Source organism: Ahaetulla prasina, chromosome 4, assembly GCF_028640845.1.
Source record: "Ahaetulla prasina isolate Xishuangbanna chromosome 4, ASM2864084v1, whole genome shotgun sequence".
Lineage (NCBI taxonomy): Eukaryota > Metazoa > Chordata > Lepidosauria > Squamata > Colubridae > Ahaetulla > Ahaetulla prasina.
Window position 1 is genome coordinate 51,515,687 of NC_080542.1, and position 72,089 is coordinate 51,587,775.

At 39.6% G+C, this 72,089-nt stretch overlaps 1 protein-coding gene across 1 annotated transcript; it reads right to left on the minus strand.

Annotated features, from left to right (window-relative positions):
- Positions 1 to 49,952: 49,952 nt before the first annotated feature.
- FOXI3 (forkhead box I3) lies at positions 49,953 to 60,603 on the minus strand. The gene is made up of 2 exons (XM_058181204.1): positions 59,670 to 60,603; positions 49,953 to 51,721 (listed from the first exon to the last, which is right to left on the minus strand). Exons 1-2 carry the CDS (start codon positions 60,349 to 60,351, stop codon positions 51,171 to 51,173), a joined length of 1,233 nt encoding a protein of 410 aa, XP_058037187.1. The 5' UTR covers positions 60,352 to 60,603; the 3' UTR covers positions 49,953 to 51,170.
- Between the last annotated feature and the right edge of the window lie 11,486 nt (positions 60,604 to 72,089).

Below are 72,089 nucleotides of genomic sequence, written 5' to 3' on the forward strand. Positions count from 1 at the left end.
TGTTGCTTTTATTCTTCTTCTGTTTGGCTTGCAATATTTCTGTACATATTCTATGTGTACAGAATTGAATTCTATCAATTCTATAAATTAGTCTCCCAACTTGGTAAATATTTATCTTTATTCTTATCTAATTCAATTTTATAATAGTAAAGTTCCTGTAAATAGGAAATGTCTTCTAATATATCTTGAATGTTGACATCTCTATTGTCTTTACACAAATAGTCCTTTACTTACAACCACAATTGGGACCAGAATTTTGATCACTAAGTGATGTGGACATTAAACAAGTCATCAAGTGACCAGACCCAATTTTTACCTTGCTGGCTAGGAAATCTGTCTCACCTAACTGATTTTGCTTCTTCGAAGTGAGCTAGGAAGGTTGGAAATTATTATAAGGAGTGGTGTAATAGCTGTAACTTTAAGGACAGCTTGTAAGTTGTTTTTTCCAAAGCCATTGTAACTTCAAACCATCATTAAATGAAATATTGTCAGAGAAGGACTACTTCCTGTTGTTCTTGAAAATTGTGAGTGTATGCCCAAGGTCATATCATGGAAAGTGTTTGGTTTTTCACTTAGTTTGATTTGGAACTTGCATATGAGCAGTTCATCATTTTTTTTATTTTATAAACTGTTTTTCTAACTCCTTGTATGAATAATAAAAAATAATTTGGCATTCCATCTCAGGGTGTGCATGTATATAGATTTCTCTTTAGGTGTTTGAAGACTAGGATAACACTGAAGCAAAAACTGATTGTCAGAATTTGATTAATTATTCCCCTGCTTCATTTCAGTTTCCTAGACCATACAGCCTAACTATATTCTCTTCCTTATTATTTTCAATTGACTCCAACCACAAGCAGTACATCTTGCTTGTACTTTCAAAATGAACTTGACATGAATCCCATCAGTTTCCTTTTCTTCTGCATTAGCAGTTGAAGTATAAACCTGGATAATAATCATATTAAAGACTTGTCCATGAAGTCTGTTTGATATTATTCAATCACTGACTGCAATATAAGCAACTATTTACTTCAACCTTCCTAACTATAAAAACAATGCCATTCCTTAGCAGTAAGTAGTAGTATGCATCTGATTTCTTCAGGACTCCTGAATTTGTTAGCACATCTCTGAACTTGATCATTCTTTTCCTTATGGCTCTTGACAGGAACAATTCATTCAGGTAGGAGCAGAAGGATGCTTCCAGTTCTAGTCTTTGCAGGTTATCACAGCTGATGGAACTGAATGCCATTGAAAGGTTCAATTGGACTATGAGAAGTACAAATCCCATCAAGATCCCAATAACATATTTTTTGTTGTCATATTGATATATTCTTACTGTTTTCTTTTTCGTTGTTTAAATTATTGTTCTATTGTTTCACTTCTTTTTTTAAACACTGTTTTCATTTCTTCCTTTTTATTGTTGTAAACTGTCTAGAGAAGCCCCAAGGAGAGATATGTGGCAAATAAATTTACCACACAAACAAATACAAACTGTCAATGCTGTTTCTATCCCACCTCTGGGACAGATTCTAAATTTTAACTGAAAGGGATCTAAATGTTTAAATTCTTCTAAGTTCCACTACCTTATGAACAATTTCCTCATAAAGAGGGATTCAGAGGCCCAACAGAAGTTATCTAGCATGACTGGATTACATCTTTGCTTGAAGTCCTACCATTGGTTTTTGAAGACAATAGCATCTCAATATACAGAGTTTGCTCAGTTGCCCAGATTTGCCAAATGAGACATAAACTTCAGCCATGTGGCACAACTGATACTAAAAAGCGGTTTATCCGCTTCCTCATATTCCATAAGCCAATGTCACTATACAACATTGTTTCCTATTTACATAGTTTGCTCTACATACACCACAATACTGCCATGATGCACTGGGTGAACTAAAATGACAGTCTCCAAAGAAGATCACAATGGTTCCTATGTAGGCTTCACACCTCCCCTCCCAGAAAATGTCTGACTAGATGCCCAAGGGAGGAATCTGATAATGTAATGTAATGTAATGTAATGTAATGTAATGTAATGTAATGTAATGTAATGCAATGCAATGCAATGCAATGCAATACAATACAATACAATACAATACAATACAATACAATACAATACAATACAATACAAATGAATATTTAAAAATGTAATTCCCAGCCTTCATCACACCAGATATAAAGAAATTTAATAATTTTTCATACCTTATAGTGTTTACAAACATAATATTTTCATCCCATATTCCATCCCTTATCTATTAGCAAATCTATAAAATATCAACTTTTCAATCCTGGTGTCAGCAAAGAATAAAGGATTCTCAGAAATCTACAAATAAATATCTTATTTTAATCATCAAATAAATGAATTGAATATTGAATAAAGATACTTAAAATCTTTTTTCCAAATTTTACAAGCGAGTTTTGTAGATCTATTAAGAAAATTTGATTTCCTGGTTTATATATCCATTAAAGTGTCATTTTCCAAATTATTCTTGGATAATTTAGCATGCTAAATTTAGCATATTTATATCCTATAAATTATTATGGTAAAGTATATGCTTACCATATTTGTGCCTTACTAAAACCAGCAAATTTTGAAAATGCTAAAAGTTTGCTATTTAGTCGTAATTTAGAATTTTTTCCAATTATAATTACAACTGATTTTTACTATGTTGATGTGATTTTTATGCATTTTAAATTATTAGAATATTCATGACAGATAGAAAAGTATAATAAATAATGTTGTTGTAAAGTTTATGCCCTAAAGGTGAGTTATATGCCCAGTGGTGGGATTCAGCCAGTTCGCACCACTTCGGGAGAACCGGTTGTTAACTTTTTGAGCAGTTTGGTGAACTGATTGTTGGAAGAAATCATTAGGGCAGAGAACCGGTTGTTAAATTATTTGAATCCCACCACTGTATATGCCACTGAGTTAGCAAGTCATGTGAGTGCATAGACAAGTGCTGACCATTTCATTCTGATTCAAGTAATAACTTGTAGTTGTTCTGAAAACAATCCTGTATTTCTCCCTTGATGTGATAGGAATGTTCAGTGGGTTCAATGACTCTAAGAGCAACACTGATAGGTTTGAGTGAGAACTAGTTAGGGTCACATCAAAAGGGAGCATGAAAAAAATGATAATCCAAAGCAAAGGAAGAATGTTGCAAGGGATGAGCAGGCCAACTCCCTGAGAAGAAACTCCAAAATCAAACAAGAAAAAGACAATGGCAGATCATTATCTAGAGAATTCTATGTATGTACATCCTTCTATTTTGAACAACTGTAAAGCAAGTTTTGTTTATACCATAGAAAAGGGAGGAACATATTAAAGTTTTATGCAATTGTTTAAGATTAAAAAAAATAATTCCTGGGGTCAGAGCAAATAGTAAACACATTTTGCTGATATTCTTCAGTTACTGATATTCAGAAGCATGCTACCATGGAGATGGCAAATAGCTATCATTTTTGGGAACCATTGATTAGCTTACACTCCACCAATTGCTTAAGTGTTTTTTCAAAGCTATCCTGGTTGGTACCATCACCACAGCATCTTCTGGAGGTTATTGCTTGAGATGTGCTGACTCCTTCCTCCTACCAGCCAATGCTAGGAGATGTTATGAAGATGCCCATTCATTGCCAGCTCCGGAAATACATGTGTGTGCCCACCTTGGTCTGCCTGAACTCTGGCATGTAATTAAAACTCCCCCTGGCAGATGGAGCATAAAGACAGGAAAGAGACCTTGGCAGTTCTTTTGGATACCACCTCTTAGCGAAGAGATTTTCTACTCTGTTATTTGTAAATGCTGAAGAAGGCAACAGAACCTCTCAAGCAAGCTAATTGGAGGGGGAAACAAGCAGTTCCTGAACAGAGAGTGATCGCCAGTAGTCATTAGGCTTCCATGATAATGGGCATTTATCCTGCTTAATTGTTACCTGCCTCATAACATTGCTCCATACTCAGTGTTTACATTCATTGTTTCATATATGTATAGCCCTTACTGGATCATTAAAAAGAATTGGTAGGATAACAATGGGGGAAATTGCCCTTTGAAGCTTTCTGCCGATTTGTGTATGAAGTAATATCTGTGAGAATGACTTCAACTGTAGACAAAGTTGTCTTTACTCCTACTACACCATTACTCTGCTTTTAAGATAAGTTATTATTAGCATTTTCTCTCTTTTCTCTCTTCCCCTCTTTTGAAACTTCTTATAGAACTGAAACGATATTTATAAATATTCAACATTTGTTGAGTCAGCCAATTAAAATAAATAGTGAGGTTTTTATATTGAAATTTTAATTCAGACTTCAACCCTTGAATGTTTTTGAACTTCATAATTTTCCAGGTTTTTGTAACATGGATTATGAAGTTTCATTCTGTGAATTGCTCAGCAATATTAGAAACCATTTAGTAAGCCTAGAAACCAGGGGTGAAATGCTCCTGGTTCGGACCGGATCGTGTGATCCGGTAGCGATGGGGGCAGGTAGTTCGGAGAATTGGTAGCAAAAATCCCTTCCCCTTCCCCGCCTATGCCCACCCAATCGCCCAGTCCCCACTTGCCTGCTTGGCAGCTACCTGATTCTTTCAGTCTCGCTCGCTATTCTGGCCTTGCTTCAGCTACTGCAATCAATTGCATCAGCTAGCAACTGAATCTGCCTTCCTGCAATCCATCTCATCGGTGAGCAACTCAAACTGCCTGCCTTTTCCCTTCATTGGGTAAGTAAGGGGGGGGAGTTTTAAAAAAATAGTTAATTGGGGTTTTTTTTTTAGGAGTTTTTTTAGACATAGCAATTTAAAATTAAGGAAGTTTTAAAGTTAAGAAAGTTTTAAATTTAGCTGCTTTTATCTAAAAAATATAAATTAAATAAAATAAAATAATAAAATAAAATATTTGTGCAGCTTTCTGAGATTTGGTGTGTTTCTGTAGTGTTTCATTCTAACTACACAAACACACAAAATCTTACAGAGCTGTATGTGGCATTTTGTGTGTGTGTGAGTCTGTTGTGTTGTGTTGTGTGGTGTGGTGTGTGTGTAAAGTGTGAAAGTTTTGTGAAAAGCACAAAAGTTTTGGGCTTTTTGTGGCTGTGTGAGGTTCCTGCTTGTTGCAGGGGCCATTTTGGGTGAGGTGCAACTGCTTTTACATTGTGCGTGAGTCAGTTGTGTTGTGTTGTGTGTGTGTAAAGTGTGAAAGTTGGGTTTTGGTACCTCTTTTTGTTTGTGTACTTTGTTTATTATTTTTATTATTTATTGTTATTGGTCACGCCCACCCAGTCACCTGACCACCAAGCCACGCCCATCAATTAAGTCACACCCACAGAACCGGTAGGGAAAATTTTTAAATTTCACCCCTGCGAAATTGATCTCAAAAGACAGGTCCAGACCTCGGAGTTCTATGAACTTCTAAATATTTAGTCTTTTAGCTATGTCTAGATACAAATTAATGAATTTCTTTTTTAGCTTGCAGTTGTTGTTAAGGGAATCTGGCTTCCCCATTGACTTTGCTTGCCAGAAGGTCGCAATAGGTATATACCGCCCTGAGTCCTTCGGGAGAAGGGCGGTATATAAATTAAATAAATAAAATAAAATAAAATAAAATAAAATAAATAAATAAATAAATAAATAAATAAATAAATAAATAAATAGGTGATCACATGATTTCAGGATACTGCACCCATCATAAATATGATTCAGTTGCCGAACATCTGAATTTTGATCCCATGACCATGGAGATGCTGCAGTGGTCATAAGTGTGAAAAATGGTCACAAGTCACTTTTTAAAGTGCCGTTTTAACTTTGAATTGTCATTAAATGAATTATTGTAAGTGGAGGACTACCTATACTTAAAATGGCAGGCCCAGCCAAAAGGTGGGTCGCGGGGAGAAAGGTTCAGTGTAATGAAATGGGAGGAACTGCTTCTAATATGTCTCAATCCTTCTCAATCGAGCTATTTCCAAATACAGATATAGGATTACTCTGACAAATGATGGATCTATGCTAATTTCCTTTGCTGGGAGATAACAAGTATGGCAAAAGTGTAAGGTAAAGCTGGGAAAGAGATCGATTGCTAATAAATAAGTATCATCATGGAATTAGAGCGCTAGCAGCAAGTAATAAGAACGATAACTTTAACAGAAATATGCTAGAATCATATCAAAGGGGGCCAAAGCGTTTTTTTAAGCCTGAGGAAATAAAACTAGCATTTGAAAACAGCTCCAGCAGACTCGTCCCTGATTCACTGGAGCATAAGAAGGGGGAGAAAGTACAGCAAAAACAAGTTGCAAGATTCTTTTGTTAAACCAATCTCAATAAACATAGAAACAGAAAACTGATGGCAGAAAAAGATCCAGGGATTCATCAAGTATGCATTTTGAGCATTTCTTTTTACACTTATTATAATTTTTTATTTTTATTTTTAATTTTTGTTGGATGATGGATATTTATTTAGCCCGAGGATGTTTAAACTCAGTAACTGATGACTGACCCACTAGAAGTTGGTTCCAAGCTTCCACTATTCTTTGTATGAAGCAATATTTTCTTTACTTTGCATTACTTTATATTACTTTTGAATTGTCCTCCTGTCAGTTTGATAGTATGCCCCGTGTTCTTGACTTTTGCTTAATATTGAAAATACTGCCTTCTAGAACCTTACTCATAGCCTTAATATATTAAAGATTTTAGTCATGTCCCCCCCTCCCCTTTTCCTTCTGTCCTCCAGCTGTACATATTCAGTTCCTCCAGACTCCTGATACATTTTTTCCTCTTGACCTTGCACCATTTTCGTTGTCCATCTCTGGACTCACTCAGTTTTATCAATATCTTTTTTAAGGGAGGTCTTCAGAATTGGAAATGGCATTCCAAATGGGGTCTAACTATATCCCTATGTAGCAGGATCAGGACCTCCTCCTTCCTGCTGCTGATCCCTCTAGTGATGCATCCCAGAATTGTGTTTGCCTTCACAACTGCCTGGCCACACTGTTAAACTCATTTTGCACACTTGAGCTATGAGCACACCTGAATCCTTTTCTTCTTTTGTTCTGTCTAACACTGTATTGGGGGTACAGAACAGAGGATTCTTTTTCTCCAAGTGTATCATCTTACACTTAGAGACAGTGAACTGCAGTCTCCATATTTTTGACCGATTTTTCAGCAATACCAAATAGTTTCCATGTTATGAATACCCTCAGGAAGGTCAACTCTATTATACAACTTTATAATTATCAGCAAAAAAAACAAACCCTATGACTCAGCCTTATGATATATCTCTAGTGACTGGTGTCTGTTCAGATAATGCCTCTTAACAATCACACACTGAGATCTATCCCTGAACCAACTTCCAAACCACTAGACCAGTGGTTAAAGCTTAATCTGTACAATTTCTTTTTATCAGCCCATTATGTGAGAATGTATAAAATGCTTTGCTAAAATCCAGATAGACTACGTCCACAGCATCACCTTTATCCAAAAAAATTGTGACATAATTTAGAAAGTCAATCAGATTAGTTTGATGTGGATCTACCCTCAGTAGGAGCATGTTGCTTTGGGCACATCAAATTGTGCACTTGTAAATGACCATTAACTTCACTACTACAGATGTTAAGCTCACTGACTGATGAATTCCAGCTTCTTCTCTGACCCCCCACTCTTCTTGTGGATGGGTACAATATTAGTTGTTCATCAGTCCTGGGAACTTCACCTGTTAGAAGAAACTGGTTAAATAGATCAGTTAATCATCCAGTGAGCACACCTAGAAGATCTCTCAGAACTCAGAACTGTCCACGGTTGACCTCACCACTTTCCTAAGAGGACTCTAAGGGGCGTGCATAAGAGCACAAACGTGCCTACCGTTCCTGTCCTATTGTTTCTTCCCCTGTGTATATATATATGTTTATAGTACCTCGTTTCTCCTCATATATACGTTCATATATTATATAACCCCTTATGCAATGCTTGTATATATTGTTACGACAAAATAAATAAATAAATAAATAAATAAATAAACTCTAGGATGAATACCATCTGGACCAGGGGTGAAATCCAGCAGGTTCTGACAGGTTCTGGAGAACCGGTAGTGGAAATTTTGAGTAGTTTGGAGAATCGGCAAATACCACCACCCCATTTCCTCCCAATCAGCTGGAACTTGGGAGGCAGAGAATAGATGGGGGCAGGGCCAGTCAGAATTTTTCTACCAGTTCCCCGAACTATTCAAAATTTCCGCTACCGGTTCTCCAGAACTGGTCAGAACTGGCTGAAACCCACCTCTGGTGCTGATATCAAGTTCTGCCAGGGGAAAGCCATAGAAAAGAGACATACTAGAGCAAACTATCAGTCCACTAATGCATGCCATAAGAAAACCAATAATGTGCACAGAAACTTGTGCCACAAGATACCACAATGGAATGGCCAAAATGGTGGACTTGGGAGAGATGTGTAGGTGCCATTTTGGCAATTCCACAGACATTGTGGAGACATAGAGACTAGAGACCTCTCCATATTTGGAAGAGGTGAATTAAGCATGAAAATATCTGCAGGATACTTAAGGATGAAAGTATCTGCAGATCTTGCCAGTACCAAAAACACCCACTCCCAACCTCACTATTCAGGAAAGGAGAGCAGTGACATCCCTAGGAAGGGATCAAAACATTACCATCTTGCAGCACAGACGATGCACAGTTATCCTCAACACAGATGACTACAATGCCAAGGTAGTCGTCTCCTCCTCCTCCTCCTCCTCCTCCTCCTCCTCCTCCTCCTCCTCCTCCTCCTCCTCCTCCTCCTCCTCCTCCTCCTCCTCCTCCTCCTCCTCCTCCTCCTCCTCCTCCTCTTCTTCTTCTTCTTCTTCTTCTTCTTCTTCTTCTTCTTCTTCTTCTTCTTCTTCTTCTTCTTCTTCTTCTTCTTCTTCTTCTTCTTCTATAAAGTTTTATTAATTTTCTACTACTACATTTATTTAATGCTTAATAAACGTGTTGTCTGGGTTATTACAATACAAATTATATTCCTAATCTTTACCCCTTTTTCCCAGCCACTGATAAAATAAATTCCATGTTTGATAGTATTCTGTATCTTCTTTCTGTTTAATCTTTGATGTAAATCTATTTCAGCATAGTCCAATATCTTCTTAATTACCTCTTCATTTAGTGGTATTTCTTCATTTTTCCAATGCTGAACAAAATACAATCCTAGCTGCTGTTAATACATGCAGTATTAAATATGCACTTTGTTTATCAATTTTTTCTGATATTATACCTTAATTTTAAAAAGTTCAGGTTTAAGATCTACATGGGGTTTTTTTTTTGCTTTAACACAAGTCCACCACAGAGATTTTTGTTTACATTTCCAATATTTACTAGGCATATTTTTGAACATTTTGGCTAACCTAGCAGATAGTAGATGCATTTATAAAACATTTTATACAAGTTTTCTTTATATGAAATTGCCAACATATAATTTCTTTCCCATATATTTTGCCATTTCTCTAGTTCTATATTATGTCCAAAGTTTTTTGACTATTGAAATATTGTTAATAATAATAATAATGATGATGATGATGATGATGATGATGATGATGATGATGCAAACTCAAGCTGACAGCTGGTGTAACAAAGCACTGGACAGTTCCTTGAAAAGATCCAAGGAAAAGTAGATAAGGAAAAGACCTGGTTATGGGTGACCAACGGAACATTGAAGAAAGAAACAGAGGGCCTGATTCTTGCGGCCCAAGAACAAGCCGTTAGAACAAATGTCAAAGCCAGAATAGAAAAATCTGCTGATGATCCCAAATGCAGACTCTGCAAAGAAGCAGATGAAACCATTGATCACATACTGAGCTGTTGTAAGACAATAGCTCAGACCAACTAGAAACAATGTCACAACACAGTTGCTCAGATGGTCCACTGGTAACAAACAAACAAACAAATATATCCAATTTATATAGTTATTACATGGTTATACTCATATATATGCTTATATGTTATATAGTTGCTTCATGCTTATGCTTATGTATGTTGTTATGACAAATAAATAAAATAAAAATAAAATAAAATAAACTACCATCTGCCTGTAGCAAAGAACTGGTGGGATCATAAGCCTGAAGTGATTGAAAATGAGCATGCAAAACTACTGTGGGATTTCCGAATACAGACTGATAAAGTTTTGGAACACAATACCCCGGATATCACGATTGTGGAAAATAAAAAAGTGTGGATAATCGACATTGCTATACCTGGTGACAGCAGAATCAATGAGAAACAATTTGAAAAAGTTACCAGATATCAAGATTTGAGAATCGAATTGCAGAGACTATGGCATAAACCAGTGCAGGTGGTTCCAGTGGTACTCGGCACACTGGGAGCTGTGCCTAAAGACCTAGGCAAGCACTTAAAAGCAATTGGCACTGACAAGATCACCATTGGTCAACTGCAGAAGGCCACCTTACTGGGATCTGCTCGCATAATTCGCCGATATATCACGCAGTCCTAAACGCTTGGGAAGTGTTCGACTAGTGATCTGTGATACGAAATCTAGCATAGTTATCTCGTTTGCTGTGTATACTGTCATTTTGTGTAAATAATAATAATAACAGAGTTGGAAGGGACCTTGGAGGTCTTCTAGTCCAACCCCCTGCCCAGGCAGGAAACCCTACACCATTTCAGGCAAATGGTTATCCAATATTTTCTTAAAAATTTCCAGTGTTGGAGCATTCACAACTTCTGCAGGCAAGTTGTTCCACTTAACGATTTTTCTAACTGTCAGGAAATTTCTCCTTAGTTCTAAGTTGCTTCTGTCCTTGATTAGTTTCCACCCATTGCTTCTTGTTCTACCCTCAGGTGCTTTGGAGAATAGTTTGACTCCCTCTTCTTTGTGGCAACCCCTGAGATATTGGAACACTGCTATCATGTCTCCCCTAGTCCTCTTTTCATTAAACTAGACATACCGAGTTTCTGCAATTATTTTTCATATGTTTCAGGCTCCAGTCCGCTAATCATCTTTGTTGCTCTTCTCTGCACTCTTTCTAAAGTCTCTTTTATTTGTTCATCTTCTATTTTCAAATTTAGTAGAAAGTTATATAGTTTCTTAGTCAGTTTTTCACTGGAGTTCAACAATATCTGATCAAAGATTGTCTGTTCTTTATAAAAACCATACATTTTCACATCTTTATCATATCTAGATTGTATTTGCAGTTGAGGCCACCATGATAATTCAATGCCCTGGTCTTCAAGCTCTTGTTTAGATTTTAGTTTCTCTTCAGTATTCAAAATATCTTTATATGTCAAAATCTTCTCAAACTTCACCAGATTTGGGTGAATAAACTCTTTCAACATTGAAAGCCATCCTGGGATTGTCAAATAGATTTTGGCTTTTATTTTCCCCCACACAAACAATAATGAATTTCTTACACAATGATTTTGGAAATACCAGTGGCTTTTATTCTTTTCATACCATAAAAATGCATGCCATCCAATCTGTAAGTAATATCCTTTTAAATATAGTAATCTTTTGTGTCTATCCATTCTTTTAGCCATGTTAGAACACATGCTTGATAGTATAAAAGCCAATCTGGTAATCCAAATCCTCCATTTTCTTTGGATTCTTGTAACATTTTTAGTTTAATTCTAACTTTTTTCCCTTGCCAAATAAATTTCAGTGTGTTCCGATCATCAAAGAATTTCTTCCCAATTTTTAAAGATACTGTTTGGAATAGATAAAGCAGTGTTGGTAGAATACTTTTTTGAATGTCTTCAAAAAAGGAGACTCAGCCAAGTTGAAAATTACAGACCAATTTCTTTATCCTGCCTCACTTTCAAAGTAATGGAATCAATCATCAACCAATCCATTACCCTCCACCTAGAAACAAATGACCTACTCTCTAATAAACAATTTGGTTTCAGAAAAAAATTATCCTGTAATTTACAACTTCTTCACTGCAAAAACATATGGACTACAAATCTTGATCAGGGCAAAGCAATAGATGCAATTTACATAGACTTCTGTAAAGCTTTTGACTCAGTGGTACATGACAAACTTCTCCTAAAACTAAAATCCTATGGTATCTCTGGCCCCTCCACAATTGGATAACAGCGATCCTGTCAAACAGACAACAAGTGGTCAAAATAAGCAGTGCCCTATCAAATCCTGTTCGTGTCAATAGCGGCGTTCTCCAAGGCAACGTTCTTGGACCAATACTCTTCATATTATACATTAATGATCTCTGTGACCATATTATAAGTAATTGTGTTCTCTTCATTGACAATGTGTAACTATTTAACACTACCAACAATACAGCTACCCTTCAAAAAGACCTTGACTTTGTGTCGGAATGGTCAAAAACTTGGCAACTCCAAATCTCAACCAACAAATGCTCTGTCTTACACATTGGAAAAAAAAATCTGAACATTAAATACAAGCTAGATGGATATTACCTTGTAGATGACCCCAACCCTGTTAAAGTCCTTGGAGTTTTCATATCAAACAATCTAAGTGCCAAAGCCCACTGCAATTACATCGCAAAAAAGGCTTTAAGAGTTGTAAACCTAATCTTGCGTAGCTTCTTCTCCAGAAACACTATGTTGTGACCCAGGTTCCTGGACCCAGACTCCTGGACTCGGATGATTCAGAAAATGAGGGAGAAGACCTGGCAAGCCCTGCTTCTCTTGAGCCCTCTCCCTCCCTGGCACCCACTCAAAGGGAGGGGCCGGCAAGGCCTGATTCTCCCGGGCCTTCTTCTGATTTGGCAACGCCCCAAGAACAGTTTTGGAGGGACGCAAGATTACGAAGGCTTGATCGGCGTGCGCAGCAGCGGAAGAGTTGGGACAAAGCCAAGTCATAATTGTCATGCAGTGACATCTGCAGAGACTATAAATAGGAGGCGGGACTTCCTGGTTTTTTGTCTCGGACAAAGCAATGAATTTGGCGCAAGCTAATTCATGGAGGGAAGAATATATTCGTGAATAATTCTGGCCTTATCTATAATTTCCTCGTTATCTCCAGAAACTTGGCAGGCCCGTGGGTAGACGTGGCCAGGACATGTATCTATGTAAATAAAAGGAAAAAAGGAAGGCCTCTGACGGACTCTTTGCTGGGAGTATTGGGGAAGGAAACAGAACATTTTGTCCAAGACCTGATTAAAACATCTTCCACCAAAGATGGATCAGCAGCAGGTACAGCAGCAGTTAGAGCAGCTACACGCGGCTAATCAACAGCTCCAGCAGCAAGTGGCTCACTTGGCAGGCCAACTTGCTGCCAGGAATGTGCCTGCAGCCCCCCCCCATCCTCCCACCTCCTCCTCGCCGCAGTGCCCGATAACCGTGCGGATAAGTTTTCTGGGCAGCCTGAGATGTTCCCGACCTTCTTGGGACAGTGCCAGCTCTACATGGCTATGCGGCCAGAGGATTTCCCAGACGACCGGGCTAAGGTGGCCTTCGTGATTAACCTTTCCGGCTCTCGGCTGCTCGATGGGCCACGCCTCTTGCTCCAGGACAGCCCCCTGCTGGCGGACCAACAGCGTTTTGGCAGCACCTCGCACCATGTATGAGGACCCGTCAATGCTGACGGCAACCAGGCGCCTTAAGGAACTCCGTCAAGGGAAACGCCCCCTGCAGGAGTACATCGCCAAATTTCGTCTTTTGTGCCAGGACTCTGACTGGAATGATGCAGCGCTGGTGGACGCGTTCCAGGAGGGACTCTCAGAGGAATTGCAAGACGAGCTGGCCCGGGTGGAGGCGCCGCGGACCCTTGACAACTTGGTGCCCCTTTGTCTCCGCCTCGATGCCCGTCTGCAACGGCGACCGTCCCGTCGCACCCCCCGGGACCCGCCGTCGACATCTGCACCCCCACTTCCTGCACCACCAGCACCCAGGGTCGCCCCACGTTTTGTAACCGCTGCGGAAGAGCCCATGGAGTTGGGAGCGCCAGACCTCGCCTAACAGCCCAGGAGCGGAACCGAGGCGCCAAGGGGATTGTGCCTGTACTGTGGGGAGCCCGCCACTACCGCTTCTTGCCCCAGAAAGCGGTGGGCACGACGCCGTCCCCGAATCACAGCGTGACCAATCGAACGGAGCAGGCCCGACCGGGAAACCCTAGGTCGGGCACGTACTAAGCCCCCACTGGACGCTATGGAAGTAGACTCTGGGCCCCTCGGCATCTGATTCTGGACACACGGATATGGTTGGGGAACCAGTCGGACGGGCTCCAGGCGCATGCGCTGGTGGACTCAGGGCCACAACAAACTTTATGGACCAGGCCTTTGTGACCCAGTTTGCGGTCCCGTGGTTCGGTGGACCCTCCGATGCGGTAGAGACAATTGATGGACGAGAACTGGTGTCCGCCCCATTAAATTCGCCACCCAGCCTTTGCGCCTGGCTATTGGGGACCATGAGGAGGCGATCCAGTTTTATGTCACGGCGGACCTTCATTTTCCCTTGGTCCTTGGTTGGCCTGGCTTCGGACCCACGATCCTCAGGTGGCCTGGTCGCGAACGCCATCTCTTTCCCGAGTCTGCAGTGCGTCGATCACATCCGCCACACCTGTGCCGCCAGAACGCCCCACCGCTGCCATCACCTTGCCTCCTGAGCTGACGGACTTCGCCGACGTGTTCAGCGAGAAGGAGGCGGACCGACTACCCCGATCGGCCCCACGATTGCCCGTGGACCTTCTGCCCAACGCACCACTGCCTGTGGGACGCCTGTATTCCATGTCGGAGCCCGAGTTGGCCGCCTCAGGGACTTCCTGGACAAAAACCTGGCCCGAGGGTTCATCCGCCTTCAAAGTCCCTCTCTCGGCCCCGGTCCTCTTTGTGAAGAAGAAGACAGGGACTTGCGCCTATGCTGTGATTACCGCCGGCTAAACGCCATTACGGTGCGGAATCGCTACCCCCGCCGCTCATCCCGAGCTACTGGAAAGGTTGCGGAGGCCACGATCTTCACCAAGCTCGATCTCCGGGGCCTACAACCTGGTGCGGATACGAGAAGGAGACGAATGGAAGACGGCATTCGCACCGATACGGACACTACGAATACACTGTCATGCCATTTGGGTTGACCAATGCTCCCGCCGTTTTCAGCACTTCATGAACGACGTGTTCCGAGACATGTTGGATCGGTTCGTGGTTATCTACCTCGACGACATCCTGATTTACTCCCGGTCCAGGAAAGCCACCTTCGACACGCCAGTCTGGTTCTGCAACGCTATGGAGCAACAACTCAATGCGGCTGGAGAAATGCGTCTTCTTCCGGACTTCCATAGAATTCCTCGGCATATCATCTCGCCCGAGGGCATAGCCATGGACCCATGTAAAGTAGAAGCTTTGTGTAGCTGGGAAGCCCTCGTCGGGTGAAGGATGTTCAGCGCCTACTGGGCTTCGCCAACTACTACCGGACCTTCATCCCGGCTTCGCCACACTGACAGCTCCACTTACCCAGCTCCTCAGGAAGAAGGTTGCATTCCGTGGGGTCCCCGCAGCAAGAAGCATTCACAGCCCTCAAGAAAGCCTTCACACGGAACCCGTCCTGAGGCATCCCGACCCGCCCGCCTTTTGTGGTGGAAACGGACGCGTCAATGTGGCTCTGGGAGCGGTGCTGCTACAGGCTCCGACGAATGGTGGCACACTTTTCCCGCGCTTACTACTCCGGAAACTCAACACTTCCGAGCGCAACTACACTATCTGGGAAAAAGAGTTGCTGGCTATCAAGGCTGCATTCGAGGCTTGGCGACACCATCTGGAGGGGGCCCGACATCAGGTGGAGGTCCGAACGGACCATCGGAATCTCGAGCACCTCACCACAGCTCGGAAGTTGAACCAGCGGCAGATCCGGTGGTCGTTGTTTTTTGCCCGGTTCAACTTCCGCGTGACCTACATTCCCAGCGGTCACAACCGGAGGGCGGATGCCCTGTCCCGCAAGCCAGAGTACCTCTGCGCCAAGGACCCCCTTCCTCCACGGACAGTGCTGCCGGCAGAAGCCTTGGCCGCAGCACGGGAGCCAGTGGACTTGCGGGCCCAGGTGCGAGAGGCGCAGCGCCAGGACGCCTGGTCGCAGCAAAGGAGAGCGGAGGTGGGCCCCACGCCTCCTTGGACCTTGGAGGAGGACTTACTCAAGTTTTGGGGGCGATTATATGTGCCCACAGGACCACTCCGAGCCCTCGTCATGACCCAGTGCCACGACAACCCTGCAGCAGGACATTTTGGGTTCTTCAAGACCTCCACCTGGTGACACGGACCTTTGGTGGCCCGAGTGCGGCATGATATACATGCCTACGTGACATCCTGCGTACCGTGCCGGCAAGCCAAGACCGCCACGGGGGCCCCTCCCGGGCTCCTCCAGCCCTTGCCGACACCCGACAGACCCTGGGGGGCGATCTCTATGGATTTCCTGACAGACCTGCCGCCGTCCTCTGGGTTCACCACGGTGCTGGTGGTGGGGGACATGCTCACCAAGATGGCACACTTCATCCCATGCCGCGGACTGCCCACAGCCGCAAAACGCCCGCCTCTTTCTGCAGCACATCTTCCGCCCATGGTCTACCGGACAGGGTGGTTTCGGACCGCTGGAGTTCAGTTCACAGCCCGCTTCTGGAAGAGCCTGATGGCCGCTTGGAGGTGCAGGTATGTCTGTCGCCATCGCACCATCCGGAGACCGACGGGGGTACAGAGAAGGTCATCGGTATACTGGAACAGTATCTCCGTTGCTTCATCAACCAGCAACAGGACAACTGGGCCGACTACCTGTCTCTGGCGGAGTTTGCTTTTAACAACTCTCAGCACACCTCTACTCAGATGACCCCGTTCTTTGCCAATGTGGGTACCATCCGCGGCTCTTCCTCTGGCACCACCGGACTCTCCTGTTCCCGAACGCAGACCTTCCTGACGGAATTGCATGCGGTCCAACAGTTGGTACGTCAGCAGCTGAATCGGGCAAAGGAGGACTACAAACGTCCGCTGACCGCTCCCGACGGGCAACGCCCGCTGGCAGTTGGAGACCGGTGTGGCTCTCCACCAAACACCTCCCGTCCGACCGCCGGTAAAGAAGTTGGACCACCGATTCATCGGCCCGTTCCCTGTCGAGGCAGTCATCAACCCGGTAGCCTACCGACTGACCCTGCCACGATCCATGCGGATCCACCCGTTTTCACGGTCCCTTCTGGTTCCTGAGGCCACACGAGTCCCCTTCGGTGCCCAACAGCACCCGTCACTGTCGCCGAGGACGGGTCGGAGGAATCTGAAGTCCACAGCGACGAGACTCTCGCTGGCTAAAGGGTCGTGTCCAATATTTGATCGCGTGGAAGGGATACGGGACTGATTTCTCCTGGGTAGGTGCCTCCGGCGGTCATGGCCCTGACCTGGTGCAGGCCTTCCATGAGCAGAACCCAGGCCGACCGCATCCCGATCGTCAGCCCGGGGAAGGGCCCTGCGGTGAGGATAGTGTTGTGACCCAGGTTCCTGGACCCAGACTCCTGGACTCGGATGATTCAGAAAATGAGGGAGAAGACCTGGCAAGCCCTGCTTCTCTTGAGCCCTCTCCCTCCCTGGCACCCACTCAGAGGGAGGGGCCGGCGGGGCCTGATTCTCCCGGGCCTTCTTCTGATTTGGCAACGCCCCAAGAACAGTTTTGGAGGGACGCAAGATTACGAAGGCTTGATCGACGTGCGCAGCAGCGGAAGAGTTGGGACAAAGCCAAGTCATAATTGTCATGCAGTGACATCTGCAGAGACTATAAATAGGAGGCGGGACTTCCTGGTTTTTTGTCTCGGACAAAGCAATGAATTTGGCGCAAGCTAATTCATGGAGGGAAGAATATATTCGTGAGTAATTCTGGCCTTATCTATAATTTCCTCGTTATCTCCAGAAACTTGGCAGGCCCGTGGGTAGACGTGGCCAGGACATGTATCTATGTAAATAAAAGGGAAAAAAAAGGAAGGCCTCTGACGGACTCTTTGCTGGGAGTATTGGGGGAAGGGAAACAGAACACACTACATTATTAACTAGAGCATATAAAACATTTGCTAGACCAATTCTTGAATACAGCTTGCCTGTCTGGAACCCATACCTCATTTGAGGACAATTGAGCATGTCCAAAAATATTTTACAAGAAGAGTTCTCTACTCCTCTGATTACAACAAAATACCTTATACCACCAGACTTGAAATCCTGGGTTTAGAACATTTAGAACTCCGCCGCCTTCGACATGACCTGAATTTAACTCATAGAATCATCTGTTACAATGTCCTTCCTGTTGAAGACTACTTCAGCTTCAATCACAACACTACATGAGCACACAATAGAGTTAAGCTTAATGTGAACTGCTCCAATCTTGATTGCAGAAAATATGACTTCAGTAACAGAGTTGTTAATGCCTGGAATGCACTAGCAGACTCTGTGGTCTCTTCCCAAAATCCCCAAAGCTTTAACCAAAAACTTTCTACTATTGACCTCACCCCATTCCTAAAAGGTCTGTAAGGGGCGTCCATAAGTTCACCAACGGGTCTAATGTTCCTGTCCTAATGTTCTCTTGATTGTATCCAATTTTGTATAGTTATTACATACTTATGCTTATATATATGCTTATATATCATATAGTTATTTCTTGCTTATGCTTATATATACTTTGTGACAAATAAATAAATAAATAAATAAATATTCATTTTCACAGTCTTCTGAAGGACACTACTACATATGAGACTCTGAAGAGAGATCCTAACAGCAATTATAAGAAAAAGGTCATTGATTTCCTGCAACTACTACTGAAGGACAATGCCATTGAAAAGCTTCAACACTATTACCTTTACCCTGGGGAAGATACTGCAGGCATTTATGGACTCCTCGAAATCCACAAAAAGGGAACTCCATTCAGACCAATTATCAGCAGCAGCAACTCCATCACCTACAACATTGCAAAACATCTAACCACCTTATTAGCCCCTCTGGTAGGCAACACCACCCATTACATCAACAATTCATAGGATTTTGTCAGCAAGGTTTCAAAACTGAAACTGAATCCAGGTGAGACTATGATTTCTTATGATGTGACTTCACTCTTCACCTACATTCCAACAACTAAAGTTGTCACCATAGTGAAGAAACAACAGTTACAAGAAAGCATATAAAGGTGACAGAACCAACCTCAGCTCAGATTGCATATGTACCTTGCTGGACCTCTGTCTGACCACTACCTATTTTAAACACAATGACGGTTTCTACAGAAAAAAACAAGAATGTGCCATGTGTCTCCCGTTGTGGCCAATCTCTATATGGAAGAGGCAGACACCAAAGCCTTAAACTCCTTCACAGGAATTCTACCCACTCACTGATATAGGTATGTGCATAATACTTGGATCAAGATTAAAACACAAGAATTGGAAGCCTTCAGCAAACTCATCAACTCTGTGGACAGATACATTAAATTTACCTGGGAAGAAAATAGTCTGACCTTCCTGGACTGTGCAGATCATTTTCAGTAAGACAGAAGCCTTAACACGGAAGTTTACAGAAAACCCTCATATAGATATCAGTATCTACATTTTGATTCTCACCACCCACTGGAGCACAAAATGATAGTGATCAGAACCTTACACCACTAGGCTGAAATTATGCCTACCAGCAAAGATGGAAAAGAAAAAGAACTAAAACACATCAAGGAAGCTCTCAGAACTTGTGGCTATCCCAACTGGGCTTTCATTTAATCCCCAAACAGACACAGCAGGAGCTCCTCTATAATCATATGTCCCAACTTCAGTAGCTTTAATGGCTGCATCTCCGCCGCCGGAAAAAAAGGCTTCCCCTGGATCAACCAGGGACTTTGCGATGTCCCTGGGATCAACAGGATGTGCCCTCCTCTATCACCATCTCTATGGAACGGTGAGGTCCAAAACGGACCGTCCAGTGGTGAAGATATCGACGGCAATCTCGGAGCTTCAAGATCGCACATCGTACCGTCGTGACACCAGCTCCTCACACCACCACCCCAGTCCATAGTCTTATATGTGATTGAAGTATTGGATTTAAAAAATGTATTACTCTTAGAACAAAAGCAGTCATATCATTTCTGGAGAATATTGGGTGTGGATAAAAGAACTGCAGTTAGAACTGTGTTTGGAATATCTATGCTATGTTCCCACTCAGAAATAAGGATATATAATTATTGGCGGAGACATACTTCTTTGGAAACTCCCCAAATTTTGCTTGATAGAAGAGCTAGGGTTCAATTAGTCTCTTCCTGGATAGTACAAGTTACAAATTACATTAAGAGTTGTAGGCTTCCTGCCACTTTCTTAGCAGCATCGGGACAAGTTAAGAACATTGTTCCACAAAAAATCCTTGTTATAAAATATATAGCTACTCTCAGTTTCTCTAGTATGCTGAAATGAATCAATTGCTTCACATTTAGCATATTTATTTATTTAAATACCAAAGTATCCTACAAAGGAGTTTGTTTATGTGAGCCAATTGGGTTTAGTGATTAAGGCACCAGGCTAGAAAGTGGGACAGTGGGAGTTCTAATCCTGCCTTAGGCATGGAAGGCAGCTGGGTGACCTTGGGCCACTGGCCAACCAATTCACCAGGTTGTTGTTTTGGAGAAAACAGGAGGAGGAAGGTGTTTGCCACTTGAATTATTTGTAAAAAATAATAATAAAGGCAGACTATAAACAAACAAATAAATAAATAAAATTTAAGATTTAATAATGTGAGATTTAGACAGAATGATAAAACATGGAAACTTTAAATGAGCTCCTCTTAATGAAGGTATATGTATCTGTGGTGCACTGGGGACTGGGGATGTAGCACAAACATTATTTGAATGTGAGTTGTACAGCACAAAAGTAAATCATTACATAAGAGAAACAGTCTACTTGGACCCATATCTCAGAATGAAATATTTTGCTTCGGTTGGCACATAAATATCACCTATGAAATGTCTTCCTTGCTTAATAAAACCTTGAAACTGAGAACTGCATGTGTTGATCTAATTGGGCTAAAATGGTAAGGGTCATAATGATATATAGGCTGAGCTGTAGATTTCTAATTATGTTGCTATGGATGATTGTATTTAATTATCTGTACTTTGATATGACCTTATGGCTAACTAATAAAATATTACTGCTGCTGTCATTTGGAAAAGCCAAAGTATTCCTCTTGGTAAGAATTATACATGTGCAGAAGCTTTTTGGGGCTTTAGCAAGTGGCAGGTGATTCTAAGAGAGTCCTGCCCAAGAACACAGTTTGCTCCTAGCATCTTTTGGTACATCTGGGAAAGCTTTAGGGAGACTGCTCTTGCTTCTGAGACTCAGCGACCAGGCTGCTGAACAGAATAATGGGGCTAGAGGCTGCTTGACACCAGTTAGAGGGAAGAACACCCATAGAGCTTTGTACAACTCTACGGACAAACATAAAATATAAAAATAATGACCTTTCAGGATTCTTAGAGACCCAGTCAAGAGTTTAGGGGGAAAAAAGATAAAAAATAGTGGAGAATATTGAAAAGACTTTTTTTAAAGAATATTTAATTCAGTTATCTATTTTCTACTTCTTGTATTTTTAAAATATACACATTTAGGCTATAATTATATGTTCATAATGATAAAGCCAATTACATTTATGGAATTTGCTTCTGAGTATTCATATACCAAATTACAGTTAAACAATTTGAGAAGTTTTATATGTAATTCACATTGCTTGAGAAAGCTTTGAGGTGAAAGAGCAGCATGCACCTATTGGAATTGTTGGAAGAAATGTCCATCTAGTTGAGTTCCAAGTGGGAAGAAAGACGCTGGGAACATGGAGGCTGATTGGAAAGATGGTTTAATGAAGCAGAACCATCAAGCACATGGTCTTGGTGCAATTGACCACATGGAGTGGAGAGTGAAGGTTAATTATACCCTCTCTTGGGCTTTGCCCTTGAACTTCCTGTTCCTGTGCAAGAAATGTATTCTATTGGCTGTAGTCAGACTCCCATGGGACCATGTTTGACTGAATCAAGTTTGGTTGAAGCCTGGAGGGTGATGCAATGTCCTCAGGTGTTTTTTTTAATGCAGTGAGCCCTGCTGCTAGATAATCCTATTATGTCCTGGAAGGTCATGTCTTAATCCCATCACTTTGAAACTGAAGATCTTTTGTTTTGTAGATAGGCTGGCCCAGTCCTTCTCAATGGGCACCAAATATCTGATGTGGGCAGGGAGCTGAAGCTCTGAGTTTCTGTCTCCTTTAAGATTTCTATTTCTCTTTTAGGGAAATATAACATTCTGCCTTTTGAATATTTCCTAAAATATTTCAGTCTTCTAGGAGAGGTGGATGCTAACTTTCTACAGTAGATTTCAAATGTAATTTGTTTTGATTATCAACTCCTTTTCAGAAAGAGCAATATGCTCAGCTAGATTATTTTAGCTACAAATAAATAATTTTGTTACTCAGAATTATTTTTATGATGGCATTATATTTATTTATTTTTAAATAGGTTTGTAGTTTCTGTGTTCATAGAGCAGCTTACAGTACCTGCACCATCCAATTGTGCCATGAGCAGGCAGGCAATTGTATCTGCAGAGAAGCCATGAATAATTCTTTATTCATTTTCAAAGCAAACTCAATATACATTTCTGTTCTTGGCTTCTAGATATATCTACACACTTATGGTTATTCCTGCCATCTTGACTGTAAACCAGTTTAAGGAATTTTTTTCCAGGCTATTGTGTTGTACAGATACAATAATAATATATCATATTGCATTAGAACACATCACAGAAAGCTTATCAAGAAATGTTTGGAAACCACTTACAAGACCCCAGGTTTACAAAAGATTGGAAAACAGATGCTGGAAAATGAGGTGCTGGAAGGTGCCACAACATCTGTGAAGAATTTATAGAGTCATTGAAGGATTCCTCTGAAATATAATTATTTAATTTTTTAAAATGGCAAAAGTTTCAGTAAATAGCAAAAATTCATGAGATTCCAAATGTGATCTCATTTGGATCACATTTGGAATTGTGATCCAAATTTCTAGAATTGCAAATTTCTAGAATAGAAATTTGCAAAATTTTAGTATTCTAATCCTAGGCTTGAAAGGGTCTTGGAAATCTTGTAATCAATTCTTGTTCAGAGCAGGAATCCTCAAACCATCCCAAATAAATGGCTTTCCAACATTTGCCTGAAAGCCTTTCCATAATTCCAGTAGGCAGGCTACTCCACTGCTCAATAATTCAGGAAATTGTAAAGCTTTCCTTTACTGATTGTTGTTCTGCCCTTAAACATAGCCTCTTTTGCCACAATAGACTTTAAAGTATTAGAAAACTGCTGCTAGGACTCCTCTTCACCTTCTCTTCTTGGGGTAAACATGCCCAGTTCTTTTAATTGTTCTTCATGGGATTTAGTCTCCAAACTCTTTGCTATCTTTCTTGCTTTTCTCTTTTCAGTTCCTCTGTATTCAGCTATTATTGTGATGACCCAAACAAAGTTATGATTTATCTAGGGCTGTGATGGTAAACCTATGCCACATATGCCACAGGTGGTACATGTAGACATATCAGTGGGCATGCAAGCTCAGCTCCAGAATGCTCCAGCTGATTTTTGGGCCTTCTGGGCCCACTAGAAGTAGGGAAACTGTTTTTTTGCCTCCGGAGTCTCTCTAGGAGTCTTTGTAAGCTGGGGACAGCAAAAAATATCACTTCCTGTCCAACCAGAAGTTGGCAAATGGGCAGTTTCTGGATGCCTCCGAGGGAGGAATGCCGTTTTCTTCCTCCCCAGACTCATAGAAAGGTTCTGGAGCCAGGTGAGAGAGAAAAATGGGCCAGGAGTGGGCGGGAGGGGGGGTTACACGCGCATGCATGGGGGTGGGGTGCATAGAATTATGGGTGTGGGCATCTATGAGTGTGACCCCCCCACACCCCTGCCTCCTGGCACATGATGAAAAAATGGTTAGCCATCACTGGTGTTGAGTCGGGCGATTGAGGAGGCAGGAGACAGGTCGTTGGTAACGACAACCATTTATTTTATGGTGTGAACCCAGCAACTGTAACATTGGAGCAGCCCTCCTTATATACCATTCTAGCTGAGGCACCAGCCAATCACCAACGTGTATTTTCCCTCCAAAAGTTCCCTCCAAAATTCAAATACATAACAACTGGTCTAGGGGGAACTATTACTTCCTGGGATTCTTATGTTATGCCGCTGATGATGTAGCCAAAGATATCACCAGCTCTTCTGGCAGCTGCAGCACATTGCTGGCTCATGTTTTATCTGTAGTCTACCAGACAGTCTGCCAGCCTTGGAGAACAGCTAGATGTATCAGTACTAATTTATATTATGCTGATGCCATGAAAGGAAAGTTCCTCTTGCCCCATTACTCTTCTTCATCTGACATGATGATAGCAATTTTTTTCTGAGCATGTGGATCATGAGAGGAAAGGTTTTTCAGCTAGCTTCATGGCAAGGAGTCATTCAAAATCACATATAGAACTTCATTCATTCTTCACTGCAGTGAAATGCCAGCCAGTCAAACCAGGACCTTGTATCAGCACATTATAGTTTGTATGAATTTCTGGAATAAGTTTATGTTGTTATGGTTGGTGGCATTACCTTTCTGAGGAGTGTAGTATCTTCCGGTGGAGGGAACATAAGACAGCTAAAGTGATGTTCTCTATATCCAATATCTGTATTTTCTGGCAAGAGATCTGAAGTAAAGATACTATCTGCAGTAACCAAAGGAGCTGTATTCATGGCCAACTGCCAAGCACATGATTATATTTTATGCAAGTTAATTTGGCAGTCAAATAACTCACATCTTGGAAAATGACAGAAAATTACAGTGATACTTTTTATTACAGACACTTCTGCTAATGAGTTATATACATGCCTATATCTTTGAGCGCTCTCTCTCTCTCTCCCCCTCCCTCCCTCCCTCTCCATGAAAGAATTACACGAAGAATAAAAATGAGGGTTTTTCCCCCCAATGATATATACTTTAGGGAATTGAAATGTTTGAATAGTAGTTGTGTCTGATTTCAGTTGTGAATCTTAGATATACTTGACTTTGAAGAAAAGCAACATTTCAAAAGCTGTTTTGGGATAAGACATAAGCCTACATGCTGTTGCAGGTGTTCAAGGAAAAGAATAAAAAGTTATGTAAGACTGAATATTCCTGCTGAATGTATGGAGATAACCGTGAAGCTTTCCTTACAACAGAACAAAAGTGGCTCTTCTTCAAAAGTTTTATTGCAAGAGCAGGTAATAATTGCATTCTAGCCTTGGCATTCCTTGCTGGTTTCTTTTTCAGGTTTAGCAGTAGCCTGCCTATATATATATGAAGAGAACAAATCCGAATTTCCAATCATTTATATTTCAGAAATATTAATATTGACTTTATATCTACCTTACCAGTCCCAAATTACAAGGCAGAACTCTGTGCTGAGATTTTATTCTGGTACAATACCTTATTATTCATGTGGCTGAAAGGTAGATACCAGAGCATCATGTCTAACTATTTTTTCCTATGTGGTACAGAATAGATAGAAACAAGACTGGTCTGATAGACAAATATGCACCACTAATGTTGTCTTTTCAAAGGAATCTATCAAGAAGGAAAAACAGAATTTTACACATTTTATCTTCTATCTGTTCAAAAATAGAGTTTTCCCAGCAGCTCATACATATTTTGTACAAATGCTGGTTTCAGACATAGGCAACTCTTTGCTAAATAGTACTACTAAATAATATGCATAATATTGCTAAAATAATAGAATTTTCAAGACTTTGTTATGTTTTAATTTTATTTGTTGGTCTCTGCTCAAAGCAAAATATTCAATTTTGTTTGGATCCTGGCCAGCATTTTTAGTTTAAGTGTATTAGAATAAAACTGTTAATTTTTTTTAAAAAAACTAACAAATAGTATCTAGGAAATTAAGAAATGAGAAAGATACTAGTAGAAATTCTCTCTAAATTTCAGTTTATTTAGTTCAGAATCCCAAATGATTTTCCACATCTTAGGACATAAGATGTGAAAACCCACATAGAAATTAAAAACCCATAGAAATGTTCATCAGAAGGCAGAAGATAGTTGGACTTAATCAATGGTGGGATTCAAGTAATTTAACAACCGGTTCTCTGCCCTAATGATTTCTTACAACAACCAGTTTGCCAAACTGCTCAGAAAGTTAACAACCGGTTCTCCCGAAGTGGTGCGAACTGGCTGAATCCCACCACTGGACTTAATCTGTAATTATATAAAATGGCCAAAGTATTTTGAAAAAAAGTCACATCATCCTATAGTCACAACTGTCTGGGGATATTTATAGAGAGGCTTCTGTTTCAATGGTGGGTTGCTCCCGGTTCTTTCCAGTTCTATCGAACTGGTAGTAAAACTGCAAGGAGGGTCTGCCCACCTGCCCCGACATCATCAAGGGGCTTCTGCACAGGCACAGAAGTGTGTGCGCGCTCACATTGCAGATCGGTAGTAAAGGTAAATAGAACTCCCCTGTTCTGTTTCTGCCATTTTTTTTCCTGCAACAATAGGTGAAATACAGTCTCATGTAGTCACAGGTCAGCCTTGGAAATATAAAAGAAAGACTCTCCACAGAATCCCAGGATTTTGTGAGGCTATGAAGCACTTTTGCCAATTAAAAGCAAAAAAATGTTATACCTTTGAAAAATAAGCCCAGTTCTATTAATTTCCTTTTAAAGATGGATTTTCTTCCTAATGACATTTTTCTGCAATGGATTTATCTGGATAGGAACATTCAAATTGATTTTCATAAGTTTCCATGGGTAGAATTCTTAATTCCCAGTGGGGCTTGGAAGCAGCTTGTAAAGAAAACGATGTCGGGGGCTTGTGATTTATCTTACACCATGCTCGCTTTCCAGTTAATTTTGTTTTGCAAAAAAATCTAAAATATAAATGGCAAATGTTGGACTCCCAACATCTTCCACAGGCAGACTGCTGCCCATAAGCATTATATCTCATATGCAGTAATTCTAGGAAATGCTTCCATTCAAGGAAACTTTGAATTATAACAGTCATGTGATCCTCTAATTTCTAAGAGTAAAATGACCTCATATCCTCCCACCCCCCACCAATTTGGGTCTGCTTTCATCCTTTTCCCAAAAATATTTCACTAGGGCAATGAGAGATGCCATCTTCCACTCAATGATTTGTAGGCTGGAGAGTTTTGGTGTGTGCTGAGTTCAATAATGCTATAAAACAGATGGTAGGTGCCCTCAGATGCTCAGGAAGGTTATCTAGCCAGACAATTAAAATCTGTATTATGAGTTATTTCCACAATATATGCTCAAGACAAGCAATTAAAACACACCTAGCGTTTTAAGAAAGACTGGTACAAAAAAGTTGGAAGGACATCACACTCATTTGATAAATATTGTGGAAAATGTTTTGGCAAACACTATTCATAAACTGTTTCAACTCCGACCCTCAAAACAACGCTATAGAGCACTGCACACCAGAACAACTAGACATAAGAACAGTTTTTTCCCGAAGACCATCACTCTGCTAAATAAATAATTCCCTCAACACTGTCAAACTATTTACTAAATCTGCACTACTATTAATCTTCTCATTGTTCCCATCACCAATTTCTTTCCACTTATGACTGTATGACTGTAACTTTGTTGCTGGTAATCCTTATGATTTATATTGATATTGATTGTTCCTGATTACTTATTGGTACCCTATGATTATCATTAGGTGTTGTATCACTAAGTGTTAAATTGTATCCTATGACCATCATTTGTGTTGTAAATGTTGTTCCTTGATGAAGTTATCTTTTCTTTTGAGTACACTGAGAGCATATGCACCAAGACAAATTCCTTGTGTGTCCAATAAATTCTAAATGTCTAAAATGTCTAAATGTTCTGATGAAGACCACAGACTGAAAACAGAACAAGATTCAAGGAGCTGCAACTTCTGATGAGAAAAGTATGTAGTGTTAAATAATAATAAAAAACCTCTATACCTTTACTAAGGAATTTCAGTCTCTCCTAGCTAATAAATGTAAACCCTATCTATAGTATAATCAAGTTGTAACATCTTGAACCTTTTTTTCCCATCCCAATTGCTTATTCAGTTTGAAGCCATTCTCTTTTTGAATCGGAGATAGTTATTGTTTGGTGATGAAATAGTTGGATTGTTTTTGTTTTTGTTTTCTAGGTCAGATAGTGGTAGAGCATGCTGTGTGCAATCCCTGGTGGCACAATGCTTAAAATGCAGTATTGCAGACAAATTCTGTCCACATCCTGGAGTTCAATCCTGGCAGGCTCAAAGTTGACTCAGCCTTTCATCCTTCCAAGGTCGATAAAATGAGGACCCAGATTGTTGGGAATAATATGCATAAAATAGAATAGAATAGAATAGAATTTTATTGGCCAAGTGTGATTGGACACACAAGGAATTTGTCTTGGTGCATATGCTCTCAGTGTACATAAAAGAAAAGATACGTTCATCAAGGTACAACATTTACAACACAATTGATGATCAATATATCAATATAAATCATAAGGATTGCCAGCAACAAATTATAGTCATACAGTCATAAGTGGAAAGAGATTGGTGATGGGAACTATGAAACGATTAATAGTAGTGCAGATTCAGTAAATAGTCTGACAGTGTTGAGGGAATTATTTGTTTAGCAGAGTGATGGCCTTCGGGAAAAAACTGTTCTTGTGTCTAGTTGTTCTGGTGTGCAGTGCTCTATAGCGTCGTTTGAGGGTAGGAGTTGAAACAGTTTATGTCCAGGATGCGAGGGATCTGCAAATATTTTCACGGCCCTCTTCTTGATTCGTGCAGTATACAGGTCCTCAATGGAAGGCAAGTTGGTAGCAATTATTTTTCTGCAGTTCTAATTATCCTCTGAAGTCTGTGTTTTTCTTGTTGGGTTGCAGAACCGAACCAGACAGTTATAGAGGTGCAAATGACAGACTCAATAATTCCTCTGTAGAATTGGATCAGCAGCTCCTTGGGCAGTTTGAGCTTACTGAGTTGGCGCAGAAAGAACATTCTTTGTTGTCCTTTTTTAATGATGTTTTGATGTTAGCTGTCCATTTGAGATCTTGCGATATGATAGAACCCAGAAATTTGAAGGTTTCTACTGTTGATACTGTGTTGTCAAGTATTGTGAGAGGTGGAAGTATGGAAGGGTTTTTCCTAAAATCTACCACCATTTCTACGGTTTTGAGTGTGTTCAGTTCCAGATTGTTTTGGTTGCACCACAAGGCTAGTCGTTCGACCTCTCGTCTATATGCGGATTCGTCATTGTCTCGAATGAGACCAATCACTGTTGTGTCATCTGCGAACTTCAGTAGCTTAACAAATGGATCATTGGAGATGCAGTCATTGGTATACAGAGAGAAGAGAAGTGGGGAGAGCACACAGCCTTGGGGGCCCCTGTGCTAATTGTACAGGTATTTGATGTGATCTTGCTTAGCTTCACCTGCTGCTTCCTGTTTGTTAGGAAGCTTGTGATCCACTTACAAGTCTGTTCCGGTACCTGTAGCTGGTTTAGCTTAGTTAGAAGAATGTCTGGAATGATGGTATTGAATGCTGAACTAAAGTCTACAAAAGGACCCTTGCATAGGTCTTTGGAGACTCAAGATGTTGTAGGATGTAGTGCAGAGCCATATTAACAGCATCATCTGTTGATCTATTTGCTCGGTATGCAAATTGCAAGGGGTCTAAAAGCGGATTCGTGATGGTTTTCAGGTAGGAAAGCACTAGCCTTTCAAAGGTTTTCATGACTACAGATGTTAGAGCAACTGGTCTGTAGTCATTCAGTTCCTTGATGGTGGGCTTCTTGGCACTGGGATGATGGTAGAGCGTTTGAAGCAAGAAGGAACATAGCACATCTCTAGTGATTTATTGAAAATATGGGTGAAGATGGGGCCAATTGGTCAGCACAGACTTTTAAGCAAGAAGGAGTTATCTTGTCTGGGCCTGGAGCTTTTCCTGGCTTTTGTCTGTGAAATAGGTCCTGTACTTCCTTTTCTGTGATCACTAGGGGTTGTGAACCCAATGAAATGGGGTCAGTTGTAGGAGGCTTGGCTGTTGTTGGTGTGTCTGAGATGGGGTTGTGGAGATAGGTGGCTGTAGTTTCCTTACAAACCTGCAGTAAAACTCATTCAGGTCATCTGCCAGTTGTTGATTACCTTCAGCCTGGGAAGGAGGTTTGCCATAGCCGGTGATATTTTAAGAGTTTTCCACATGTTTGCTGGTTCATTTGCTGAAAATTGATTCTTTAGCTTTTCAGAGTAGCTTCTTTTGCTGCTCTTATCTCCCTTGTTAGTGCATTTCTGGCCTGATTGTACAGCATTTTATCACCTTTTCTGTAGGCTTCCTCTTTGGAATGTCGTAGCTGCTTAAGTTTAGGTGTAAACCAAGGTTTGTTATTACTGTGTATTCGCAAGTTCCTTGTAGGGACACATAGGTCTTCACAGAAGCTGACATATGATGTTACAGTATCTGTGAGTTCATCCAGGTCTGCAGAGGTATCTTTAAAATATTCCAATCAGTGCAGTCAAAACATGCCTGTAGCTTTAATTCTGATTCCTCCGTCCAGGTTTTCACTGATTTAATTATTGGTTTTATGGCTTTAAGTCTTTGCCTGTAAGCAGGTACAAGGTGAATCATGCAATGATCAGAGTGTCCTACAGCTGCACGTGGTAAAGACCGATAGGCATCTTTTAGTGTTGTGTAGCAGTGGTCTAGAGTATTCTTGCCTCTGGTGGGACAATTGACATGCTGAAAGTATTTTGGTAGTTCTTTCCTTAAGTTTGCCTTGTTTAGATCTCCCAAAACAATGGCCAGTGAATCAGGGTGTTTGGCTTCAGCCTCCATGATTTGGTCAGCTAGAGTTCGTAATGCCTCGTTTACACAGGCTTGTGGTGGGACATAAACAGCAATTAGAAGAAATGAGGAAAATTCACGAGGCGAATAGTAAGGTTTGCAATTGATAATTAGAGTCTCTAAATTGTTGTCACAGAATTTGTAAATTATGTTAAAATCTTGACACCAGGTTGAATTAATATATAGGCATAAGCCTCCTCCTTTCTTTTACCAGATGTTTCTGGAACCCTGTCTGATCGCTCAATTTGAAATCCTGGAATGTTCAGGCTGCTATTTTCAATTGATTCATTTAACCAGGTTTCAGAGAAGCATAGGACTGCTGAATTGCGAAAATCAGAATAGTATTTGTTTAAGAGGAGTATTTCATCCATCTTATTTGCAAGTGAGCGATATTTGTTAGGAAAATTGAAGGCAGAGGAGTTTTAGTGCGAGTTCTTAGCTTGATTAAGATCCCAGATCTTTACCTCTTTTCCTTCGCTTCCGCTGCTTTGGTTTTTTAGTAATCCATGGCTCCGTGGGAATTGCCTCCTCCTGTGTTAGAATCTCCTCCGTGTTTGTAAAGACAGGCGGGGGTGAGATTAAAGAAAGCTGCTCCTTAAAGAAATGTTCCTTAATTTTTAGCAGATGGTCTCGTGAGTAGGAGATCCGTAGTGAGTCACAGAGAACAATTAGAAATAAAGAAACAATTAGAGAGCATTTCACCGAGGCAGCCTTCGTCGGCGCCATCTTAGGTGGGAAAAAAAAAAAATGCTTACATTGTAAATTTCCCAGAGAGTGCTTGTGAAACACTATGATGCGGTATAAGTAAAGGTTCCCCTCACACATATGTGCTAGTTGTTCCCGACTCTAGGGAGCGAGATGAACCCGACTCTAGGGTTCATCTCCGTTTCAAAGTCGAAGAGCCAGCACTGTCCGAAGACTTCTCAGTGGTCATGTGGCCAGCATGACTAAATGCCAAAGGTGCACAGAACACTGTTACCTTCCCACCGAAGGTGGTCCCTATTTTTCTACTTGCATTTTTACCTGCTTTCAAACTGCTAGATTGGCAGAAACTAGGACAAGTAATAGGAGCTTACTCCATTACACGGCACTAGGGATTTGAACCTCCAAACCGCCGACCTTTCGATCAACAGGCTCAGCGTCTTAGCCGCTGAGCGACCGCATCCCTGTTATGATGTGATATATAAGCCTAAAATGATAGTGGTGTTGCAATTGAGCCTCATCCATTCATGTTGAAGACCTTTCTGACTGGATGGCTCCGGTGCGCACGACACAATCCAAAAGCTATCCAGCCTGAAACATTTTGCCCAATGTTGTAGGAAAAGGTGAAGATAAGCCTTTTCTTACCACACTGACCTAGACTGGTTCCAAACCCCTGATTTATTGGGGTAAAGCCTCTTCATTTGGATGAAGTGAATCATGTTGTTTCCATGATGCATGACATATAGCCATTCTGTTTCAATATTATTTCCTCTCTCAAATAATATTCTTTTTTTTTTTTAAAAAGGTGACATTTTTAGGGTAGTGATTCATAAGTTAGTACTGGACAGGCTACAGCAGAATCAATGAATGAAATCAGCAGACTTTTCGGGTGTTTATGTGTGAATCTTGATTTTTAAAAAAGCAATAAGTCTATCTGATATGACCTGACCAAGAACTTTGCACCATGGAGCCAAAGTGATTCTCTGGCTGGAGGCAAAGCCTCAACCTGGCTTACGTAGAAGTCTTGAAGATTCACACAGCCCTTATGTGAACTGCTTTCCTCATTTCCTGTCACAAAGCATTGCAGCCAACTGGGTTATCTCTTTGGAGTAGAAGAACTTACTTTTCCAAAAGGATTACTATAATCTCTTTTTTCCTCTAGTAACTATCTTCATATGTGACCAGCTCACATGCTGGAAAATGAGTGCAGGTGTGGGCCATGCTTTGTTGATCACAATCCCTTTTGCAGAGGAAGCTTTGAATATGTTTGACATAATCAGCGCACATACTTTGCCCACTCTCTTTCATAAACAGGCTATTTTCACGTTCTTTTCATGGGATCCGACAAGCGGAAAAATAATTAATGTTACCTCAGCCTAAGAGTGACCTAGCTGGGATCCAAAAAGGCAGCCTGTTGCATAAATGAATCGTTTAACAGAGGGACAGAGAAAGATGACATGTATCATTTCTGCCACTGTGCATTGAAAGAAACTACAGGTTTGAGGAAGATTAGTTGTTCTCAGAGCTAAAAGGAAATTTTTATGGAGGGAAGGCTATGTATGAGCTTCATGTTTCATTACTGAGGTAGGAGGGAGCACATTTGTGTGATGAATACATAAATTGCCCACAAGGTGTTGTTAGACTTCATTTTCTGCCAATTGTTCATTTTGGTTGCAGAGCATGGGAACTGGATTCCAACAATCAGAAAGTTACAGGACTTCTACTGGATAGATATTAGAAATAAAATGATAATTCTGCTCTCATTCTAGTCTAAACCATCCAATTACCATATACAATACCAGAACAGAATAAGACGAGATAGGCCAATCTTATTTTTAGCAGGTTCTCCTATGCACTTTGTATTGAAAAGCACAGGAACAGGGAAGAGAGTGTCAAGCTACTATGGGGTTATTGTTCTTTGCAGGATGAAAGAGGGAAAGCTGCAAAGACAAATTCAAAAAAACATAAACAAGTGGCAATACATTGTATTCACCTGAGTTCTTCCAACTTATTTACAAAACATGAATTACTCCTGTACAAATATTGGTTTCATCTGGTTATTACTGCAAATGAAGGCAATGAAGCACACCGAGTTATCTCTGGAAATGAGATCACTCAGCATTTGAAGTTAGATATTCCTCATAATACAATAATTCCCAAGGATTGGGTTGGGGGATGCATGGAAAAGATACTTCAATTGCTACCATATGAATACTATATAAATTGGAGGGAGGTACATTTTCTGGAGCTTTAAAAGTATTTTAAGACAATATGATCATTTTAAAGGAAAGGAGATACACAAACTTTAAATCTTTGCTCCCCTCTAGTAGTTGTCTAAACTTTTGCAATGCAGTTCTAGTAACAAGAGTTGTACAGATAGTCCTCAACTTACAACAGGGTGTTTAGCGACCGTTCAAAATTGCTGAAAAATGTGGCTTACAAAGATTTTTCACAGTTAAAACCTTTGCAGCATCCCCCCAATTCAGATGCTTGGCAACTGGTTCGTATTTATGACTGTGGCTATGTCCACTTTTGTGAATTTCTCATAAGCAAAATCAATGTGGAAGCCAGTTTTACTTAACAATTATGTTATTAATTTATCAATTGCAGTGATTCATTTAACAACTGTTAAATGCAAGAAAGGTGGTAAAATGGGGCAAAACTCACTTAACAAATGTCTCACTTAACAGCAGAAACTTCGGCTCAGTTGTGGTCATAAGTCAAGGATTACCTGTAATGTATGCAGAAGAGTAACTGAAGAAGATACTATGTGGCCACACTCTCCTGTTCATTCAATAACTGAACTTACAGTATGTACTCTACATGGATTGCTGATAGAGGGCATGAGCCATTATCTCCCATCTGAGCCAGTTTTTCTACCAACCTTTTTAAGATGGCTATATCGAAGACTTAAAAGCAGGGGTGAAATTCAGCAGGTTCTGACAGGTTCTGGAGAACTGGTAGCTGAAATTTTGAGTACTTTGGGGAACCGGCAAATACCACCTCTGGCTGGCCCCAGAGTGGGCTGAGAATGTAGATTTTGCAATATCCTTCTCCCAGGAGTAGGGAGAGAATGGAGATTTTGCAGTATCCTTCTCCTGCCATGCCCACAAAACCACACCCACCAAGCCACACCACACCAACTCCTGGGGGAAGGATATTACAAAATCTCCATTCCCACCCCATTCTGGGGCCAGCCAGAGATGGTATTTTGCAGTATCCTTCCCCTGGAAAAATTTTCTAACCGCCCACCGGTTCCACAGTAATGCGCCGTGTATCATCGTCTGCGCATGTTTCTCGCACATCGTGGATTGGGTTTGGGGAGCGGGAGGCGCCGGCTACCAGCTCTGCTTGTCTGTTACAGCTGGGTGGTGTGGGGTGAGATGCACGAGCTATTCTGGGATGAGGCTCTTTTGTTTGCAGTCACACTATGATGCCATTTAGTTTTACTTACGTAACGTGAACTAAACTTATGCGCGGGCAATACAAATAGTATATTTTCAGAAATTTAAATTGTCACAGGGAATTTTATGAAAACCTAATGAAAATGTTTTTAAATAATGCTACAAAAATTTTTTAAAAAGTCAAATTAAAAAAAAGGAAAGTGCTTCAGTATCAGACAAAACCCCTACCACCCACCATGAAAGCTAGAACTCCCACTAGTGGGCGGTAGGGACCAGGTTGACTACCACTGGTTCAATTGATTCATTCACCAGGAAGTTGAACTCTTACTACCGCAGGGATATCCTTGAAATGAAACATATCAACCTGGAGGATGCTGGAAAAGGAAATTCAGGTTTGGGTTTTGCTTAGGTTTCAGTTTGCTTCTTTCTTGTTAAGACTTCATACATATAAATAAATTTTTGCCCCCCAAAAGGCACAATTTTACAATATTTTCTTTGCATGTAAATCTTCTGATAATCAGTATAATTAGTCAGGAAGGAAGGAAGAAATGCAGGTACCGATAGCTGTTGCAAAAAAAAAAAAAGAACTATTTTTCTCTTGGTCCCACTTGGATTTATAGATTCAGTTTATAAATAACTGATACATTATCAAAAGCAGAAAAGAATTTCAAATGAACACATATATAGTATAAAATATGTGAAGCTTTTTGAAAATCTGCAAAAATTCAAAGCAATGTTTTTCAAATTTGGCAGCTTTGTGAACTTCAATCCTTGTAGAGACTCTTCAGTCTCTTTCAATGCAAAGTTTGGAAAACACTGATCTAAAGGAAACTGAAGATGGTTACAATTTAGGGGAAGCATCAATGGTGCATTTAGATCTAGTTTTTAGGTCATCAGCCTATATCTGAAATACAAAAAGGATCAGGTAGACCCATGATCCCTTTCTTCATTTCATTCCATCCCTCCCAAAAGTTTCAGGGTGGTTTAGAGAATATTTGAGCTGAGAACTGGGAGTAGTGCCATCTGCATGGAGTGCTTTGCTCCTTAATTCTGCTTGAAATGTTTTGTCTGAAAAATGTTCCTTTATAAATCCCTGTCAAGGTTTTATGTGTTAGGAAATTGGTTTAGGAAAAAAGAAGGTGAGATTGCTCATTGGAGATGAAGGAAACTACGTTTTGTCACATTCACAGATGCTCTTATCATATGTTAGACATAGGCTTAATCATGTTTAGAGCAGACACACTGAAATCAATGGGAGTTAGGCAGTCATGGCTAATTAGTCTGGGTGATTTCAGAGATTCTGTTTTATTTTTTATTTATTTATTTATTTTGTCACACAGTAGATATAAACATAAGCATGAAATTACTATACAATATATAAGCATATATATAAGTATATGTAATAATTATATTAATTGGATATAACAAAAGGAAACAATAGGACAGGAACGGTAGCACGGTAGCTTGTGCTGTTATGCTCGCCCCTTACTGACCTCTTAGAAATGGGGTGAGGTCAATAGTAGACAGTTTTTGGTTGAAGCTTTGGAGATTTTGGGAAGAGACCACAGAGTCAGGTAGTTTATTCCAAGCATTAACAACTCTGTTACTGAAGTCATATTTTATGCAATCAAGATTGGAGCGGTTAACATTAAGCTTAAATCTATTGTGTGCTCATGTATTGTTGCAATTGAAGCTGAAGTAGTCTTCGACAGGAAGGACATTGCAATAGATGATTTTATGAGTTAAACTCAGATCGTTTTGAAGGCGGCGTAGTTCTAAATTTTCTAAGCCCAGGATTTCAAGTCTGGTGGCATAAGGTATTTTGTTGTATTCAGAGGAGTGGAGAACTCTTCTTGTAAAATATTTTTGAACACGCTCAATTGTATTAATGTCCGTAATGAGGTATGGGTTCCAGACAGGCAAGCTGTATTCAAGAATTGGTCTAGCAAATGTTTTATATGCTCTGGTTAGTAGTGTAGTGTTTCTGGAGAAGAAGCTACGCAAGATTAGGTTTACAACTCTTAAAGCCTTTTTTGCAATGTAGTTGCAGTGGGCTTTGGCACTTAGATTGTTTGATATGAAAACTCCAAGGTCTTTTTACAAACAACAACAGACATTTCCCACTATAGCACAAATATAAACTGGTAAAAATTTTCTTTTTGCTGTGTCTCTAGAATATTTATTTATTTATTTGATTTTCATCCAGACTTTAATACTTTATAGATAACTCGAGCACTGAAAGTTTCCTCCTTCTCCTTTTCCCACACCATAACAATTGCAGAGTTATTGTCTAAGGTAGGACTAGAACTTACAATCTCTTGATTTCTAGGAAAGCATCTTAAACACCAAACTGAGTCTCATTTTGCTTTCATTTTATCTTCAGTTCATGGGTCCTCACATCCTGTACATAAGTTGTTTCAACTTCTACCCTCAAAATGATGCTATGGGACACTGCACACCAGAACAATCAGACATAAGGACAACATTTTCCTGAATGCCATTACTCTGCTAAACAACTAATTCCCACAACACTGTCAAACTATTCACTAAGACTGTGTTACTATTATTCTTCTCTTCCTTCCTATTACCTATCTCCTTCCACTTATGACTATAACCATGTTGCTTGTATTTTTAAGATTTATATTGTTCTATTTGTTTCCTAGTATGATTTAATTGCTTAATAGTAACCTATGACTATCACTAATACAACTATCACTAGTTGTATTTTATGATTCTTGATTAATGTATTTTTTTCTTTCCTTTTATGTACACTGGGAACATATGTACCAAAGACAAATTCCTTGTGTGTCCAATCACATTTGGCCAATAAAGAATTCTATTCTATTCTATTCTATTCTATTCTATTCTATTCTATTCTATTCTATTCTACTCTACTCTACTCTACTCTACTCTACTCTACTCTACTATTTTATTCTATTCTAATAAATGACTCCCAGAAAAAGGTCATCCTTAACAGTAATTATATTGAAATAATGCTTTCCTCCTTATTCCAATCCTAGGGTATCCTCAAAGTGTATAAAAAAATTATTAGCTATGTCAGTAGTTTTGTTTGGTAACATTTTGTTACTCTGATGAGAAATCAAGGTAGGATATAACAACAAAATTAGTGATGGTATTTTTCTTGTGATCATTAGAAGTAAAAATCGCAAAAATATGTCTGATTTACTTTGGCCATATCATGCGTGCAAATTCATTGCAGAAGTCAGTGATGCTAGGAATGGTTAGTGGATCAAGAAGAAGAAGGGGCAAGCAGAGAACTTGCTGGATTGATACCATCAAAGCTGATATGAAGATAAACATTCAAGAACTGAAAGAAGCTGCACTTGACAGAGTAGCATGGAGAGCAGTTGCCTATAAAGTCACCAAGAGTCAGACATGACTGAACAGTGGAGAATGAAATGATTTTTTCTTGTGGCTCAAAGGTGAATGGATGGCATTTTAATTGAGCAGTGAACGCCTTAAATCTGACTCCAGGCCTCTATTCCATAATGGCTCCTTGATTAAATTATATGCTACTACAAATGTGACATTTGCATTTTAACATGCTAATTATTTTCTATGCATACATTGAATTTCTGATATTTTCTTATTGTTACTACCAACGTAATATTTTTTTGTACAAAACAAACCTATCATTCTGTTTAAAAAGCCTAATCTATTCTGTCCTTGCCTCTTACTCAACCAATAACAAGCACAAGGAAGCAGTGTAATAGGTAATATGTATTGTTTATTGCTAATATTGACTTTATGGACAAACAAATGGTTTGACGGTCCAGTTAGATGGTGTACAAAAAGGCTGCAAAACATTCAAGAATATCTGTGTACTTGATTCTCCCACCAACACAGCCCTTTTTCCTGGTGGTGCGAAGAATCAATGTCTTTTAAAAATAAGATGTGCCTAAATCCTTTATAGAACCATTACATTTTAAATAATAAATTTATGTTCCTGCCCCAAAGCCAATTTTCCTTAGGGAAGCTTTGTTTCTAGTAAGAATTTAATCCCCTTTCATTCTCCTAAACAGAGCTGGAAATATCAGAGAGAGAACCATGGCCATTCCTGATGGAGAAGACAGCTTGTGTTCCTTTGTTCTTCCACCTCCCTCTGTCATTGATTTGCCCTTCTTGAAAGGTGAAAAGGGAGCAAGCACAATCTTGGAATCTGTGGCAGACAGAAATTTTCAACACTTCTTTTGAAGAGAAAGAAGACTATCGGATTTTTAAAATGTTGTTTGTGACAATTGGAAAAATACACAAATAAATTGAATGACTGCCTCAAGCATTAAAAAAAAATCATCAAAAAAGGAAACGATCACTCAACTCCAATGACCTACTGAACTACTGCCCAGAATCTCACCTCAACTACTAAGGCAGGCCTGAACACAGCTAGGAAATAGACCCCACTGCTATTTTTCAGCTGCCATTGTTTGAGATGGATCTCAAACAGGCAGTCAGAATCAACATCAGCAACATCAGCAATGTCCGTTATTATGCCCAAAGGCTAGGAATATTAAAGACAAATGAAACAAAACATTGGATTCCAAGGAAGTCAACAAATAAACCAATTTATAATTCTGGGACACTTAGTGATGTTACTTTAATGCCACCGCATAGAACCTTGTCATCATCTGGATTATAGACAATTTGAAATTTAGAAAAGTTAAACTCATATACAGGCTATCTGTTCTTCCAGGGTGCAAATGAACTAAGGGCTAATATTTCATCCATCTTAAGCAAGCAACTCTTCTTTTTAAAAAAACAAACAAACCACATACAAGTCTTTTTGAACAAATATCAGTCAGGTAGATAATTAAACACATTTCAAATTTCACCCCCTCATTGTATTGTTTATCTAGTATTTTTCCCTTCCCCTCTTAAAATTTTATTATTTGCACATTTCTATCAAAACATCTGTTCCACCCCTCTATCCTGAGATTGATATTAAATCAAGTTCCCGCAATTTTGCCTCCTTTCTTGCCCCCTTCTTCATTAAACAAAATACAACCATAATTATCTCTAATTTTATCAAAGACAGACCAGTAACTAAAAAAGAAAATAAGAACAAGGTAATATCAATAAAAATCTCTCACATTAAATCTCACCTTTTAGTTTCAAAAAGGTCTCCCATCACTTATTTCATAATCCCATTCCAAATAAAAGAAAAAAATTAAAATAATAAACAAAATGAAAAGAGCAAAGTGAAAAGGAGCGAACATGTCTCATTTCTCAAATAATTCCATGCTTATATTCAAATATTCTATTGAAAGTTTTATCTCAAATTATTTCAATTTCATTACATAGGCTTAAAAATTTCATATTTTCATCTTACTAGATTTCTTAATACCCCATTCCTCCTTTTCTCAACATTTTTATAATCCTCTAATGATCTTTAATACAAATTTTAGCTTTACATTATTATATCATGCTTTTTGTATTCTTTACTATCATTGCTGCAAGCAGCTCTTGTCTTTAATATTCCAGTTCTGTAGTCATTTCTTATATTTCTTGCTAAGATGTCATTTGTATTCTTCTCTTGTTATCCATTATTTTCTGCTTTGTTCTTTGGTGTTATAAGTCTTAAAGGTCAGCCATCTGGTTGCTAAAATCCTCCTTTGAAATTGTCCTGAAATCACAAAGACATTTCCCTCCTGTATTTTTTCTTGTACCTTTAGGTGTCAGTCTTTAGTCTACAGTTGCAATCCACAATTAACAAAGTATCCATTTGTCTGTAAGATAGAGCCATTACCTTTTTTTTTCTGTATCAATTTGTTTCCCTTTTTCAGTCCCATTTAAATAGTTTCATTGTAATCCTTTAAGTCCAAATTTGTAAAGAATAGAGGAAATGGGAGATGTTCAATTAAAATCCATTAGTTAAATCCTTTCTTTTTTCTTCTTGCTTGTAATCTTTAAATAAAAATTCTCCAAAATCAATTTTAATTAGAAGTCTTATTTTCTCTGTTTTCTCTATTTCTCTAGACTTAGGTTCCAAACCAAATTTTGTCAGGTTTTAAGTATCATTAAATTATTTCCTTTCGTTTTCATTTCCTGTTTAAATTACCGTATATACTCGAGTATAAGCCGATCCGAATATAAGCCGAGGCACCTAATTTTACCACAAAAACTGGGAAAAACTATTGACTCGAGTATAAGCCGAGGGTGGGAAATGAGGCAGCTACTGGTCAATGTAAAAAATAAAGATAGAGCCAAGTAAAATAACATGAATATTTATTTGAACGAAAAACAATAAAAGTGCAAAAGGGGGAAGGAGGATTCCCAGCTTTAGAAAATTTAGAACTACGCCGCCTTTGGTATGACCTGAGCATAGCTCATAAAATTATCTGCTACAATGTACTTCCTATCAATGACTACTTCAGCTTCAACCACAACAATACACGAGAACACAATAGATTCAAACTTAAAAGTGAACCTCTCCAATCTAGATTGCAGAAAATGTGACTTCAGTAACAGAGTTGTTAATGCCTGGAATGTGCTACCTGACTCTGTGGTCTCTTCCCAAAATCCCCAAAGCCTTAACCAAAGACTATCTAGTATTGACCTCACCCCATTCCTAAGAGGTCTGTAAGGGGCGTGCATAAGAGCACCAGCGTGCCTACCGTCCCTGTCCTAATGTTCCCTTTAGTTGTATTCCTTTTATGTATTCAATTCATGCTTATATTTATATAATTATTTAATATGTATTTGACAAAATAAAATGAATGAATGAATGAATGAATAGAATAGAATAGAATAGAATTTTTATTGGCTAAGTGTGATTGGACACACAAGGAATGAATGAATGAATGAATGAGTGAGTGAGTTACTTCAACAACATTGTCTCACAGAAATTGACAATACAACTGCAAGCATGAAAATGAGTCCTCCTTTAGCTTCCAAGGGACCAGGGTGCCTCTGAAGGTCAGTGCTCTAAGCACTAAGAACCCAGCACAAATCTAAGCCTGTATGCACACCAATAGTGAAAATACCCTGCACAGTGTCTCTTGGCAGAGAAGGTTAATTTTCATAGACGTTGGGGTGGCTCTTTTTTTTTTGGCAGGGCAATAAGGGTCTCTAATATCATTAAACCCAAGTGTGAGGAAAAAGACAGCAGCTAAAATGTTAAGGCCAGTTGTGTGACCTTCTCCAATACAGTTGGCCTGGCTGTTTGCCAAAACTTAAAACACCCTCCCATCCCCCCTCCCTGCTAAAGCTTCTTTCTTAAAACAATTGTGGTCTTTGCCTTTCATTGTGCCAATCGACTTTAGAAGTCTGTGTGTGTGTGTGTGTGTGTGTGTGTGTGAGAGAGAGAGAGAGAGAGAGAGAGAGAGGGAGGGAGGGAGGGAGTGCAAAAGGGGGAAGGAGGATTCCCAGCTCTAAACAAAGGGAAATCCCGGAATGCCAGCGCGAAAGGCGGTGCTCACGTTCCTCCTCCCTTGCTCAAAAGCCCCAACATGATATTGGAATTGGATGCCATTATATACCTGCTGAGGGGATAATTTGAATAACTTGAAAGATATAAAAGCTCTAAACATATTTGTTTAAAAATCTAAAATCTATACTTAAAATAAATGAATATAAAGTAATAAAGTTCTTTAAAGTTGTAATTCACTTTGCTGCTGAAAAAGAAAAGAAGCTTAACACCTTAAATGGTATTTATTAACTGAAATATCATCAAATCAAATATATAATGAGGTATATTATAATGACCTTTGTTTTCAGAAAGAAGCATGATGGAAGTTTTTCAATAAAGGGGGAAATATAGAAAAAACTTAGTGTCATGCTCATATATCATCTTTACAGATGTTGTTAACACTATACTATGGCAGCATATGATGGTACAATGTTTCAATCAATTTCAGGATGAAAAACTCATCAATGAGGAGGAGGAGTATAATTTATTAACCTTGTATGATATCAGTTTCTCAAGGACTCTAGAAGGACCCGAGGAAGAAATCTCTGCCCCCTCCCCACTTTCCCTTTCCAACCCAGCCTTCCAAGGGGACCTTGAGGAGAAATCTCTGCCCCTCCCACTTTCCCTTTCCAAGGCAGCCTTCCAAGAGGACCTCTCGAAAAGAGCTTTCTCCTGGCCGTTTACCACCACCACACCTCCACGCCGCCATCCTAGGCTGGGTTAGAAACAAGGAGGGGAAGTTCAAGGACCACATCGATGGCACGAGCTCAGATTGCCGGCTGGGGATGATGGGCGCTGCAGTGCGATCTCGGAGAGACTAGGGGAAGAAAGAATGACTGTTTCCCACACCCTAGGATTGGGGAAAACATTGACCCCCCTTAGTTGCGGGAGAAGGGTTGCGCTCAAAGCGGTCGCCCATCCATCAATCCATCCTTCCTTCCTTACTTCCATCCATCCATCCATCCTTTTTTTTTCCCCAGCGAGCGGTGCGTGTGTGTGACATGCAAGCAAGACGTCTCACGGGGCGTGTGTGTGTGTGTTTGTGGTGGGGGTCTCGTCCCAGCCACCCACCCACTCCCTCCCTTTCCCTCTTCCGAGCGTGGGCTGTTCCCGTTCGCCCTGGCCTCCGTCCTCCGATCTCCTGCGCTGGGAGCGAGCGAGCGAGCCAGCGAACGGCTTCGGGCACCGCGGACTTTGGCAAGGAGGAAGGTGGGAGGGAAGCGGAGCTGCCGGCTGTGGGGGGGTTGAGGGGCGTGCAAGAGGAGTGAGCGTGGAAAGGCCTTTTTGTGTGTGTGTGCGTGTGTGTGCGCGCCTGTGTGCCCTAGGGAGGGAAGCGGAGCTGCCGGCTGTGAGGGGGTTGAGGCGTGCAAGAGGAGCGCGCCTCCTCCTCTTCCTCCACGCCGCTCCTCTTGCACGCCTCAACCCCACCATCCCCACCCTCTCCAGCGTGAAGGTCACCTCCTCCTCTTCCAGGCGGCGGCGGCGGCTCGGCTCGGCGGCTCGGCTCGGCGGGCGCCACAGCCGGCAGCACCGCTTCCCTCCCACTGGTCCCAGTCCAGCCGAACGGTGAAAGCGACATGCCGAGCGCCGCCCGCCACCGCTCGCTGATTGGGACCGGCTTGCTTGGGTCCGCGCGGCGGCGGGGAGCCGCCAGCCTTCTCGGCCGACGCCACCGCTCGGGAAACCTCCTCCTCAGCCGAGAAGGCTGGCGGCTCCCCGCCCGCCGCGACCTGTTAAGCCGGTCCATCCAGCCGAACGGTGAAAGCGGAGCGCGCCGCATGTCGCTTTCACCGCTCGCTGACTGGGACCAGTGGGAGGAAGCGGAGCTGCCGGCTGTGGCGCCCGCTGAGCCGGAGCCGAGCCGCCGCCGCCGCCTGGAAGAGGAGGAGGTGACCTTCACGCTGGAGAGGGTGGGATGGTGGGGTTGAGGCGTGCAAGAGGAGCGAGCGTGAGGAAGAGGAGGAGGCGCGCCCTCTTGCACGCCTCAACCCCCACACAGCCGGCAGCTCCGCTTCCTCCCTAGGGCACACAGGCGCGCACACACACGCACACACACACAAAAGGCCTTTCCACGCCACTCCTCTTGCACGCCTCAACCCCCACAGCCGGCAGCTCCGCTTCCTCCCACCTTCCTCCTTGCCAAAGTCCGCGGTGCCCGGTTGCCGCTGGCTCGCCGCCGCCTCCCAGCGCAGGAGATCGGAGGACGGAGGCCAGGGCGAACGGGAACACTGCACCACCAGGGCTTCCCGCCAATGCACAGCCCGCCAAGTTTGCGCCGTCCGCCCACCAGACACGGGAATGGGGGCGGCCTGGGGCGACAAATCCCAGCGAGACCTCGGCGGGCCCGCTCCCGTCCTCCATTGGAGTCCGTTCGGTACCCCCTCCTGTGCGGGGTTCCCGAAGACGTAGACTCGAGTATAAGCCGAGGGGACGTTTTTCAGCACAAAAAACGTGCTGAAAAACTCGGCTTATACTCGAGTATATACGGTAGTTGCTATTTCTCAATTTTTGTTTAAAATTGAGAAATTTTGTTTAAAAGCTTATTGGCAAAATTACTCCAAGTGCCTCTTCGTGAGCTGGTATTAACTCACCCGGCTTCAATATTTTTTTCAGTGTTTGTGTTTTATTCTCCTGCCCATTCTTTGTGGCTGTCCCGACTTCAGGCAGCTGGTGATGGCTGCGGTCTTCCTTGCTGGGTCAAGGGAAAAAAGCTGGAGCTGCAGGGAATTTGCAATTTCCCTGTTTGCTCCAGTGGCTCCCTCATTCTTCGCTGCCCCTGCAGGGCAGCTATGGTCTGAACCAGACCCCCATATCGAGGGGATTTTCGGCGTTCACCCGGGGCACTCAGGGTTCGCGTCCGTTCCGTCATGACACTGGCCACGCCTCTCCTTAAGCAAGCAACTTTTGTTGGTATATAAGGACTAAAAAGACACAAACCACCACCCCCGGCCCCCAAAATATTGACAACAAAATATTGACACATTGACAACAGCAAATTCAACTAACCACCTGGTCCAAATACCACATCTTCAAAGCTTTTTGAAAGATTAGTAGAATTGAGACCATTTGAATCCATGGAGGGTGCTGTTCCATAGGGCAGGTGCTGCCACGGAAAAGCCATAACTCCAGGGCCCAATAAGATTATTGATAGAAAAGAATTGCCTTTTCACCAGATCTAATGGAGTGAGCAGAAACCTATGAGATCTTAGAATATCTTCACTTAAATAGTGCCAAAGGTAAAATATTATGCTTAGCCCACACACACACACAAAAATTCTTTAATTTGGGAAATGAAAGTGAGGAGAGATAATTGGCTGCTTCCCAGAAGCTTTTTGCCACTGAAATCCTGCTTTCTTGTGCCAAACTGTTGACTTGCATCTAAAATTTAATATTGTTTAATCTTTGAAGGAGTGTATGTGTGGCATGATCATATCCCAGATATTCTATAAACCCTGCCTTAACCCAAGCTCATTAATTTTTGTTCTATAACATTGCTCCAGCTTGATGGAAAACAATCCATCAATATTAATGGAAGTAAACCTGAAGGGAAAAATTGGCACTTTAGCCAGCAATTGAATAACAGGCCCCATACTCTTACCTCAATATTAGGAATAGGTCAGAGAATTAGCTACTGTCTGGGTGCAGCAAGCATAAACCTCAGAAATTTGATTTGAATGACCTGTAGAACATTCTTCCCAACATAAAGACTCATCTGGCCTCTATACAATGCAATTTAGATTTAGAATAGCTTAACTTAGAATAATTATCAGGCAGATGGTATTAGTTTTAGTAAAAAGATACCATTTAATGGCTGTTGCAGATTTTGATTAATTTTGATTAAATTATGGCATATTTTGATACTTAGACCTTTTAGCAGATACTAAGTTTGGATTTTGGAAATGCCAACTATTCCATCTATAATATTGGACTATAGAGCCCTACAGGAGAGTAGGAAATAAGGACTGAATTTTCTGCACATAGCAGTCTCAAAGTCTTACAACTTGCTAATTTGGCAATGCGCCACAGTCAAGTGCCATCTTAGGTATGGCATTTTCTAGAGCTGATCATGCCAACATGTTTTGAAGATTTTATTCTTTGGGATGATTTTAAATCAATCTGATATATAACCCTTATAATTTTATCATGGAGACTATTGAAACATGTATTAGCTACCCCTGCTCTGGTTAATGAACTATATTATATAGAGAATAAGATGCCAAGATAGCAATTGGATAGCGGCAGTTGTTTTGTCTTACCTTGTGAGCTAGGTCATATGATCACACAACCCATGAAGAATCTGAGGAGGAATTGTTATACTCAAGTGGCTTAATATTTGTATCTTGGTTTTGAAACATTCATGGAACATTTAATGCACATCATCTGCATTATCTGATAAGCCGTTCAATATTCTTGTAAAGTAGGCCTACGGTTCCATTTTCATATTAAAAATGAGACCACAGGCTGAAAGAAGATAAGCTAATATAAGGCAATGTAAGATCAACATAGATAACATAATGGAGGAGGAAAAAAATGAACTGGGGAGTTATTTTTATCAGAATATTTTTTTAAGGAAATGATGCAGTTAATTTAAGTTAATATAACTGAGACCCCTGATAAAAACATGATTCAAACTTATTGCTTGCATCTTCTAGTAAAACACCAAGTCTTAACTAATGTTACCAGTAATAAGTGATCCAAGTCACTGTTTTTATGTGGGAAAATTACACTATATTTAATGTTTTAACATTAAATTGATTCATGATATATATGGTCAAATCAAGCAATTTTTTTAAATTTGTGGAATAGTATCTATGCCTTTCTTTTGAAATTAAAGTACAGGGTGAATTTTACTGAGAACTTGGCACATGGGGAAATTTGATCCTTTCCTTCCCTTTACAATTTTAGCAAAACTATCCCTCCTGTGTGGCAATTAAGCTTAGGAAACTGCGAGGGAGGGGTGTCCTATGGTTAATTGTCACTTGGGCAGAGGGGGATTTTCATCAAGACTGCAGGCAGAAAGGGAGAGGTCAGGCCTCCCCATGTGCTTCTAGTCTTACTAAAAATCATTTTTCCCCATGCTTGGTTTTGTTCTCTTTTTTAAACTGATGGTTGCTAACTGAAGCATAAAAGTGTTTGGCCCTAGACTTTACTGGGTCAGCCTGTGAGGAATAAAACTCCTGTTCAAACAGATTCCACTAGTTTGCAGTGTAAAATTTGCAAATATTTAAAGAAAAATTGAGCAGAAGCAACTGTAATTGCAGGTGCTAGACAAAGACCACCTTAACTAAAATAATAACTGATGGATCCTCCTTCATACCAAAAACATTTTTCCTATGACTGTGTATTAGTAATCACAGACATTTGCTGTGAATAGATGGCTTTCTTTGCTACAGTATGAAAGAATGGAGATGCATTTAACAGGTTTTACACCATTTTCATATGGGTTATTTTTTTTTCTTTTTTTTGCAACAGTTTTGCTATCTTTGTCTTTGTATTTATCTAGAAAAAAGACTGGATTCACCCGATATTTACATGTCACAACATATATGTAACTGTGTGGGGTTAGCCTGCTGGAGGAGGTTGGTTCAGAATACTGGGAGAAAATTAAATTATGTTGCTCAGATTCTTCCAATTTTGCTTTAAGCATAATAAACAACAACACTGGGTTCATGCAGATAGCTTTTCCAACTGTATTTAAGTATGGTTATAGATTGGATCAGTCTTCGTCAATCTGATGTCCTGGTTACAGATGATTTAGAGTCGAATCAAAAGTTCAGATTTGGGGGCATGTTTAAATACTTTTCCAAATTGTAATATTAGGATGTCTTCCCAGCAACAGCTCTTCTAGCTCAGATAGATGTAGAACAATAGCAAATATATATATTTTAAGCAGTGGCTTTTCTGGGCCTGGGCTGTTCCCTCTAGGTCTATTCTCTAGGTCTCTTCAGTTCACTAGTTAACTTTCTGAGTCTACTTTTAACTGCTTGATCCATTAGGATGGGAATCCTCTCTCCCTGATTGCTTCCTAGGCAGCATCTCTTCCCCTTGTTCTCACACATTCCATTAGATAAAGGAAACCCATGGGTCCTTCTTGGCTTTTTGGCCAAGCAGACTGCTCTACAAAGCGCATCCCACCATTGTGAGAACTCTAGGGTGGTTTTAAAGTTCTTGGGGAGAACACGTCCTGGAAGGGCTGCTTGGGGTTCTGTACCTCTGATCTAATAGAATCAACTCTGTAGTTTATTACTGGAGCTTCTTTGACATCTCATATAAACACCCAATTAGAATTACATGGTGCTACTTGTATATCCAAAGGGCCTGTTCTTATGCAACTATCAGCTATAGTAAGGCTGCAATCTTCGGTATGTTTTTTGGGGTATAATTCTGTGCCAACCATCTGGATAGATATATAAAAATGCATTATGGTTTATGTTCAAAGAGCAATATGGAACGTATGTAGCATTTCTGAATTTAAATATGTTTATCAACTGAATATTCAAATAATTTCAAAAATAATGTCACTTCCTTGGGAGTTTTTTTTTAGCTGTAATCCAATATCTTTCAGGCTACAAATGTTTTGACATCCACTTTTGTTTAGGAATGAGCAGATAGTTCCAATAAACAATCATGATATCAAGAACAATTGCCATAATCCCTTATCTGCACTAACTATAAGGCTAGGATAGTGAGAGTTGTAGTTAGGCACACATTTAGGAGTCCCCAATCAAAATCCTACCCATCTCAACTACATCTGTTCCTTAGATCAGGCTGAGATGATAGAGACAACTATCACTAGAAGTAACATATAGATTGTATTCACAATGTTTGCCTTTAGCATTGATGAAAATTTAAGGGCAAAATAAAGTTTTAGAATATCCTGACCTTACTGTACTTTCCTGAAAATAGCACCTTTCTGAGCAAATAGGGTATGTGGTATATCTTTTAGAAAGCAAGCAGGCAAGAATATCTTCAAAACAAAAGTGGAAAGATGTTTCTTTAACTTAATTAACCAATATGTAATTTGACTCTTAATTGTCATATTGAAAAGATAAGTTGCTCCAGCCCAGAATTCATTTTTATTAAAATTCCAATTGATACTAATTTAGATAAATGCAAGCTACTTTTGATATGATGCAGAGATTGGAGACATCAGATTTTTACCAATTCAAGAAGAAGAAGAAATTATACATATAAATTGTCCAATCAGAATGAAAAAGTCTGACAGTGCTATTTTGCGACTTATTTCTGTGGTAGATCACTAAAATGTAGTGGTTGATTGAAAAATGGGAGCACAGCAATTGTGGTTTCATTTCAATGAAATGTCCATAACAAAGAATCTGTATTCTAAATCTATTCATTCTATCTATCTATCTATCTATCTATCTATCTATCTATCTATCTATCTATCTATCTATCTATCTATCCATCCATCCATCCATCCATCCATCCATCCATCCATCCATCCGAGTTTTTTCCAAATCCTATTTAGAAATAGAAAAACACACAATGGAAAAGTTGAAGGAAAGTGTAAAAATGTAACAACTTGAAAAATTTATTAATAAACTATCGAAGAAAAATACAAACTTTCCAAAAACATTTTAAATAAGTATTATTTTATAATGCACAAAGACATGTAAGAATACCTATATAGAATAGCCTATTACAAAGTAGCATGTATTTAAAAAAATATTCAAGATGTTGTTCTGATGAAAATGGAAGGTTAAAAGTGTATGTCTTTGGCAGAAAGCCCTATCAAACTCATGTTTTCACAAAAATTAGTTCTTAATCCTAGCAACTAGGCAGTCACGTGTAGTATGGAAAGGAAGGCTCCCAGGAAGATATTCCACACTTATATAATTGTTGTTATATAATCGACCAGTTCAGAATGTGGTATTTTTCAAAAGCCATACGTTGAAAAAATACAGCCTTTCACACAGGAAAAAAAATCATCCCAATACAAAAGATTTATTGGGACAAAGAAGTTTTCTTAATGCTGGACGTTTCTGATATGGCAGAGGATCAAATATTTGATTTCCCCCATCCACATCTGAAATAATATAATCCCAAACCAACTGAACTGAATGACTTTACATCTGTCCTGGGTGCACCAATTTTCACGGAATTTGTTTTCATGAAAATACATGTAGTAATAATAACTTCACCATAAAAGAAGTGGTTCACGCTGCTCTCTTGTATAAAAGTGCACAATAATTTTGTCATTAATTACTAAAATATGTCAGTAATACAGTTTTAATCAAAGACCTGTGATTTACCAGACTGCACTCGAAGAATGTTTATAAGCAACTGGGATTCAATAAATTTCATCATTTAAATTTGATGGCTGACTGAGGACTAGTGAACCAGACTTTAGTAGATTGTCAAACAACTGGCAGGTACTGTAGCATTTACTACAAGCTTCTTATCAGTTATCATTGTCAACAACATCCAGGTTTGCTTTTTTTTTTTACACTGATAAAGGGACTTCATAAAATCTCTTCTTCTCTTTCTTTTGTACCATAATGCCATAAACAATTGCTCAAAAACTAAAGAAATGTGACCAGCAAGCAGTGTACTATTTTAATATATTTAGTTTCAATCCCTGAAATCTTTCTAAATCACTCCTTCCAGAGAGCCTCAATAATCAAAATTATGTTGCATCCTCACAATAGGCAGAAACAGCAGAAAACTGTACAATGTTTTTTGAACAGTTTTCTAGAACCTTTTCTGCTTCTGGGCCTGCCAGATGTTTGATGCAGACTTTGTTTTAAAATTAGAAAAATGAAGAAGCTCTCTGGTCTGTCTTGCTAGGTCAGAGCAATCAGCTTTATACTTCAGTGCCTTCCCGGGCATAAATGAGGCTGTTTACTGTGAAGTTGTACAAATGATTGTACTGCCCTGACTGGCCTCCACTGCTAGGATGAAAATGGCTATAGTAGGTGCCAGCCGGACCTGAGACTCGTTGCTCTGCCGAAGGAGGATCCTGGTTGAAACTGCCGCCCCTAATTGGGCCGGCAGGGTGGCTTCGATGCTGCAGTTCAGGAAGACGAGGCCCACTGCTGAGGGAGTTCATACCACTGAAAAAGGTGCTGAGGCAGCTTTGGGTTGGTGGGGCAACCACAGGTGGAGAGCTGCTCTTTGCAGTGTCCCTCAGAGAGACTGTTGGCTCCAGAACTGAAGAAGGGCTGTCACTGCAGGGCTTTGCAGGGTCTAAAGCAATGGGGATCCCTTCCTGAGTCTTCAGGGTCCCCAAGGTCGAAACACCAGATGCAACTCCAGAGGCACTGGGATCAGAACGTCTCTTGCGCTTGCGGCGAAAATTCCCATTGTCAAACATTTTCTCACAGTTTGGGTCTAAGGTCCAGTAATTTCCCTTTCCTGAAAAATAAGAGAAAAAGTTTGAAAAGAAGAATCCATTCCCAACCCAACGGGAATCCCATACTCCCCAGCTTTAAAAATTAATGTTCCTTTTGTATGGCTGGATCAAAATATCAAAATTCCCCCCCAAAAGGAAAGAAACCATAAAAAAGAAAAGAAATCCCAAACTCTAGAAAAAGAGGAGACCAATGAAGAGTAGGGCTTCTTTATTCAGTCTCTACAGTAAGCAGAATCTCTCAAATGTATTAAACCTTAAAAACAGATGCTTTGCGTAACAAAGGGAAAGTGGGGAAAATATAGAAAATGATCATTACAACTCAAACCCCATTACATTGGCTGCAATTTTTAAAAGTGAAAAAGTAAATGTGTATCTTTTACAATTGGCTCCAGACTGTATACCTACAATGCACAATTGCTACAGCCTCTCCTGTGTGAACATTGGTTAAAACCAGAAGGAATATTTTTTTAACAAATTTCCATTGTGGCCACTCTAAAGATTGACAAAGGATAGAGGATGCTTTATTTAATGAACAATAGCTGGCTCATTTGCTGCTCTGCATACTGGTTCCCAAGAAATTAAAGACTATAGAAATCATTACACAGCCTCTATGGCCACACCCTGAATGATTTGATTATGTTACCTCCAGATATGGACTTGTGGCCTCTTTATATGGGAAGATTCATGAGTTGGTGGCAATGCATAATTGTCAACTATGCATTGTAAAGTTCAGAGCTGTGGATATTCTTGGTGAATGCTAAGGAGTTCAACCTAGAACATTGGTGAAGCTCCCAAGGCATGCTGCACACAGCCATGCAGGAGTGGATCAGTTACCATCCAAGTTATTTCATCTTGTGCAAGAATCTTCATTGTGCTGTTGCCCACTGTGCAGCTAACTGTGGAAAAGTTTAGGATGGGAAGTGCAGCTGGGTAGTGTATTAGGATTTGTAGCCCAGCACAGGTGGAACATAACCAGTGGTGGGATTCAAATAATTTAACAACTGGTTCTCTGCCCTAATGATTTCTTCCAACAACCAGTTCACCAAACGGCTCAGAAGGGCCGTGGTGGCTCAGGCTGTAAGATAGCCTGTTATTAAAACACAGCTGCCTGCAATTACTGCAGGCTCGAATCCCACCAGGCCCAAGGTTGACTCAGCCTTCCATCCTTTATAAGGTAGGTAAAATAAGGACCCAGATTGTTGGGGGGGCAATAAGTTGACTTTGTAAATATACAAATAGAATGAGACTATTGCCTTACACACTGTAAGCCGCCCTGAGTCTTCGGAGAAGGGCGGGATATAAATGTAAAAAAAAAAAGAAAGAAAGAAAGTTAACAACCGGTTCTCCCGAAGTGGTGCGAACTGGCTGAATCCCACCACTGAACATAACCACACTAAGGAAAGAAGAATATTATATGTGTTGAAAAACATGAATTATGAAGAATAGGTTGCTAAAGTTTCGCAAGAGAAAAGTGTTACATAACCTTGCATGTAAAATAATCCTTTGGAAATTTCCATATATAATCAAAATGTACAATTATTATCATTACTTACACGTACCAATTTAATCAAGATTTATTGTGGGTTACACTCTTTGATTGCCTCTGAGTTTCAAATGCTAAACTTGGGATAAACAGGGATATAGATCTAATCAGGAAATTGTATGGAATGGAGGCTGATGTGAAGATATCTCTCTGTGTGTTTTTATTTCCTATATTATACATTCTACTACAAAAGAGAGTTTCAGGAAGAACAGATGAGAGAGAGGCTAGCATTTAATTTCAGGACATAATGTTACTGAGGATATCTGAAATCCTGTCAATTAGGGCACACCATTCTTTGAAAGTGATCTGAATAATTTCCTCCTTCACCATCAAATGTATATTTCTCCTAAAATCATATCCAATTCAATAAAAACTTATTTTATATTAAATAATTAAGATCAAAATTTTACCATATAACAAGTACTATGATGTGAATCACAGCAGTTATTTTCTTAATGCTATATTCAATTTTAGAGGAAAAAGCTAAATAATTCTATGCTTGTAATATTGATCAATTATAATTACCTTCCTTCTGTTTTCAATACTATGGGCTATAAATAATAAAATGCCAATCTTTAATTATATTATATAAACATCCCTGTATTGAAATAATACAATTATCAACTTATATAATAGTACAATAAAAAGGATGGAGTGGGGAGAAAATGCTTCATAATCTAGACACACCTCAACATTTAGCTATAAATTTATCCAAGTTATAAACAGAATAATTAATCGCATCTGTGTTCATATTGTTCAAAAACCCTTCACATGTATATGCATGTACACACCCACACATCCTCATGCTAATTTTTAATTGCCATTTTGACAACATGAATGCAAACTAGTTTTCAGAATGTTTTCTTTTTCCTGGCCAAAATTTTGCTCCATATGCACAAATTCTTTTAAACCCACCTGAAATATAAAATCTTTTCTTCATAACAGACTTGACATTCTCCCTTATCAATTACTTCAATACAGATTAAGGAAACCAAATTAAGTAGTGCATTTGCCTTGGGATTCTGGAATTCATCTATTGTAGCCTCTGGTTGCAGCATATAATTTCTATACTCAAATGCTGCCCCTGAAGTTGCACAAGATCAAGAACAAGCAAACCCTGGTTAGTGAGCTACAGATGATACCAAAACCTGTCTTGTTGCTCTCAAACATCCATGGGTTTCATACCCTAGGTCAGTGGAAAAACAAAGCAATAAAGTGTGTTTCTGGTTTCAAAAAAACTGATCTTACGTGACTTGCCCATAATAACTGGAGGGGGGGAGAGACAACATAAAAAAAGGTTCTGCTGTGATGTGATTGCATCTTCCTCTCACCCTCCAACCCATCTAAAATAAGAGGGAGAAGTATAAAAAGGTAAAGGTTCCCCTCGCACATACGTGCTAGTTGTTGCCGACTCTAGGGGGCGGTGCTCATCTCCATTTCAAAGCCGAAGAGCCAGCGCTGTCCGAAGACGTCTCCGTCGTCATGTGGCAAGCATGACTCAATGCCAAAAGTGCACGGAACACTGTTACCTTCCCACCAAAGGTGGTCCCTATTTTTTCTACTTGCATTTTTACGTGCTTTTGAAACTGCTAGGTTGGCAGAAGCTGGGACTAGTAACAGGAGTTCACCCCGTTACATGGTGGCACTAGAGATTCGAACCGCCGAACTGCCGACCTTTCGATCGACAAGCTCAGCTGTCTTAGCCCCTGAGCCACTTCACTGGCTATTAGAAAATATGCTTGCCCCTTGGCAACAGCAACTTTGCCCTCAAATGCAAAGTGTTGAAGAAGTAGTAATCAATTGCTTAACTCTTCCCTCATTTCCCACTTTTCTTCTGATTAAACCTTCTGATTAAACCTGAAGTTTACAGAGGAATTATTGAGTCTGTCATTTGTACCTCTATAACTGTCTGGTTTGGTTCTGCAACCCAACAAGAAAGACACAGACTTCAGAGGATAATTAGAACTGCAGAAAAAACAATGGCTACCAACCTGCCTTCCATTGAGGACCAGTATACTGCACGAATCAAGAAGAGGGCCGTGAAAATATTTACAGATCCCTCACATCCTGGACATAAACTGTTTCAACTCCTACCATCAAAACGACACTATAGAGCATTGCACACCAGAACAACTAGACACAAGAACAATTTTTTCCCGAAGGCCATCACTCTGATAAACAAATAATTCCCTCAACACTGTCAAACTATTTACTAAATCTAAACTACTATTAATCTTCTCATCATTTTCATCACCAATCTCTTTTCACTTATGACTGTATGACTGTACAACTGTAACTTTTTGTTGCTATCATTAAGGGTTAAATTGCAACCTATGACCATCATTTGTGTTGTAAATGTTGTACCTTTGATGGGTTTTTTTTTCTTTTATGTACACTGACAGCATATGCACCAAAACAAATTCCTTGTGTGTCCAATCACACTTGGCCAATAAATTCTATTTCAATAGTTTGTAGCCTGACAGGAAAAACTACATTGCGAAACTCCTTTGCATTACAAATGCTTCTGCTCAGCTTTCTCTCCTGTTTTAACAATGGCCTGACATTTACAGAAGGGTCCAAGTAATCTGAGCCTGACATATAAAAGGTTTCATTTTCTCTACCAGTAACCACTGGATTTTGTTGAACTGATTGTTTGTTAATTATGAGTTATTCATCTTTATGTGTGGCATTTTATAAGAAGATTAAACAGCAACATTAATGTGCTTCTTTCCTTTTCTTGCAGATACAAAATTCAAAAAGCAAAAAAAAAGAAGAGTCATATCACTTGCAATAGACAATACCCCTAAACATGTATGTACTAAATGAAGCTGGGAGCAAGGTATGTCTGCTTTAATTTTGAAAACAAACCTCAATGATAAATTCAGTATTAATTTAAATAATAGCTTTGATTATGCAAGAATTCGAATATCCCCATAATTCAGTGTAATGCTGTGGAATTAGCAAATTCTCCTTTGTTTGTAACTTCTCTTTCCAATCGCCACCTAATCAAAAGGTCCATTTTGGGGCTGGAAACTAAATTCATAAGTAAATTTCAAAGCATCTGCTACTTAGGGAGAGAAACATAACTTTCAACATACTTTATCCCTCAAAGAAAGGTATGCTAAATATGCTTTGTTTTTCAAAAATAAACATTACATTTGCAGCCCAGAGGAAATGCAAGACTATTTTCCCACAAAACTGCCTCATACACGCGCATACACACACATCAGAAAGTATGGGTTATAGAATTTCTTTGCATAGTATTTCAATGTATAATGCTTGTTGAGTTATCTGGATGAGTTGTAACAAACAGTTGTAACAAACTACTTGTTTCAGAAGTAGTAGAAAACCTTTTTCTTTTAATCATAGAAGACAGTATTAAAATTGGGGTTCAAGTCTTAGATTTTGGAGATGTCACCTATGGATGGAACAGGGTCTTTCAGTTCTTTAGCTTTCCTCTTCTTATGAGCTATGAGTTCAGAGGTTGAATTTTGGCTTAGGATATGGCAGGAATCTTTCCCCATTGTAATAGCCATATCTATTTCAAATACTCTTGAGTTCTATCAATCTGTGCTGCCTCTATTTTGCACCCCTTTAGCAAATGAGTTACAGGAACTTTAAAGATCTAATAATTTCTAAAAGAAGCTTCCAATTTTATTTCAGAAAAATGTGAACATAATTTCAAGCAAAATAGCAGAATTAGTTTTCAAATTAGTTTTATGTAAGACATATAGGCAGAAGTCATAAATTTTACTTTCCATCAGTTCTCGGCTGGATGTGCCAGAGTCACATCTTTCAGCACAGTCCCCACATATTATAGCTTCTTAAAAGTTTTATAGGCATATATATCCTTGCTCTGTCAGCACCACTAGATTAATTGTAGAATATAGATTTCTATCCCAACTTCATGGCCTGAAACCCCTGAACAATAGATGCTGGTATTTTCTGCCTAGGATCCAAAATTCACACCCAGTGTACCAGACTGACCTATTAGGCCTCAATATAACTCAAGGTGTTATATTGTTACTATTAACAAAATAATAAAAAGAATACAACAGAGGGTCAAACCTAAGCACAGAAGAGGAGCTGACTATCTCTCTGACCCACAACAAAAATGATATTTCTGTCTTATTTTTGATAAAAAGGAGCACATAGTTAACTCTCTCCCCACTTTCTAAGATTCCAATTATCTGTCAGCCTGGTACATTTTTCCTAGTTTTGTTCCAACACACACACATACCACACCACACCACACACACACACACACACACACACACATGTAATTTCTATATTGGATGCAGAAATCACTCAGAAGTATAGTTGTTCTCATCACTTATACTGGTAATACTGGTTGTGAGACTATAAAGTGGAATGGACATAGCAGGCTCTTTCCAGACATGTATCACAAAGGAATATTGGTCGTGGAAAGCAACATCTTTCAAAGAAAGTTACATACCACTGCTGAATTTCTGAAGAAGCTCCAATAAGCTTCTGGTGATCCTCAGAAAAATCCAAGGATTTGAGGCTAAATAAGAAAGCAATTGCAGAACTATCTTTTGTAAATAAGAATAGTGGAATATATGGACAAGAGCAAAAATTGAAAATATTCCCCATACTCTCCATTGTTTGTAATTGACTCTACAGACTCCCATCTAAATACAAGAATAATATCATATCTAATCTGGCCCAAACTGATTCTCACTAATAATTTAGAAGCAACAGGTTAATGCATAGAAGCTTGGAGTTGAGAAAATGCAATGAGAGAGTGACTACACAGCATAAGATAGCCGTGAGAACAAAGTGGCTCTTTGAGAATCATCTTCTGTGGATGCAGCCACAATGAAGGGAAGCTGAATAACAACTTTTAAAAGTCAGTAGGCAAAAGTAGGCACCTGTGTACCAGAACTAAAGAAGCTTCTTGGATGAGAAGCAAAAAATTTTCAAGGAAAAACATTTTCAAAGAAAAAATACCAAGAAAGTCCAGTTGTATTTTGGAAAAACACCTTTGGGACAACCTGTGGGATTTTTTTAAGGGGACATCAATGGAAAAACCTGGGGGGAGGAATCCACTTTTATGCTTTTGCACAAATGGGTAGGAGTGTTAAAAAGGTTCCTAATTTATATTTAATGGCAAGCTTCTTATTTTACAGTAAAAGGACAATCACAGAATTAATGTGGGATGTTGATTATCTAGGACACAATCTTTACCCCAGTAGCTTCCCTAGAAGCTTGTGACATGTGTACAGTATTACCCATGTTTTTTTAATCAATTCTAGTTAACAATTAATTCCTGCATGTCCATGTGCCAATTATATTTTTAAATAGGCATTTTCTTCTGCTGTGAATCTAAAAAATTAAAACTGAAAACAGGCAAAAAGTATAAATAGCCTCTTATATTCCCATAAGGCTCGAGATGCAAAGATAGTTCATAGCAGACTTTTCAGTACTTACAAAGAAAAGTTCAAGTTTGCATTTGATTCTACGTTCTTATATCTGAGTCTACATATCTAGTGTTATTTTGCAAAGATTGCTTGCCTCCAGTGCAGGTGTATGTAAATGGCAGAATTAATTCACGTTTTTCAGGACCATGCAGAAGAATGAGAGTGATTTTAACAACAACAACAATTTATTATTTCAGTCTTAGACCAGAGTGATTTTAAATATTTGGAACCAGCTGAACTGAAAAAAGTCCCCTTCCAATTAGAAGTAAATTAGAACTAGCTCTAAGACATGTACAACGGGAGTTCTGAATACATACCACACACAAATCTTGATCTCTATGCTTTTAATTAATCCAGAATAATGATGGATCACTGCAGCAGGTTGGAAGTCTTACTAAATGGCTCTATATTGCAATTTGGCAATCTCATACAAACTATGCTAGGGCAATTAGGAATGTTTTAAGGGTGGTGATGCTGGCACTATTTAGCATGAGTCATCTGAAAAAAAAAAATAACCTAAGTAGCTCAGTCCTATGCACATTTTTCAGAAACGATGGCCACTGAGTCCGATTGATTTTATAGCAGAACTTACCTCGGAAGAAGTGATATGATGTTCCTAAGCTAATTTAATTTCCCTGCTTTTTCCCTGCTTAGGGAAAAAGCAGGGAAAAACACCTGCTTGATCTAAGGGGGCTGGGCTGGTAAAAAAACCGGATAGCAGCGTAGCTTGAACTGGAAGATGATAAGCTTGAACGATATTTAATTATCTCTACCAGCATCCAAGTTCATCTGTCTAGCATTGGGAGCGGCTGCAACGGGTCATGTTGCTGGGCATGGAGGAGCAGCCCAGATGGCATCGCGGCGGCTAAGAAAGCGGAATAATTCCGCATCCCCTCTGGGGAATCTGCCTTACGCCGCCACCTGCATGTACACACGTTATCCCGGCCCAAGAGAGGAGACACTCACCGGGATCGTCCTCGTCCCGCGGCACTTTGCGAAAGCAGTCGTTGAGGCTGAGATTGTGGCGGATGGAGTTCTGCCAGCCGGCCTTGCTCCGCTTGTAGAAGGGGAAGTTCTCGGCCACGTACTGGTAGATGTTGCTGAGCGTCAGTTTGCGCTCCGGTGCGCTCTGGATGGCCATGGCGATGAGTGCCGAGTAAGAGTACGGCGGTCGCACCAGGCGTAGCAGTTCCTCTTGGCTAGCCAGGCTAAGCCAGCCCAGCTCGGTTGTTGAGCCTGAGCCAGACGCAGTCCCTGGCGAAGCCAAGATCTGCGGCCCCCCGACAGCCCTCGGAGGGCAGCCGTAGGGCAAAAAGGACGCGCCCGAGCTCCCGCTACTGCCGCCGCCACCGCCGCCGCTACTTTGCACATACGGCCCAGCGCTACTCACGCCCCACAGGTATCCGGCTGCTCCCGGCGGTGCCCCATAGTCGCCAAGCGCATAGGTCGCGGCGGAAGACCTCTGCCCCGAGGGCCCCGCAGTGGCGGTGGCTGCCTGCGGGTAGACGCTAAAGGCTTCGCTGCAGTAAACGGCCATTGCAGGCTCCTCGCGGCCGCTGCGAGACCACGGAGTCAAAGGGCTACCTGCAGCCGTCGGGGACGAACGGGAAACTGACTGCGCTGGTGGCGGAGAATCGCTGGCACTCATCGCCCAGTCGGCGAGGAATCTGAGGAATAGAAAGGTGCGCTCAGGTGTCCAATCCCCGCCCAAATTCTGCTTTCCCGTGGAGCCCCTCTCCCGCCCTCTTCCCCCTTCTTGCGCCGAACAGCACTGCCCAGCTTCCCTGCCTTGGCTCTCGGCTGGCTCAACCTAGAAGGGGAAAGAGGAGTGGCTCTTCAAATTGCCGATCGCGGGTTGACTGCAAGGTTTGGCAACGTCCGACCGAAGTACCCCACCCACCCCGAGGCACCGTCGTCCGCCCCTCCTTTTTGTCTCATTGCCTGGAAGTTGAGGGGACCAGGTCCAAAAAAAGCGCACGCAAGATACAACCCCGCCCTTTCTTTCTGTGGGTTTACATTCTGAAGTGAGGATTGGGAGAATCCCACCTCAGGGGCACCTTTGAAATGTTAGGCTGTGCGTTTCGAGAATGAGTCTCGACTGATTTAAAGAGGACTTCCAAGAAACAGCAGGATTGCACCTTTAACGGCAGTTTTGGCATCTGCTAATAAATTGCAAAACTTACGGAGGAAGAGAAAAAAAAGTACTCTTTATTTATTCTTATTTATTTAGGAGAAAAAATTCTGGTCTCTCTTGCTTAAATCAACAAAAGAGCGAATAAAGAGGCACTGGTGAGCCATTCAGTTTGGCCAACATTGTTTAAGGAATGTATATATTCAGTTTTGTGCTGGAGTGATTGAAAACTGTATCTTTTAGAAGAACCGGCTCAGAATATAATGTGAAATGAGAATTATTTTGGCAAAAGATAAAGCAAACTCATCTTTCCCTCCCTGCTATTCTTCATCTTATTTCAAAAGAGCATTCCTATTCCCCCCCTTTTTTAAAAAAACCCTGAGAAAGTTCAAAATCAACTACAAGTTTTTAAGAGGGATTTTACAGTTTGAAGTTCATGCTGTGATTGAAAACTATTCCTTTAACAACTACAACTGCTACTATTATATCATTGTATATACTGCTTATTTGTTGTCCTTGATTGCTAGGATTCACCCTCCAGTAATGAACTTCTTTCAAGGTCCTGCTGTTAACATATGAAATAAGTTTGCATATAATATAATCTAGACAAATGTGTACAAAAGGAAACAACTCTGCTGACTGCAGTAATATTTCTTCTAAAGTAATAAAACATTCCACTTTTCACTAAGTAGAAAATAATACAATGAAATCTTATAATGGATCAAACACACAAAAATACTTTTGTATCACTTTTATATCATAATAATATTCCCTTCGTTGAATCATTAGGATACACATATGCATCTATATTCAATTGGTTCTCCTTATTTTCAGTTACTCTGAGTGATAGTTTGTAGTCAAAAGATGTGTTGAAGATTAAAAAAAACCTGTTAATTGTATTGTGCGGAATCAATAAACAAAAATGCTTACATTAATTTAGAATATAGGCAATCAGTTTAGTGTTCCTTACTTGCTAAATGTTTAAGAATCATTAAGGACATAGTTCATTCTGGAATCTCTGCTAAAGTATTAACTGTATAAAAATACCTTAATTTCAGCATTTCAGTGTCGTATTGTTTTTGCTGTGCAGATTAGCATTGCTACTGGACATTATTAGAAGCCTTTTCATACCTCATTACTTGTCAATAAATTGTAGTGGAACTTATTTTCAAGAAATATTGACCATCTTATGCATTGATTTGGAAACACATTTTATGGCTAAAGTGAAATTTCTACTTTTATCATTTTTGGCATTGATATAAAATCAATACAATCCAGTCAAAAATTATACCATTACACTGGTTAAAAATGGAAAGTCTTGAAAGTCTTTCGAATAAAGCCATTTTAGCTCCACCGCTGTTTCCCCTGAAGTCACTCTGGAGGAAAGTTAGATTGTTAGATTGTCAAATGGCTTTTCTTTCAGATCCACCCTCTATTTCTGTGAGTATGTTCCAGTGCTGAAATCTCACAAAATTGGCAGAATGCTTTTCCCCCCCCCAAAGCCACCTGGAAAATCTTATGAATATCGAATTGAAGGGTACTTCTTTACAGATCCGAAAAGAGAGAAACCATATCTTAAGGGAACAGTAGGCATACTTCATTGCTGTACTAGGAAACATATAATATTGCTCCGACGTAAAATTACCTTCATTTGAACAGCTGACTTTAAGGTCTACAATCTAGTTCTGTGAACAGTCTCTTGACTGTATAAATATGGGTGGCTACACGAAAAATAATTTCTATTTAAACAATCGACTGATTTCCAGTTAAAGAAGGGAAATTTGTGCGTGTTATAAATGATAAATGGAATTGTGAGTATTTCCCTAGCAGAAGGAAGGAAAGCGCGGACGAGGGCCGGGATCAACAGAGCACATGCCGGTGGGATCCACGTGCCGTATTCCCTCGCCGCTTTTATTGACAAGGTTTACAACTTCCAAATCGCCACTATTCTCGTTGGAATATTTTCCTTTGATCTCCTCTTTGGGTCGCTAAATTAAAAATAAATTCTCACATACACAAAACACCTGCCCTAAGAAGGATCGGACAGGTGGATCCGAAGTAAACAAAGGACGTTTTAGAGCTATGTTCTAAAGTAAGGAGCCGCTTTCTCTGCAGCGGCAGCCTCCGAGAACATCGCTGGCGGGCATTGCCCGGGGCCGCCGGTGCAGGACCTTTGCTAGCTGAGCAAAACGGGGACAGAAAGCCCCTGGCCGCGTTCATTTCCGTCGCTCTGTTTCGGCAAACGGGCTCCGCGCCGGTTCCCGTTTCGTCATTCACACTGAGCCGCCTGGAGGTATTTTTCGGGTGTTGCAAGAATGGCAAGGAGGAGACGAGTAGAAATTAGCGGCGCCTTTCAAAGTTCGAAATCAGTATTGTGTGTGAACGCGAGCATCTGCAGAGCAAACGAGGATATTATATATGATGTGTTAAACCACAGTCTGTTTACATATGACATACTTGCCACCCAAAACAGCTCACGGAATAATAGTTTCCAGGTGCGCCCTAGCCTTATGCTGCCTTCCATAAATCTATCTGATCAGCTCAATCTTGAATTTATGGGTCGTGATGATAGACCTCTAATGGCCTATTCCTAAACATTTGCAGTAACAAAATTGGATAAGAACAGGAATATGTAAATAGGCTCTTATCGATATTTGTAAATCCAGGCTTTCCCTGCAGTTTTTTATGTTTTATTTTTAGTATGTTTTTAAAACATCTTAATTGTATGTATTATGAAATAAAACTGATGTTCATCCTACCCACATATGTGCAGGCTGATCCAAATTTATTGAAATTGGTTGCTTTGTTTCTTGATAAAAACTACTAAGGACTAGACAGACAATTTTATTTGTAACTTAATTTTAATCCAGTATTGTTAATATCAGTTTAATATTAGATATCAAATGAGTTAAATATTTTAAATATATACAATCTTGACATTAGATATAGTGGACTTAACTGGGTTCTCCTTTCTATATTTGCCAATCACTTGGCAATAACAATACAAGTGATAGAGAAGTTTCAGTTTTTTAAAAAAGTTAAGGGTCCCACATTGACAATTGTAATATTTACTATTTATATAGTATATTGTTAAATAAATTGTCACAATAGTATTATCTTAGTAATTTTAGAGCACCTGATCAATCTCATTCACATTTGAATGAAATGGCCATAGTTTCCAAGATACCATGTTCCTAAGGGCTTCAAAAAAAACCTTGTTCCTAAGTGGCCATGTTTTCCAAAAAACCATGTTCCTATCTGGCCATAGTTTCCAACAAGCCTCTGGTGACTAATGGAGATAACACAGAGCAGAGGAATTATATTTCAAATGCTAAAGGTTTGGAGTGATTCTTTTAATATTGAAGGCTGAAAGCAAATGAAAAGTCTTATTGATGGTTGAAAAAAACCATCTCAGAACATGAGATAAAACATTATATTTAAAAACACCTTCCATATGAATTTCCCAGAAGTGAACTCAACACCCAGTTTTCTAAAGTGATGCTAGAACCAAATTATTTGTTAAGAATTTTTTTGTGGGGAGGTTCAACACTATCTCTCTTTCTCTCTCTGTATACATACACACACATACATAGTCCTCAACTTATAATCATTCATTTAGCAACAGTTACAAGTTAACAATACTGAAAAAACTTACAACCAGTCCTCATACTTAACGATTGTCCCAACCTCCCCTTGGTCACATGACCCAAATTCATATACTTGGCAACCATCATGTATTTATGATGATTGCAGTATCTTGGAGTCATGTGATCCCCATTTACAACCTTCCCATTGGCTACTGATAAGCAAAGTCAATGGGAGAAGCCAGATTCATTTAATGCCTGCATGATTTACTTAACAACTGAAGTGATTTAACAAAAGGGGCCTCTGTGGCTCAGACTGGTAAGACAGTGTTATTAACAGCAGCTGCTTGCAATTACTGCAGGTTCAAGCCCCACCAGGCCCAAGGTTGACTCAGCCTTCCATCCTTTATAAGGTAGGTAAAATGAGGACCCAGATTGTTGGGGGCAATAAGTTGATTTTGTATATAATATACAAATGGATGAAGACTATTGCTTGATATAGTGTAAGCCGCCCTGAGTCTTCAGAGAAGGGCGGAATATAAATGCAAATTAAAACAACAACAACAACCGTGGCAAAAATATTGTTAAATCGGGTGCTACTCCCTTATAAGCCACCTAACTTAGCCATAGAAATTCTGTTCCTTGTAAGATGTTGTTTGATGGCTATGAGGGTTATTCATAAAAAGACACCCACAGTTCCTTATCTTTCTGTTATCATTTCAACCATATCAATCTGTCAGCCAGTGTGTCCAGTTCTTCTCCTAAATGTTTCAGCAACTATCCCACCAAAACTCTAAAGAAACCAATGAGATTAGGTTTCTTTTTTTACCTAAACCTTTCAGCTGTAATAACTTTGTATCTAATACCTGATGCATAACTCCATATTTGGCCTGTTCTTTTCCTCACCTGTTGACAGGTGTTTTTTTGCAAGTTACCTTTGATTTAGCTGTAACAACATCCCAGTATTTAGAAAGGTTCTTGGCTTATAATCCTTTCAGAAACCCCTATCACTATGTAGGGTAACTAGAGAAGGGTTTTTTATTTCCCCCATGATATCTTTTCTTGCTCGCACAACAAATAAAACTCAGCAATCACAACATTTCTCTCTGAAAACATTATGATTTCTTTGAACATTTTTTTTTTTTGCAAGAATAGCATGGCATACCACTTCTTTATCTGACCTTATTTGAAAAGGTGATGCAAAATTTGCAATTCTGAAATTAATTTATAGTTGCTTTACACACTGTTAACTAGTTTAAAAAGTGACAGATTTCTAGAAATTAAACTCTAAAATTGACATAATGTGAGAAATGCCAGCACTTGAAGTGCCATTTGTGTAAAAAACCCTAGCAAACATTTGAAGCTAACTTGTATTGTTTTTACCTTAACATCAAGGCCACACTAGTCTTGCTACTCAGTCAATTTAATCAAAAGACCCTCTGGTCTTATTTGAGAAAATGAAGCTCATTTACTGAAGCCCAAACAATCAAAGACTATTATATATATATATATAAAAAATAATATATGAAGTCTAATATATATAAATATATAAATAATTAATAATAATTATTTTTCACAGGTCACAAATCCCAATTCCATAATTAAATTAAGTAATGTTACACCAATTATAGGTAGTCCTTGACTTACGACCACAACTGAGCCCAAAATTTCTGTTGCTAAGTGAAACAATTGTTAAGCGACTTTTGTCCCATTTTGCAATCTTTCTTGTTACAGTTGTTAAGTGAATCATTACAGTTGTTAAATTAGAAATATGGTTAAATTAATCTGGCTTCCCCATTGATTTTGCTTGTCAGAAGAGTGCAAGATCACATGACTCCAGGAAGTGCAACTGTCATAACTAAGAGTCAGTGGCAAATGTCTGAATTTTGATCGCATGACTATGGAGTGTGAAAAATGGTCATAAGTCACTTTTCTCAGTGCCATTGTAGCTTCAAATGGTCACTAAATGAATATTTGTAGGTCAAGGACTACCTGTATTATTTTTGTGTCTAATGTATGTGATGACAACATGGGAGGGAAATATGATATAGATCACTTTGAGCTGTTACAGAAAACATAGGATATAAATGCAATAAATAAAATTGGCCTTGGTTCAGAACGACAACTCTGTGATTTGGTGCTTTTGATGCTATCTGGAAGCTGGCATTGAAGGAGTTCTGTTTAAGAGCTATCATTTATGCTATATACAGTGCCTTCAGAAAGTATTCAGACCTCCTTCACTTTTGACAATTTCATTATGCTGCAGCCTGATTCTATAGTTGTTGAAATTAATGACAAAGTAAAAACAGAATTTTAGGAATTTCTGTACATTTATTAAAAATAAAAAACATTGTTATAAGTATTCAGACCCTTTGCAACAACACTTGAAATTTAACTCAGTTGCCTCCCAGCTCTCTTGATCATAGCTGACATGTTTTAAGGTACAGATCTGGGGAAGGTTACAATAAAATTTCTGCAGCACTGAAGATTCCTAAGAGCACAATGGCCTCCATAATTATCAAATAGAAAAATGGCATAACCAGGATACTTCCAAGAACTGGTCACCTGGTCAAACTGAGCAATCCGGAGAAGGACCTTACTAAGACAGGTGATCAAAATCCGATGTTCACTCTTGCTGAGCTCCAGAGATCCTGTGTGGAGATGGGACAGAGTTCCAGAAGGACAACCATCACTGCAGCCCTCCACTGATCTGAACTTTATGGCAGAGTGGCTAGATGGAAACCTCTCCTCACTGCAAAACACGTGAAAGCACGCTTGAAGTATGCAAAAAAGAACCTGATCCTGATGGACTCTCAGATTGTGAGGAACAAGACTCTCTGGTCCCGTGAAATCAACCTTGAACTGTTTGGCCTTAGTTCTAAATGTTATGTCTGGAGGAAACCTGGCATCCCAACCCTGAAGCATGGTGGGGGCACCCATAATGCTTTGGGGTGGGAGACTGGTCAGGGTTGAGGGAAAGCTGAATGGGCAAAGTACAGGGATATTCTCAATGAAAACCTTTTCCACAGTGCTCAGGACCTCAGACTGGGCCGAAGGTTCACTTTCCAATATGACAACGATCCTAAGCGCACAGCTAAGACAATCCAGGAGTGGTTTAGGGTCAAGTCTGTAAATGGCCCAGACAGAGTCCTGACTTGAACCCTATTGAACATCTCTGGAGGGGCCTGAAAATGGCTGTCCACCAACGGCTGCCATCCAGCCTGACTGAGTTTGAGAGGATTTGCAAGAAAGAATGGCACAATCCAGGAATGGCACAATCCAGGTCATGTCATACCCCAAAAGATTTGATTGCTGCCAAAGGTGCTTCAACTAAGTATTGTGTGAAGGGTCTGAATATTTTTCCCAATGTGATATTTCAGTTTTTTTCTTTTACATAAATTTACAGACATTTCTAAAATTCTTTTTTCATTTTATCATTTTTGGGTACTGAGTGTGTAGATTAATGAGAAAAAAATGAATTTCAATAACTGCAGAATTAGGCTGCAGCATAACAAAATTGACAAAAGTGAAGGAGGTCTAAACACTTTCTGAATGCACTGTAGTTCCACTGTCCCAATGATTTAGATGTGTACATGAATTACTTAGTAAGATAATCCAGGGGTTTCACATCTGTTTGCTTGTTTATATTTTAGAAAGATTCCAAGGTAGCTGGCATGGCTGGTTGAGAAATTCTGGGAGTTGAAATCCACACATTTTAAATGTGCCAAGGCTGGGAAACACTGGTCTAGATCAAACTATCTCAGATTCTTTTTTCAGTTTCTAGTGGAAGGTTTTTGTTTCTATTCAGTCAAAGCTAGTACAGGTAAGTGTTAAGGTAGCCACCTTTTGGCTCTCAATGTTGTAATTCTCTTGTGGATTTAAAAAGTATATTTCTACCATATGTCATTCTCATATGGTGCAGAACTGCAGAATCAGGATCTAAGAATCTATTTCTCTTAAGTAAAGACTTGGCTCTTCAGTATCAAGATCTTGTGGGCATATATCTAGTTCTTGCTTCTCCTCTACTACTTAGATGAAGGCCTGTTTAGGCCATGAAATGCCTATAGACCCTTCACCAAAACCTTTTAGTCTAATATTGTGATATAATATTTTCTAATGCATATAAAATTAGCAGATTCCAGAAGTACCATGAAGAATTAATTCAAGGACTCGTGTTTGTTAGACTCACTGTTGGATTTATTCTTGAGTGTACATATACAAATGGGGATGTATGGCATGTACAAAATTGTCTTGCAGTTATATTTGATCACAAATTAATTTTGAGTCATTAGTGGAATATGACTGGGAAATGCAATTTTGGGCTGCATCAATACAGCTACTATATCTGTACCCAAAGACCTGACAAATATTTGACTTCTGAAATTGAAGTCTAGAACCCTCAATAAAAAGAGAAAAATGGAACCTTTAATTAAAAGCTGGAATTTGGACAATTCGGAAGCTTTTAATAATTGATTAAAGATCATAAAAAGAGAAAAAGGTAAAAAAAATGAGGATTTAAAATTTGACTTTGATGGAATATCGCCAACTTCCCTTTTCCTCTATGGATTGGAATTAAGCAAACTTTAAAATTAAAGCTATGGATTATTTTTTTTTGGAGAATTTTTTTTTTATTTTTAACAGAAAAAAACCCTCATCAAATCAATCAAAACAATTTACAACATGCTGCATGGGTGTTAACATATCTTCTTGTGCATTCACAGAATAAACATCTCTTTCATACATATATCTTATATTATCTTTTCTAACATATCTTTCCATCTAACCAATGATAAAATAAATCCCATATTTTATAATATTGCTTGTCTTCTTGCTCTCTAATTTCAAATGTTAATTTACTCATCTCTGCACATTCCATCATTTTTCTAATTATTTCATCTTGCAAAGGTAACTTCTCACTTTTCCAATTTTTAGCAAACACAATCCTAAAGTTATGGATTTTAAATGGGACTAATTGGACTAACTGGAATAAGTAAAAAAAAATTGAAACAAAACAAGGCTTGGTTTTAGGAAACAAAATTGATACTTTTGTTAATTGTCAATTGGATTTGTTATTGTTGAAAACTTTCTATGGCCGTGATAAGACTGGTGAGAATTTTTTTTTTAATTGAAAAAGTTTTAACAAACAAAAACATTTTCCCCCCTTTTCCCCTCCTCCTCCACTAGACTGGTGAGAATTTTGAGGGAGGTCTCTATCAACAACTTTCACAAGAACTTCAAAGAACAAAGCAGAGAACAACTGAAAACAAGAAAAACACACAAAGGATTTTTAAGCAAGAAATAATTAAGAATGGAGGGAAAATAAGATTCAGAAAAAACAGGAGCTGTTTTAGAATTGATAGTGAATAAAGAATTTATGATGTTAAAAAATAAATCTTAAAGGGTTACTCAGAGGTTAATAGAGAAATAAAGAAGGGGGGAAGAGGAAAAAAGGAGAAATAATAAAAAAAATAGGATAAATCAAGAAAGCATGAAATTTTAAGGAAAAATAAAAATGGAATTGAAGTAGATTAAGATTAAAACTTCCAAGAGATGAGAATACATAAGTATAAGCATGCAACTTTATGAAATAAGAGAAATGTTTGCTCCTTTTTACTTTTTTTTTTATAAAACTAAGAATAATAACTTTAAAACCTTCATTGATAAAGAAATGATTGATATTGATGTTATGGAAATGGGCAGAATTGATAGAAACATAAGATACATTGTTTGTAAAGCAAGGAACTTTAAAGAAAAACAAAAAGGGAATTAATATAGACCATAAACTCATTACATATTAAAGAGATGAGAGTTAATGCATAAGAGATTTTTGAAATAATGAATGTTAGCCTGTATCATTTTTCTTTGTTGTTTTTGTTTTTATATGATTAAGAATAATGATTTTAAAAATTTATTGAAATGTAATGAGTTTATGGATTGTGATGTTATAAAGATTGAAAAGAAAGAAATTAGTAAATGGGAATATAGGGTTCTAATATAGATGGAAGAGATGAGAAAGGGGGCAAAAAAAAAGGCATAGACTTGATTAAAGAGTTAAATTCAGGACAGAGGGTTAGACTAAAATTTCTTTTTCATATTAGAGATATGCAAATAGTGAAATTAAAAAGGGGGAAGGGAAATATATTGATAAAATATACAAGGGGGGGGGAACTGAATTGGATTTGATGTTGTACCTTGATGAATGTATCTTTTCTTTTATGTACACTGAGAGCATATGTACACTGAGAGCATATGCACCAAGACAAATTCCTTGTGTGTCCAATCACACTTGGCCAATAAAATTCTATTCTATTCTATTCTATTCTATTATGTACCTTGGCTGATATTTTGTTCAAAAAATGTATTGTATGTGGTTTGTTTTAAAAAAATAAAAAAATTTCCCCTCAAAAAATACAGCTACTATATCCAAATCATAGTAAATCATACTTTGATTTATATTAGTAATATTCTGTACCATACCTTAAGAAGGAGTTATAAAAACTGGAATATGATCAGTGAATGGCTATGAGAATAAAGAATATGCTAGAAATTAGCCTTCTGAGAACAGATTAGAATAAATTCAGTCTTGAAAAACAAAAGATGAACAAAGGGATATTTGATAATGCTCTTTAACAAACTGAAGAGATGTCACACAAAAGAAGATGGTAATTTGTTTTGCATCATCCCAGAGGGCAGGACAAGGAATAATGACCTTCCATTATAGGAAGAGAAGAATTCAGCTGAATCTTAGTTAAAAGGTTTCTAAGCACAGTTCTGGATTCCCATCCTCATTCATCACTTGTTCATTGATGGTGTACAAGCAAGGGCTGGGAAGCCATCAGTTGGGAATGCTTCACAAGTGTCAAAAATTGGAGTTAGTCAAGTTAGGACATTACTTTTTGAAAACCTGAGCCAATGTCTTTTTCGTGGCCAATTTGGGAAAGCAAAATTATATGGCTAGATTAGCTGAGCAACAGAGGAACAAACCACAGGAACTCAGAGTAATTGATTCAGAACATTGTATGTGGTTTTTTCACCTGGAACTGAATTGAGGATATATAAAAGCAGAAAATAGAGAATTAACCAAAATATGCCAAGATGGTTTTAAAATAAACCACTAAGAGTGTCTGCTCCTTCCTTCCTTCCTTCCTTCTTCCTTCCTTCCTTCCTTCCTTCCCTCCCTCCCTCCCTCCCTCCCTCCCTCCCTCCCTTCCTCCCTCCCTCCCTCCTTCATTTAGTGTATGGCATATCATACATGGATTAGCAATATATAATTAACATTTCAACTAGATTAGCAGAATCAAATAACATATAAATAGTAAAAAGACCTATGTTCAAATACCAATGTCTAGGCCAGTGTTGGTGAATCTTTTTGGCACCAAGTGCCAAAATGGGAGCGTATGCATGTGTGCGGAGGAGCACCGGAAACTGGAAGAGCAGTTCCCGGCATGCACATATGGGAGCATTGGAAACCAGAGGAACAGCTGAGCTTCCAGTTTCTGGTGGGCACATGCACGACAATCACCTGGCCTTCCAGTTTCTGGCATGTATGCATATATGAAGACCAGCTGGCTGGCGTGCATGTATGTACCAGAAACTGAAAGCTCAGCTTTCCAGGAGCTTCAATTCAATTCAATTCAATTCAATTCAATTTTTTATTGTCAGTGCACAGCA

What these genes read in the sequence shown, in the direction of transcription:
- FOXI3 (XM_058181204.1), bottom strand. Translation starts at nt 60,351, where the DNA reads ATGAGTGCCAGCGATTCTCCGCCACCAGCGCAGTCAGTTTCCCGTTCG. An exon ending in GCGGGACGAGGACGATCCCG is followed by an intron (nt 51,722 to 59,669) that starts GTGAGTGTCTCC and finishes CTTATTTTTCAG; the next exon opens with GAAAGGGAAATTACTGGACC.